The 72,089-nt window shown below is 38.5% G+C and overlaps 1 protein-coding gene across 1 annotated transcript; it reads left to right on the top strand.

Annotated features, from left to right (window-relative positions):
• Positions 1-29,596: 29,596 nt before the first annotated feature.
• Positions 29,597-51,220, top strand: MLYCD (malonyl-CoA decarboxylase). Its single transcript, XM_068411238.1, has 5 exons — positions 29,597-30,163; positions 39,023-39,135; positions 40,394-40,550; positions 41,057-41,206; positions 49,807-51,220. Exons 1-5 carry the CDS (start codon positions 29,612-29,614, stop codon positions 50,338-50,340), a joined length of 1,506 nt encoding a protein of 501 aa, XP_068267339.1. The 5' UTR covers positions 29,597-29,611; the 3' UTR covers positions 50,341-51,220.
• Positions 51,221-72,089: the final 20,869 nt, after the last annotated feature.

The raw sequence follows: 72,089 nt of genomic DNA, 5'->3' as shown, positions 1-72,089 counted from the left end.
GAAAAGTTTAACAGCTAGACAGGAAAAAAACCCACAGCCTAAACAAGAAAACTGGTTTGTATTTGCTCATTGAAAGTTTGCCATCTTGTAAAGAGCTGCCTTTCTTCTATAGATGTGTGAGGACGCCACCACAGAATTAGGAGGCTTAGACTGGCTGGGTCAGTTCTGTCTCCTGTTGTTTCTTCCATCATTCAAGGAAGTCTCACAGTACCTGGCTCTCCGGTTCTTTATAATCAAACCTCCTCTTAACAAGGTCCCAAAATTTGGAAGGGAGTAGGGAAAGAAAGTGTATCTATGAAGGAAATAGCATTTTGAAAAGGGAGGAAAAAGCCAAACTACTTTCAGGGTCAAGCATTAGGAATGCTAAAGTATTTGGGACCAAACCTCAATTACAAGGTTTCATATAAATCTGAATCACAGGAAAAGCTTTCATCAGAATCTAAGTGGCATCTACATCCTGGGACATATATCCTTCAGAAAAGGTCTACAAAGTGTAACAGGAGTTACATCAAGGAGAGAAACTCTTTTCCTCAAAACTGGAGGAGTGAGTTGCAGCAGAGGAGTCAAGGGTAAATATTAAACCAAGTTTGCTTCTTATCTGGGCAATACAGCTTTTAGCTATGTTCACTGCCAGGCTTGCAACACCAAAGAAGACAAGTTTAGAGGTAAATAAAAGTGAGTAAATGGCCACTTCCTAGACTCACCAAGTCTGTAGGAATGATCTAGTATGTCACATTTCAAAGTCCTTCCAAATAAACATAAAATGGTTAAGCACCATGAGCAGACTGTGCTGGAATCCAGAATAAAGCATTAGTAACTATTTTTTAGTTGCTGTCGAAAGAGTCAGGAAATTTGCTCCAAGTAAACATCTTTAAAAAGTTATTAATATGAAAATAATCTGGGAATAAAAGCATCCATTTGTTTTTCTTGTTATAATTCTGGAGTGAAAATTCCAAAAGTTGCTGAAGTCAAAAATTTGTCCATATTGAGTTTCCAAGAACTCATTTGCCTCGTGTCTGTCAGATTTGATATTGATTTAGTAGTATAACATGTATTTCATTCAAAAAAGTGGCAGAAGCAGTCCCTTTACAAACATGAAACAATAGATACGAGATATCAAAGAAAAATCTCTACTTTGCTTATTGTCTCTGAAAATAACCTAGGATTGAATACCTACTGCATACTAACTTGGTCTAGGGAAAAAATCCAAACCAAATAAATACAGCTGGAATGTTATCTATAGGGTAAGAATTTAAAGTAATTCATAAATCTGGGGATCACCCCAGATATTAATTGCAAATAGCACAGATCAGAAGAATTATTATGAAACATGCAAATATGTGAGTGGCAAATCCATGATGAAGAGCAGCCTTCAAAGTGGCTTATTGTGTGTCAGAGAAACTGGAGGCTGAGAGAGACAAGCCCTCATTTGGGAAACCAGTAACTTCTCTTAAAAAAAAAAACCCAAGCTCCTCCACTAAGATAAGAAAACTATTTTCTTATTCCCCTTACTGTGCATTGAATGATGTCTCTGAAGTGCTTGGAGTTCAGTGAGCTGCAGTTTATATCCCCAAATACTGACACTATGCAAATTTCTTTTAAAAACTATCTCAAAAGTTTCTTTGGGAAAAAAAAAACAAAAAACAGAAAATAGCAGCCACTTGTACTTTGAAATACTTATTTTTATCCTCGGTGGAAGACCAGTAGGTTGACAAGCAAGACCTTGTCTTCACTATGCACACTTCCTTGTTTTTTTCTTTGTTCGTTTAAAACTGTAGCTCCAAAAGGACAAAGAGCATGTCTCAAATAGAGATTAAGCCTATTACAGTTGAATCTCAGTTAGCTCTTATCAAATTCAGCTTTCGCAGTGACTCTAGAGTTCAGCCCAAACTATGCCCTGGTGCTATTTGAATTTTGTAACATCCTTACCAGGATTTCTGAATTTAAGTCAAGTTCATCAAAAAGTGGGAAAGCTTTCCATTCTTAAGTGACCCCCCAACCTCAAAACACATCAAAAGAAGAAATGCGGTATACATGAAAAATTGGGAAAGGGAACTCTTCGGGTGTTGGAGTCAAGCATTCAAATGTGTTTGGAAATAAACTGATAGTGGAGCATCACATCATTCAACCACTAAATGATAATGCAAAAAGAAAGTGTTTACAAGTGAGTCCTTCAATTTTAAATCAGTAGTACAATATGTACTAACCTGGCAATGAACTCTGGTATTTATGGGTAATTGCTTTGCGAAAAAAATCAAAGCATATTTGCATCGATCGTGGGTGCTGTATGGGGAACACAATTCAAGAGATAACAGCAGCAAGTAGCTGGAAAGAAGAATTTCAGTCTGCTCCAGTGGAAAAAGAAAAAATAACTACAAGTAGTGGAGTAATGCAGGAAGCAATTTGCAAATGCCTTTATGATAAAGTACTGCAAATTAATTCTTTCTATACTTACATTTGTAATGTCTGTTTAAATATTTTCTAATAGATATTGGTTTGTCTGAAAACATTTATGAACCCTGAAGCTGAAAGAATGATATTTCATTTGAAATAACGTTCTAGAAATGCGCTTTTCAACTTTCACTTTTCTTTAAAAAGACTCAGCAAGCCAGAATGTAAAACAAAGCTTCTGAACTCAGTAATAAAATCACACAGAAAAGTCTGACACCCCAAACGGATAGTTTGGCCAAAATTCATATTTTGGCATTTATCTGCAAATGTTTTCAATTAATTAGGGATATCAATTAATACATCCAGATTTCTCCCTCTTTATGAATAAGAACATGGAAGACTTGCAAGATAAATGACTAAATTCATAATTATTTTATTATGCAACATGATCTTTTCTCATCTTGCTCTAACACATGTAAAATCCTTAAACTCCTTATAGATGATATATGATTTAACCCTCTCACTGACTGAAAAGAGACACCTCTGTGCAGCAGGAACAGAGATGAGGAGACAATTTACAGAATTACAACAGCTTGATCTGAAATGACCATGGACACATTACTCCCAGGAAGTAGAAACATAACGCTAAAGTCAGGTAGTAAGGTTCCCAAAGCTCATTTCCCTCCTGCAAAAACCAGCATTAACATCTCTGTCAAACCCCTCATATGCAGGTAGACTCAGACCACCAGACCTCAGAAGCTCAGCTAGTAAGAAAATTGGAGAGTTGAGTGTCCTCAATAGAAAAAGTTTGCAAACCTTGACCCAGTAACTCAAGTACAGACAGTCTAAGTGTACTGTGTTCAAGCTTCTGCTTTACATCCAAATCACTGGCCTGAAATCCAGCAGGATTTCAGTAGTGCACAGACTTCCTTATGCTGGTAAAAATATAATAATTGACGTTGTGCCTATGCATTAAGGCTACATGGTCTGGTTTAAAACTGGCACATTTTAAACTGACTAATCTTGACTTGGAAATCTCAGCACCCTCCAACACTTTCGTTAGCCTGAAGAGTCAGTTCAAACTGTACACACTAAAGACAGATTAATCTGTGTGGTATCTCAAGAGTTTCTTTTTAAAACTACCAGAACAGGACATGCAAGTCTTGGAATGCTAGACAAGAATAGGAAACTGAGTACTCAGTAGAAAGTACCGTAGCAAGGCTGCTAGCATTCATGCTAAGTTAGTGCTGAAAAGTATTCAGCTTTCTGAAGTGGAAAGTAACAGAGAAAAATAATACATCTTTTCAGTATTTTATTTGCAAATGCAGAGGAGCGACTGATTAATATTAGGAGACAAGGTTTTCCTCTGTCCTGTGTTCCATATTTTGGTTTTCACTTTTACTCTACAGAAGGATTGCACATTATTTGTTTCCCCGCCCTCCATCCTGAAGCCTACTGAGGATGGCACTAGCAAAGTAATTCTCCAGGCACTAGGCAGAATACTTCAAGTCAGTTTTCTGCTGTCACAGCTGATGGGAGAGGTTTTATAGTTATATTAACTAAAATATTCTTTCAGAGGCCTTAGCCATTTGCAGACATTGACTCACCCATTAAGGCTACTGAAAGCATGAACGCTGACTCTCCAACTGCATACCAGTCAAGAAGCAGCAGCATTTCCTTTATTCCAATGCAATTACCATAAAAGTGTTTTTTTCCTTAACAGTCTGAATGGTTTTGATTAAATGACATTTACTAAGCACTTTCTCACTGGATTGTGGCAGGTTTTCAGTGCTGCTATATTTGTGGAATGTTTTCAAGTTATTCTCTTAAGTAAACATAAGACTATAAAATGTAAATATAAGCATAAAAGTTCTATAGCAGCAAAAGCATAATTTGAATGAATAGGGAAGCTAATGGAACACCATTACATGTAACAGACTATCGTCTCCCTCTACGCACTGAGCAGTGAACTGCAACTGCAAATTCAGAAGTAAAAGAATTCATTTGGCTCAATCTTTTGATTTTGATGCGAGTCACAAAAAATTTGTTCCTATACATTAACCATTAACGCTAGCTTGCAATTTTCTTACTGTTATTACCTTTCAGCCTTGACTTACCAATTGAGAGCAGATACAGGAAGCAAACCATTTATGTGTAAACTAACAATCAGGACAGAGGAAACAAGCGATCACTAATCTGGACTGCAAAATTAGTACAAAGGTAGCAAAATATTAAGGTGAACAGTTAATAGGTTCTTCAGTATTGTCAAACATTATCTGTCATTGATGGGACAGTTTTTTCAAGAATGTAAAAACAATGAAGTAACAATATCTGACTTATAAAAATAAAGCCACATATACATACTTTTTTTAAATAAGCGATCATTTACATTTCACTAAGCATTTGGATCAACACTAACTCTGATTTGAGTGCAACTGTTCCATTCCTAGATAGAAAACATTAATCCACATAGTGCAGTAAAAGTGCATTGGAATATTCTCCTTACAAGAAATGATAAATATGTGAAAAGAGAGAGCATCAGAAGAACAAGACATCTCACTTTGTTACAAGACTTTCAGGATTCTGTATTACTGTGTTTTGATTCTGCTTACAAAGTAAAGTTGAAGAAATCTACTGTTATGGGGACATCAGCGACTGTTTGGGGAAAAAACAACCAAACCAGAAAAAACTGCTACTTCCAGTTAGACAAAGCAATTTAAATCTGTAGAAATAATTAGAATGAAGTACTAAATATAACTATTTCTGTTATTGTTTTGATAGCTTTTATCACAGTGATAAATTTGAAGAAAGGTAAGTGTACTCAAACGAGTTTTTTAAGTGTAACTGTGATTGTCAATTAAAGAAGAGATTATATTGTCAACAAAAGGCAACTGAGTCTTTTAGATGGCAGTTTGCATATGTTTACCTAGAGTGCTGAAGAATCTGAGACTAGATTTTCCTCACTTGGGTGCTTTACTGTTAAACTAGACTGTGAATTCTAATATGTACTTCCTATTTCTTCTGTTGCTCTTTCTCTCACTTTAATTTCAAGACAGAACCATTCTCTACTCATCCCTTAGCTTCCTTTTTTACTGTCTTAGATAACTGCACTCTAAGTACAGACATACATACACACCTAAGAAAACCTCAGGAAAGGAAAATGAGGAAAATGTATTGTGCTGCCTGAAGTCATCTATCACATAACCACCATAAAATGTATTGCTCTAAAAGGTAATAAATGCAGCTTTGTTTTACAAAGCAACAGTGAAAAAAAAAAACAGAAGCTATAAAAAAGTGGAATCTTTGCTACCTCATTCTCTTTGCAGCCTTGATACATTAAGACAAATTTAAAGATACTGCTTTTTTACTGAATTCCCAAACATGAAATGTTTGGCGTGTAAAACAGGGAAAGGGCCTTGATTTTCTGAAAAGTAGAACAAATCAAAACCAAGAATGACCACCTTCTCTCTGCAGAGACACAAAAGACTTTCCAAAACAAGAGAGCCTGTTTTGGCTCTGAGCCTCTGCTATTGCAGAAGTTAAAATGCTCATACATGGTGCTGCACTGAAAATCTGAGTTCCTCAGCTCAAGACACTAGGATTTCAAGTTGCAGACACAGAATTTGCAATTGCACTGAGGTTCTTGCACCCACCTACAATCCCCTGGGTGCTTATAGCTACCCAAAAGCCATAAAATTGTCTATTGCCAGATCAGAAGCACCTTTTACCAGGAGTGGCTGCTTCAGGGACAAGGGAGATTTGGAGGCAGCAACCCATCGAGCCAATGCAACTGCAGGATGTCAGCCCTTAGGAACTGCTCCTAGATCTCCTTAAGCAGGTCAGCAATAGGCTGACTCTTAGACAGATTAAGGAAAACATACAAATTCCTCATCAAGTTGAGCAGAATTTCAAAACTGTTTCCTCTTTCTGGCTATTTTGTTTGGAAGAAACCTCAGTTACAACAGAAGGTTTCCATTCCGAATAAGTCACTGACTTCAATGCGTATGTGTTTTCCTACCAAGTAAAAGCATTCTTACCTGCTCTGAGAATTGTTAGGAATTGTCTCTTGCTCAGAAAGTGCAAGTTACTCTGAAGTCAGTTAGGTAAGTAACCTTTCTCAAATCTATACTATGAACTGAAAGCAAATGAAAGAACAGTTAACTGAAAGTATAACAAAGAATGAGCAGAGAAATCTCTTAATCTCTTTCAACTTTTCAGTAAAAGGAATAACTTTCTTTTTGAAGAGTTCTGAATATTTGTTCAGAGGAAACAAACTGTAGCCAATGCAATATGGCTCTCGGACTTCCCACTGGTTGGAAAGCAAGGAAATCTAGGACTGGTAGCTATATATTTCATATGAATGCAATTACTGTAACAGTTGTTTCTCTTCTTTTTATGCTTAGGTGACAAAAGTGGATTATTTAGAGGTTTTTTTGCTAGCTTAGTACCACTACTTCTACCCATTATATCTTCTTTTGTGGCAAGATTACTATCCTCTGGGAGGAGAAATTATAACTCTCTTGGTCTGGTACTGAAACACTTTATGTAAATTGAATACAAGACAGCTTTTGTAATAGGTATAGCACTTTCTACAAAATTAGAGCAATCATGAGACAAGCCTTTTATAACTCACTTGGCTTCACTTCCCTAGCTCTCTCAGGGATATTATTATTTTTATTTGTTTTTTAATCTCCTGAATATCATGATCATTGAGGCAACTGCTCTCCAAAACTCTTAGTAACCAGACCCTTTGGAGAAAGGTCTCGTGAATATTGCAAATTATGCTAAATCAAGGGATAGTTTATTCCCTCCAATTCCAAACCTCTGTAAGAAACTTAACTCTATCTGCATTTCCAATACCTGCCCTATTTGAATTTTAAAGCCTAATGGGACTTAAGCTGGCAGTGGAAACATGATTTTATGACTGAATCAGATCTGTCTTAAGAAAATGTCACTTTTCCCAGGACAGGTCAAGCTAAGCTTCAGGAGGAAAATCTTGTGATTTACTCACATGGATTTCCCATGTTATTCTCCCCCTCCCTACCCCAACCAGAAGCAGTTCCCTGTCCTGAATCCCAGAAGACCAACCATCATTTACTGCCACTTCATCATTCCCTGATGATGTAATTTTTATGGAGAAGTATAAGGAACTAAACCTAAGAACTGAAGAATAAACAGCTCACGATAGTTTAAACAGACTCAAATGACAGTTCTGGATATATGACCATCCTTTGACTCAAAACCCAATCATCAGTTAACTTTGATATTGGCTATTTGAAAACAAAAAGAATTGAAACAATCCTTTTTTTCCTTGACGATGATTGTTTGAAGAGGTTCACTCAGCTGTGCTTTTCTCCTGGAAGTCTTGAACTGGAGATTTTTTTTGTGCAGCCATATTTAAGCTGAATCAACAGTCAATGATAAAACTGTGTACACCAGTTTATATTTCCCCATCACTTTCAGTAGCAAAGTGTGCTTTTCCAGTCAGAAGCGATTCTACTTCAGTGTGAACTCATTTCAGCTGAACACTAGGAAATACTTATATATTATTTTTTTATTCAAAGTACACATTAGAAACTTAAAGAATTGGAAATTCAACTGATGAAAATGAAGTTAGTAGCTACTAACCTCACGGTGCAGATCAGTGGCATTTTCACCTGATCTGCCCTGTCTTCTTTTATTATGCACAAAATAATTTGCAAAACAAAGAGCTTCACAGAAAAGAAGATATGTGAAATAAAAAGGATTTTTACTAGCATTTTCGATGCTATATTTAGCTTCATCAAATCTGAGGAACCTTAATCTGAAGGAGTCGTCTTGAAACAGTATCAATGCACATTCTCCTCTACAATCTATAACCAAACTTAGATTTAAAGTAAACCTGAAAGCATTAGAGCCATTTTGGTGCCTAACATACTTGGCCACCCAAGACCTATTCCCTTGCTGGTGTGATTAGCACTGCATTAACGGCAAGGATTACAGAAAGTACAGACAGAGAAGCTTTGGCAGTCATATGTGAAAAGGGCACAGGGGAGTTCTGCCTTCACCTAGCCTGGCTTTCCTTCACTTAATGCTTAATATCTTATTGTAGCATGCACTTAATTCAATTCCAGACATACTAAATGCTCACTGGCAATGATTGTGACAAACCTGGCAATCTATGTTTAAAGGTTTAACCTGATGACACAGCAAGATATGAGCTCATCCTTTTTATTAAGTCGAGAACAAGACATTTTGCAGAGACTTTAAAAATCAAAATATATGGTTTAGTATTAGTTTTGAGTTCAGTGATTTTAAAATATTAAGTACTTAAGTACATGGTATTAAACACCATGATAAAATGTTCAGGCTTGAGGTTTAGAAGTGAGAAAGCCTCCAAAATATAGATAAAAGACTAAAGACAGAAAAAGCAATGGCTTTCTGACACTGATGTCAGATGGATTTGCTAAGTGTTCTTTATCTCCTGTCACTGGTTGTTCTAGCCACCCTTTGCATCTTTTCACTCTAGCCTTACTCTAGTTGTCTTGCATGTCTTGCTTTATCCTTTCAACCTTATTCTGTTTAGCAATATGTCACTTGGTCTGTTCCTGCTTGACTTTTTTTTTTATACCTTTGCCCTTGCGTACATCCAAGATGTGAATTTCACCCCAAAATAGCACAAACACCTGGAGGAGCCTGTATTAAAGTGTAAGATATTCTGGTTTTTAGCCCTGGTCAAAGCTACCAAAAACTTCCATTGTGAAACCAATTTTCATCCCAATTCTCCTCTAAATTTGCCACTTAGAGTTTCCTATAAAGTCAACATGTTAGGCATTTTGAGTCAAGAGAAACATATGATTTCAGTATTATATTTTAAAATAGTATAAAAATTAACACACTTGGAAAAACCCTAGAAGTTCTCTTTCAGAAATGTTTTGACATTTCTTGAAATGACTCATTTTGACTTCTCTTTTCACAACTATATTTTATTTGGATTCCCAGTTCTGAAGCAGCTATTGCTTGATTTTGTAACTGAATAGCCCCAAACCTCACTGAAGTTCCTAAATATCATAGGATTAAAAGAATATCATAGGATTACAATATAAAAGCCAGAGGTAGTAGGTTGTTTGCTCAATTGTCTATTCTGCAAATACAACATTTTTCCATTTTTAAATCAACAGTATCTCTTAATCTAATAGAAAAATGCCTGCGGATAAATGCGTTTATCACATCACATAAATATCACATTGTCTGCAATGTACTATAGTATCTCTGAACTCCCAAATGCCAACACGCAATAAATCGAAAACATTTTTACAGGAACTAATGCCTGTCACAGCAAGAAGGATTTTACACTAGATTTATATTTTTCAGGAAGTTCCTTTCATGCAATTGTGTAGAGAAGCTTCTTATTTTACATTGTTATTAAGATGCACTTAACTGGAGGAGACATATCTTCCCTCAGCATGATATCAACAGTCTCAAAATTCTTCTCTAACTACAGAAACCAGCTTTGGAAGGCTGTTACATGCTGCCTTCTCCCGCTCTTCCAAAAGCCTGCAGAGAGCAAAAACCACAAATCATAGTGCAACAGGAAACATGTTAGTCAGAATAAGAGTTACAGCAGATACTTTAACAGCTGTCTTACTTCTTGGCTACAGCCAGTGCTCTGAAGTCAATGTCTTGATGATGAAGACCTCTGACCTATGCTGAGATTAGTGTCATAAGTCTCTGACAGCTTGTGCTACTACAACAGATGAGATGTTGCTCTGTACCAGGGCTTATGTAGGACTTTGGCATCACTAATCATCATATGCCATTTACAAAAGCAGCAGGAAAATACACTAGGTCCAGAATCTCTTAGGTTTTGCTTCAAGTATTTTTCAATGTCCCACAGTTTCTTCATGCCTGTTTTGTATTTCCACCTGCAACTCTAAAATAAATTAATTTTAGGATAATATTATAGTACCACATATTTACAGTTGTCTTTCATAGCATTTGGATTTCCTCTCATCTGGTGCAGACTGCAGAACATACTAACCTCTTCTACTCACCTATGTGTATCCAATACATAGTCTGGACATGATCTGGAAAGATTGGTGGTGATTTCAAATTAACTTACATGTCTTTCATCTCTGAAACAGCCCTTGGCCTCTTTTCTCTTTGGTCTCTTCAGAGAGGGATGAAGTCAGAATCTTCTGTTTCTTCTTTGATCGGTTTTGAACTGGAACAATTTTAAGTTTTGACAAGAAAGGGAAGAAAAAAAAAAGATGTCCTTTAAAATAGTAATTTTTTACTTCATAAGGATCAAACTCTTAAAATTCCTGCCTGAAAAAGGGAGGAACAACACAGGAAAGAATTGAGGTAATGAACATTTCTGTCACTCACCTTACAAACTCATTTTTCTTCTACATTTTATTAGATGCTGCCTTGCTCTCCTCCTTAAACACAAATGACAGATTATATTAGACGCATAAATTATATGGATTATATTTCTGTCACCAGTAAATTAACTGTTAAATTTAGTTTGCACGATGCTATTGACAAGTCCCTGATTTAAGAACCTTTTTTCTTTTTTAGTTGTTTTTTTCCACCTTTTCCTTCTTTCCTCTTTTGTCAAGATCTCCATCACACTTTGGAAGAACCCAGTAAAAGTTGCAAATGTATGTCACAGACTTACAAGGACAGAGAGGCTATGTTGCTCTTAAAAAGGTGGAGAAAAAGGCGTCTTGTAAATGAGTAAATAAATTAAGTAAATACTACATAAGCATACTGGCCAATAAATGCAGCTCTCAATGCAGTTAAATGTTTTAGTAGACTTGTTTTCTTACTTTTTGTCCAAAATTTCTAAGCCTAAGTGTTTCTGTTCCAAGTAGGAACAAGACAACTGATATATTTAAAGAATTGTTGAGATTTAAGCTTTACTGTTGGCTCCTCAATCTGATTTTGTTTCCAAACCTCAGGAAATAATCACTCTCCTATGAAACCATCTAGACCAATCATGGGCCCCTGAAAAGTTACAACAAATACATACTCATTTTCACCCATGGTTAAATGTCACAAATGCAATAAATATTTTGAGAGACTTGGTGATTTATATAACACTTCCCAAGTTGTTGTGGTTCATGAAGTACTTTAAGAAGAACACAGCCAGAAAGTTCCACCCAAATTTACAGAAACACTGTTCTGTCAACATCCCTGCCCAATTAGACAACGCAGCTATGCCTCAAGCTGTTGTTTTAGTAAGTTATCAGGAAAAAGTCAAGCTCTCATCTGAAGGGGTGTGCAATGCCAGATGTGCTGTAATAAGCAGTTTGCTCAAGTCCAGCAACTTGCAATAACACATTGTTCAAACACTTGCAAATTCAGCTCACTCTGCATCCCAGTATTTTCATGCCAAATCCTCAAATCACATCTTCTTTAATTAGATTGTTGTTGTGGAATCCCTGGGAAGTTATTGGCATCATCAAGCTTTGCTGATCCTATTATATTTGTGAACTAATAGACTTTTTATACATACAAAATTGTAACCAAAAGATCAGTCTGAAGATGAATAGTTTCTCCTGGGGTTCACTTTATCAAGAGTCTTAAGTATTTGATCACAGTAAATTCAAGCAATTGACAAACAGACATTCCACGCAGCTCTTTCTTTACTTGCACAGAAATATTTATTCTTTCAGGATTGGTTCCTGAATTACTGCATAACCTTAAGGCAACTGTGACCTACAACTTCCATGGACAAATAGATGTTTTGATGTCTGGGTTGAACTCTGGCTCCAACATGCAATAATAGTCTCAAGCTACTTCATAAGAGGGCTACTACTAGAAACAGCTGCATATTGTCAAAAAGTTCACAGCGCTGGTGTTTCTGAACAACAAGAGTTATCAACTGCTCATTTGATTTCTGGGTGATATTTAGAACTATCTGGTTGCCTCTGGTTTACCTAAGAATGGAAATTCTGTGGCACGGCACCGCAGGGAAACCACCAAGGACTTAACTTAGTAACGCAGCATACCAAAACTGGAACTTTACTTTCAGTATCATGATGAAGGATCTGTGCTCCAGGGCTCTTTCTGCAAGAAAGGGCAAAAATGCATTATGAAGCAGTTAACTAGAATAAACACTGGAGGTTCAAAAGGAGTCTGGTTTTAAAAGCTTTTAAATGGACATATCAAGAAATCTATTCTAAAGGTTTGCTCAAGAAGTATTTATTACAAACAGCTTTAAAGTTGGAACCTTAAATGTGTTTTTAGCATGAAATAGGTACAATCAATTTTTAAAACAAAATAGCCCCAGTACTACTGTTCTTCAATGCTTTCACAGATACAAGTATTCTATAGACTGTGTGATAGTTGGATGCTCAACTGCATAACAATCATCTCACTCTTTTAGGTTTTATGTTTCTTTTTTTTTTATGAAATGGAGTTCTGCTTGAACTCTGAACCAGCCAATAGATTGTTTTGTGCGTGCACAGAAAAATAGGGGTAAAATAAGGGTAACAAGTGCTAATTAAGACTCTCCCCTCATTTATCTTCCTGGTTCTTTAACATGCTGTACACTCAAAGAATCAATGGCATTTAACCCCTGCAGCACAACAACAACAGTCATCTTACTAGTGATATGTATCCCTTTCAGGGTTTTGGATTTTTTTAGGGCTAGTCAGATTTTGTCTAGAAGCAATCACTAGCTGAATGAAATGATATTTGACAGAGAGCCAACTAAAATTATCAAAACAGAGGTATAGTCAGACATTTCTTAAAAGCCTCAAATTTCCACATTGAATCTAATCTTGCAGTAGCAATTTCTATGAAAGTTAGAAATAAAGCATACATAAATATGTCTTTTGAGTTATACTCAAGTTTTTGCATTCCCAGTTTATGCAAACATGAATTTCATGGGGACCTACCCACCAGGGGTATAAGAAAGGAAGCTTTGAAGAATTTGGCCCTAACAGTTAATCTTAAGTACCATGAATTAAAGAGGAAAGCCAAAAGAGAAGAAAAATTACCTTTCTTTTCTTGTATGCCTATGTGGTTTACTGTGGACAGAAGCAAGCTTACAAGAAAGTGTTTCAATTTGCCAAAATTCATAAGAGACTCCCCCCCTTCCCCTTTTCAGGCCCTGTTACAAATTCTCATCTTTTAGGATTTAAAAAGTAAGTTTTAATCCTGGCTCTGCCAATAATCTTCTGGATGACCTTGAGCAAATCGCTTCGCCTCTGTTCTTTCAGCTTAGCTGTAAAGCTGGATTAATTCTTACCCACTCATAGTGGTGTAAAAGAAATGATTGTCATGCAGTGTTCTGAAGCACTACAACATGCAAGAGATAAGCAAGACATACACTAGGCTTTGCATGAACTTTGCAAAGATAAGCTTAGAAACAACTGTCTATGAGGTTTGAAGGGAAATATCAATATTCTTATTCAGAAAGGTTTTCATTTTACATTCGAAATTAATCCTACCCAAAACTCAGCCTGTTTTTACTAAAAGCATTCAAGACAACATGCACATCTTTGATTTGTGTCAATAGGAGTAAAAGCCCTAGTTACCTCTTTTTCCTTATTTTTTTTTCCCCTTTCATTACATAAGGCTTTAGATTTAACTAGAAGTATGTATTGCTTCATTAGCATACAAAAATCTTAACAGAACATTGACACAGCACAATTTTGCAAGACTGGTCACACAAAATCAGACCATCATCTCATTGCACCTGTAACATGGCAAGACAGCAAACAGTGCAGGATGATAGCACAAATGCCTACGAATCTCAGTCATTTTTCTAGCCAGTAACCAATTAATTTGTATTTTGAAATATAGTCACACGCTTGTTTTGCAAAATATTCCTATTAAATCCAAAGCTATATTACCTAGTGTTCCCAATAAGGGTTTTAATTAAACTGTCAGCTTTTTGAAGCCAGAGTTATCTAAAGACATTTCTCCTTACTGGTCTCTTATTACAGCTGGATTTTGTTTCTTTCTTGTGGTGGCTTTATTCTCTGCTCTCATTACAGTGAAGATTCATAGATCAAAATGACACTTTTGCAGGGAACTCCCAGTTCAGCCAACACCGTGTTTGCTCATAAAAGATACAAACCTGCTTATCAGGAACATATTTCCTCTGCATAAATGAACACACAAGAATCACAATGACCTACATCAGTGAAATTATTAAGCATCAATTGCTTGTATGGGCAGAGAAAAACTGTTCCAAAGGATTATAGGGCCTTATCCTTCATGTACTTATCCAGGGGAATAATGTCCATGCCTACATAGATACTTGCAGGCATACAGCTTTTCATGACTTTAAGGTAATTGTCTTCTGGCTTAGCTATTTGATTGTTTGTAATTAAGAAAGCAGTTGTAGTGTGTACCAGAAAACCAATCCCAAATTTCCTATACACATGGATTATATAGTTTGAAATAAAGAGTTTATCTTCTCACATCTCAGCATGCAGAACTGCTCACATGCTAGAGATTCCAATTCCAACAATCAAGGAACTGTCATTTCAAAAATACCTCCCTTAGCAAGACTTCATTCTCATTGTTTGACTGCTTTTTAATATCTGTTATATTATGGTTTAGTGGTGGACTTGACAGTGTTAGGTTTATGGTTGGACTTGATGATCTTAAGGGTCTTTTCCAGCCTAAATGGTTCTATGATAGTATATCCATGGCAGAACACTCTTAAGACAGTCAGGGGGTATCCCTGTGATAGTTTACTGAAGGGGATGAAAGAAAACATTTGTCAGATGAAGAGCCTCGATAATCAGGCATCATAACAATTGCATCAAAGGGTTTTAAGACTAACAGAGTGATGTTCCCAAATAGGTTAGCAGGATCTCCCCAACCCTAAATTAATATATCATTTATTTAAAAGTTCTTTAATGTGATCTTTTCTGTACAAGTCCTTGTGACTAATTGAACAAACATTGAAAACTCATGCAGCTTCATATACTTCTTGAAATTATTCTCATATCTCAAGCAACAGTGTCTCAAGGGAACAGAGCGAAGCCATCATGAGGATTGCTCCTCTGGCTGCAGCTGAGCTGAGTTACAAGTTTACTGACATTAGCAGCCTTCACTCACTCCCTTTATACCAAGTGTTACTATCCTCTCACATCTGCTGATAGAAGTGCTTGTGTAATTGTTTTCTATCCTAGTCATGTCAAGGGATCCTGCTTTTTCTTTTTTTAAAAAAAAAAAAGGTCTTTCTATTAAAAGTGGACAACGGTACTTTTTGAAAGCCACAAAATCCTAAAGCATTCTGTGGCTCCTCATTAAATACTTTTTCTTAGGAAAAAGGAACTAGAACAATAACAAAAAGGATCAGATTAAAGATTCACTAGGTCTTCTACTAAACAAGTAACTTTTAGGAGAGGGACACCCAGTGGGAATGAAACCAACAAAGTGAAGCATGGCAGATTGAATGCAAGATAGGTATGAGAAAAGCAAAGTTCTTGCATAAGAACTCCATGAGTTTGTCTATGGGAGTTGGACAAAAATAACTCCACATTATTGACCATCACACTACAAACCTCTTACAGACTGCTTTGTGTATTGCTGGCATTCTCTATTCTGTCAAAATACGGCCCTAAATCTACGGGGAAAGTCTTTGAGTGATGTGTTTAATGCAGCCTTTCTTCCCTCTCTAGTTAAACGCTATTGGTCTTAGTCGTTCAATTGCAAGATATTCAAGACAGGTACTGTCTCCACATACACATATAAAGCAGTAGAATTACATTATTCAAGCTATTCATCCTGCACATGTTGTACAAGCTTTTGCTACCTTCAAACTGTAGAAACAAGAAAATAACATACATCCATCAGTTTCTGCTCCCCAATTCACTGGCCTTCCCCATCTGTACATCTATTCTAGAAGAACGTTTCCTTCAAATTAAAACTTTCATAGCACAGCTATCTATCAGGAGAGAGAGCAGCTTGCCTGCAGCCCAGTGCTGGTTTCCTATGAGTAGTAGAAAAAGTTCAGGCTTATAGCAATAAATATTCATTTATTCCCTAGTAAAGCCAAACAGTACTGCACTTCAGTCAGTGACTAAGAGGAACAGCACTGAAAGATGTCAGAGTACATTCTATCAACCTGACAAGTCATCTAATGCCCACATGAGCCAAAAAACATGGGGAAAATGCAAGTTCAGTCACAAACAAGAAAGGTCAAAATAAACAAAGATAAGGACATCAGACCAAGGACTCACAGGGTACCTACATGAGGTTAAGTATATACTTGTAATCAGAAACAAACCTACTTTCAGAACTGCTGAGTTTCTTTCTGCCCTATCACAACATACTACTGTTAAAAAACAACGTAACTATGCTTATCACAACCTGCTTACTACAAGGCCCTATATATTTGATTGTATAATCAGAAGAAGGTTGTTTCTTGTCAATTTATACATATTCTTCAGTAGGTCACACACACAGAATTAACAGCATGTTTAAATAAACCATTTGAGTGAAAAGGTGTTTGCTTTTCAATGAATATACACAATAGGAGACAAAATACATGGTATACAAAAGGCAAATTTTAGTTGTTCACCTCACTTAAAGCTTCCAGAAATACATCACTTTTATTTACAAACATCTATTACACAATACCATTCAGAAGCATACACAAGTACTTAGTTGGCTTAAACACTGCACACCCTTTTTAACAATATAACCTGTACACAAAGAGAAATAATTTTTCAGACTATGGAGTAAATTCATATGAAATGAATATCACTTAAATACAATTACAGTAACTCGTGCAATATCTGATAAAGTAGAGTCAGCCTACACTAATAGAAATGTTGGGGCTTTTACTTCATGTATTCTCCACAATAGTTTTGTTTTGTGCATTTAAACTTGCCACAAGAAAAAAAACAAAGAAATCAATTAAATGTCAAAGGCAAATGTCTAAAGAAGGTTAGAAGTGCAACAGAATTTTAAAATGATGGTATCAACAAATATAAAATTACAGAAGGGTCAATAGTTACACAGTTAAGGGGCTAAACTTTACAGTTTTGGAGCTGGAAGACATGTTAGCTTTATATTTAGATAGCACTTGGACTGCAAATTCCAACAATTTTGGAGTCAGGAAATTCAGCTATACTTCTGTGTGGACATGCCTCAGGGGCTGCAATAACTGCAGTGGGATTCATAATTACCAAGATGAGGTAATCAGTCTCCCCCCTGCCCCCTTCCTTCCCCCCATATTTGCTTTTATCCTGTAGAGCATAATAAACAAGAGGTCATTTTAAGTTCAGAAAGGTTACAAACATGTATAAAGGAGCAACATTGGCGGCTTCATTATTGCAGAACATTGGAACAAGAAGGTGGTTTCAAAAGGCATCAAATGACAGGATGATAATAAACCGTTATTGATTCACTGCTTCAGAAGGCAAGCTGAACTCTGTTTTAGTAAATTAAATGACTGTGGACACAAGAGTAAGTCCTCTGTTAATTCTTGGCCCCAGCCCAATGTTGGGCTCATGCGGGAGCAAAAATCAAGACAATGTAGTAAAATACCAAACTAGGATTTAAGTCTGCATTGTTTTCAGCTATCTATAGCTTAGTTGTATTTTCAATTAACTAGCATTTCTAAAGCATTTCTGCTTACTTGGGGTCAATGGCATGAAAACTCTGTCTCTAGAAATCTATATATACTGTAAGTATGTGTGGCGTCTTGCAAGCTGCTTAAACTAAGCTTTATTTTCACAAAGGAACTATTAATTTTCCACTTAAAGCTTATCTGTAGTAAGCTGCCAAAGACAATGACAGGTTTGTAATGATTATTAGCGTCTAGAAATATTTCTACCTGAATTTAGTGCATTTTGAAATAAACATTTTAGGAAGAAGACAGCTATCATTTAACTTCATGGCACACAGTCACGTATTAATCCCTAAGCAGTGTTCCTAGAAGCTCTCAAGAGTACGAAAAATGTATTTCTGACATACTATGCGTATACCTGCTTTTATGGTGGCCCTCCAGTGCAAGCATCGTCAACCACTGAACACCTAACAAATAATTTATAGCTAATAAAGGTATGTGTTGACCCAAACTGCAGCACAAATTTCCTTTTTGTCCAAGTTTGCTTACCAAAGCACTGAGAGAGTGCTAAAAGTGGTTAAAAAAAATTTCAATACAGCTGGCTTCATGAGTATCATACAGGGAAACCTGTATTTTTCAGTTATAAGAGCTGGCTTTAAAGGAAAGAACTTTTTTTTCTTTCTTTAGATGTATCCTTGGGCTTGAATAAAAATAGTCTGTGTGTCAGTGAGTTACTACAATACCCTCATTTTTTTTATATTAATATATTTAATGGTGCCTAGCAGTGTAAAACGAATAAAGAATGATACACATTTATGAATTGTTCTTTCCTGTTTGGCATCCAGACCATCTTAACACATTTCAGCCTGGGCCACTTCATATCTCAAGCACAGCTCTCCTTGAGGCCACTTACCATAGTAACCATCATAAGTGTCAAGGAAAATTACATATCATAGTCCTACACTCTCTAAGTGAAAGAAATACTTCTGTTGTTGTTACCAGGATCTGATATATGGCTAGAATCAACACTAATAAAATATTTAACAGCCTTGATTTAACTTGGCTTGCTATTGGGTGCAATGAAGCTTTTGACTCCATTAAATATTCCACTTCAGTGTGGGATGCAGGTTTAGCATTTTTTAATTCTTCCCTCGAGCACCATGCCAGGTTTTCATATAATTAAGTGGGTACACTCCAGACTGTTTACAACTGGGATCCCTGATGAGACTACTTTCTGAAAACTTTACTTTCTTTTCAAAACTACAGATAGGTTGTCAAGTTCCTTAATAATTTCCTTTGTAGTGGCTGCTTCAGAAAGAGTTTTAAGCAATTTATTATTAAGGAAGCCAAATAGATGCTCCCACCCCCTTTTAATTTTTTTTTTTTTTTTTTTTTTTTTTTTTTTTTTTTTTTTTTTTACTTTCTCTGCTATGGGTTTATGGGTCTTAATTACAGGAGTAATTGAGAAAAAGCTGAAACACTAGGTTAAATTGAGGCATAGAAATGAGCCCATTTACAATATATTAATCTGTGGAATAATTAAAAAGCAAAGGAGAAACCTTTAGTTAATTTATAGAGAGTGACTGACAAAGCTATATGAAGAGAATTATGTTTGATACATTAAAAACACTAAATTTGAAACACTGTCATCAAAACACCTGCAACTGCAAGGAAATAATCTAATAGCATATGAAACAATTATCTCAATTTTATTTTTCTTTTTGCACAAATATTATAAGATGGAACAGCTCCTTTATTTACAGGTCTTCATGCTTTACCAGTCTGCTACCCCCTGTCACATCTTGTTAGGATGCAAGTAAAAAAAAATCAAATGAGAAAGGGGTTTCAAATAAATACTTCATTAAGGTAAGCACAACAGTAGACAAGGTAGGAAGTTTGTATGCAGAGTAAGTCCTAGAGTTAGAAAAAAAAAAAAAAGACATTACTACCTACATTGTCTTTGTTCAGTGACACAGATGACCCAACCAGCCAACATTAAGTGAATTTGTCTGCTCCTACACATCTCTTCCTTAGCATCCCTGAGAAAATACAGTAACCACAGAATAAATTGCACTTGAAGTTGCAGGTGATGAATTCACAGTCAAAGAAAGGAAAACAGGAGAGGAATATAACAAACACTTCCAATAAGCAGTAACAAAACATCCACGAAAGAATCACAACACTGAGCCTTCTTTCTTCTTTTGCTTCACACAAATAATTACACACTTTGAATGCCACTTCCAAAGACCTTTACCAATTCCAGAGATACCCTTCTTCCTAACAAGGATCTTAAATTTCCATGTGCTGATCCCAGCCAGAATATCATGCAGGTAACACATTCAGCTGCTCTTCCTACAACCTATCTATAGGGTAGACATTTGCTTATTAAGTATTTTCAAGCTAAAAAGTACAATTCTATTAATTATAAAAATATCATACAATTAATTGTTATTCTGTAACTTAATCTTTAAGTGTTTCCTTGTCCTGAATGAATATTTTACAAAGTATTACAGTTCATATTTTTTTAAAACTCTTATACTAATCTTTGTTAATCCATACAAATTCAACTTAAACTGGTGATAAAAGCTTCTGCTTTGAAGAAAACATCAAATAGTACAGCAATTAGTATGTAAAATAGGATTATTTAATTGGTTCAGCTTCTAGTTCCTATATTATTCATCACTCATAACCAGAGCATATGAGCACATTGATCCATGCACATCAAAGCTAGGTGATTCCAGGTAGATGCAAAGACTGTATATGCAGGAACAAAGATCTCTTATCAAGGCAAATACCTAGTACATGCCCAAGTCCTTTGAACACACCATATTACCATGAATTCATTAAGTACACATACAGCATTACCTTACGATCAGTTATAAGCATGTGACTGTGCAGATCTACATTTAAAATCCTGCACCATAACTGCAGTGTAAAACTCAAATGTCATTAGCCCCAGTCTCTAGCCATTGTAAAAAGGAAGACCAGAAACACTGTACAGCCTCAATACTGCACTCAATTACAAGGGCAGAGATACAGCGGCATGCCAAGAGACACAAAATCACAGTTTCTTCCTAAGAGATGCATTCCCCCAAAATCGTTTCACTTTCTAATTTTGTTATGCTGTAAATTGAGGTTGTGGCCTTGACTTATTTTCTGCTATCCTTCAGATATTTTACCAGCTACCAGTACAGTATTTGCAAAAAGCCACCTGCAGCATCAGACAAGTCTCACTAAGATTTTTCTCCCTCTTGTATAACTGTATTTACTATCACATTAAATGAATACACCTCTGCACAGCACAGCTTTTCATGTTCCAGTTTGTGGGTAATTTCTTTGGGGTCAGTATTCAATAAAAGTTTAAATGAAAACTATGAACTATACTCCAGCTGCATTTAGATCTCCAAGTAATGGCACAACAGCACTTTCATACACATTAGTATAAAATTCAGAAAATACTCCTGCCCCCTTTCCCTTTTAAAACTGGATGCAGATATTTACATTTCAATTTCTGCTCACAAGCCTCAAGAGTATACATTACCTGCATGCAGTGAGGTTTAAAAATTCAGGCCTAGGAACAAGGACTATATCATAGCCAAAACTTAATTCTGAAGGAGCTAACTGCATTGTGTAGGTATAAGATTTGAGCCTTAGCCCTTGGACTGGTTGACACAGAAGTGTCTGGTTTTTACCATTATTTTAATGACAACACAATGAGCAGTTTCATTTGACATTCAGGTGTGTGCAGACATACTATACTCACTCAGGCTTGCAGATACACTATTACTTCATTATTGAATGTGTTCATCATTTACAAAAAGGCTTCCTCTTATGTTTCAAAACCACCTCCTTGCCCTACATCACAGTGTTACTGAATGCAGCACTGCTCCTAAATATCGTTCACTGTAAAGCAGAGAGCACAGACCTTAAGGTAAAAATTGTTCAGGCAACTATGCAGCGATAAGGCTACTAGGGACACACCACTGACATCTGCCCTTCTGAACTACTGTAGGCAGCTTCTGTGACAGGGGAAAATTGGCTCAAGCCTGATAATAAAACTATCTGCAGCTCTTGGAAGTAATCATACCAAAGCACTTTTAATCTCCAAGATGCATTTTATTAGTAAATAAACTAGAACAAGAACCATTTTTGGCAGGGAAAACAAATGTACTAAGCAAGAAAGATTTAAAGCTTTAGTAACAACTACTTCAGTGCCCGCTGGGCCCTGGCTGATGGGTCCATACCTCCAGTGCTGCTCAGGTTCAGCAACTTTCACCGGCTTCCGGACGCAGCCTCCTCTGAAGCTTGGGGAAAGCTCTTCCCACTGGCCATCAGGCCTGACAGTGGCCTATTCATAATAATTACAAATGTTATATGAAGTCTCTGCCTTGTGATCTGAAGGCATAAGGGGAACAAATGCTAGCTAGTTTGCTTGGGTAACAGTGACTACAGACACCAGGATCTCTCTACTGTCAATGGAGAGAGATGAACACATTTAGTTACTTCTGGAAGAACCTCTCTCCTCCCATCGACTATGGGAGTAAACCTAGTGAGATCAGTAGAAGAACAGAAGCCGATCTCTATGTATTTCCCACTCACCAGTAATAGCTCCTTTGCAAACATCATTTTAAAAATGATGTTTTTTAAACATCAAGATTAACTGTCTAACAAAGCATTGATTTTGTTTTGTTGGGGTTTTTTTTCTTTGTTTGTTTTTTTGTTTTTTTTTTTTTAATTCTACAGTCATGGCAACTTTAAGAAACTAAACAAATAGTATGTAGTAAACGCACAGAAACAATAGAAATGACCAAAATAAGCATCACCTTTTCCTCACTGGTGACTCGTACATGCATAAATGTGGGAGTAACATGGAGACACCTCAATGGTAATTGAGCTTTTAGAGGCCTTTAGCATTGGTGACAGATTAATAGGTTGGTATCATAAGTTTTGATATCCTGCAGTTTTGGTATTCTTGGTTTTATACACAAGCAAACACTCCAGTGTATCAGCTGTAGCATTACACATGTGAATAGACTGCTGGTAACTTTATGAAATAAGACCACATGTATTTCCATGTCACAGAGCAAGTCAGTATGCAACAAGAGAACCGAGTCCAAGCACCACAACTATTCCAATCGATAATTTTCAAAAATAATTTCCTCAAGGAAAACTCCAGCAACATTAAAAATCAGGTCTGTTGAAGACAATAATATAAAAACATTATTTTCATTGCCACCAGTATAAAAGCAAAAGATTTTAAAATATGTTTTTTCCTGTATATTATGTTCCGTTCTGTGCAAAGCAATTATCACATCTCTCAATTTCCCAATCCTTGCGTTATATCATAAAAACTAATGAACGTTTTCAGCACACAAAAGACTAAACACTTATCCTTGTAGACTTAAATACTAACTGTAAAAGTAGTAACATTTACACAGTAAATAACTATGTTGCATCCTGAACTGCTCCTCATATGATCTGGTAAATCCTTTAACTCAGCAAATGCCTGAAGCTGAATTGGAGGGGGCTGGAAAAAATACTATAATCAGAGAGAGAGAGAGAGAGAGAGAGAAAGGCTGGTCATCCAGGGCAATGCCAAGGCCACTCATGGACAACACAACACTTCACACATAATCCAGTTACAAGAAATCAGGCCTCTACTTCAATAAAATCTTGGATTGTCAGTGCTTCAAGTAGTTTATTCCCCTAAGCACTGCAGAGCTCAGACTCATTGCGCTGTATTGAGCTATTCATCTAATCTTTTATGATAGAGACAAAAAAAAAAGAGAAAGCAATGAAAACTAGAAAGTTCACATACTATTCTATACTGCTCACAATCTAAGTTAGAGCACAGGCGAGTTCAGCTCAACACCTATAACACTGTCACAACAGATGAAGTCCTCCCTCGAAGAATCACAAATATTTCATTAAATTTCTCATTCAACTTCTGTGACTAAACACAAATACAAATTAATTTCCATATTCCCTCCATATTTGAATCATGCAACATCCCCTTCCTGACAACCTCTGTTCCTTTTCCTCCTTGCTTTGTTCCATTATGTTTAAAAATCTAGCAATTTTTACCGAAAGCAGGAAAACAGGGAAAGAGTTTCTTACTCTTACATCCAGCCTTATTTCTGCAGGCTAGGAGGTACTTTAATTAAGAACTTACTGCTTTGACATCCAAATTCATGCAAATGTAAAAATCTGGCTCAGCAATCAAGGAGAAAAATTGCAAACATCAGTTTAGAAATAACAATTATAAGGAAGAATTTGCTACTATACAGTATCACAGAATCAACTAGGTTGGAAGAAAACTCTGGGATCATCGAGTCCAACCTTTGACCTAACACCACTGTGTCAACTAGACCATGGCACTAAGTGCCACATCTAGTCTTTTCTTAAAGACCTCCAGGGATGGTGATTTCACCACCTCCCTGGGTAGCCCATTGTATGATTTGTGCTATAAGCATAGAAGTTTTGTGCAGAAAAGATTAGCTTCATATGCTGTCCTGTGGGATTCTGTCCACCTTACCTTAGAGCCAGACATAATTAAAAGTATCTGCTTAAATCTTTGGCTTCATTTTCCTCTAATGTGCCATCTGAGCCTTAACAAGAATTAATATCAAGGAACTGAATGACCTGGATAAATACTAATAGAAGTATTATCTAGGGACTGAATCATAAACTAAGACTTCTCAAAGTGAGGAAAAGACAAAATAAGGAAAAAACAACACGGCTATTTGTAAAGGCGTGGGGGGAGGAACAACTTTAGCTAACATTCACCTTTCATTTTTCATACTAAAACAGAAGCCAGAGTTTTGTTCTGTTTCTCATGAGCCCAACATAAATAGGGAGGAAAAGAGCAGCTTGGCAGCATACAGGCTTCAATCTCCATGCCAATTACAAGGATTCTGCAGCAAACAGGGTGAAGTATGCTTACATATAAACCCATGTACTATATTCCACTTTCATTCACTATCAATCAAAATCAAGCATCAGACAAAGCAAATCAAGTCAGTGTTCATAAGAACATTAGCACCTTCCAACATCGTACTTAGGACCCATGACTGAAAATAAACAAGTATCACATTCATTTTAGCTATAGACTGAAATCTTAAGGACATACCTTAAAATCTCCAAGAGCATTTATTTTCCTTTAGTAAAAAGGATAAAACATTTGAGTCTGAGAAATAGACTCAGTCTACTGTCAGTTATAAATATTTTTAAAGTTGGTAGAAAAAGACATATAGACCAGAGATTTATCAGAAAAGTTCAGATTCTACAGACACCTAAATAAAAATCCTTCGCTTCATAACCATTATTTCAGAGAACTACTCACTACAGAAAGATTAATCACTTGAAACAACTAGTACCATGATCTGGTCTCAAAGACAGACACCTATCCTGTTCAGTACTTCATTTCATTACCTAACGAACAACTCACTGCAGGCAAATGAAAAAAAGCACTTGAAGATCTGAAGAATCAGGAACAAAACATTGAACCCAGCAAGCCTTACAACAGAACTCTAACAAAATAGTTCTGTTGAGAGCACAGAATTTATTCTATAGCCTCAGTGTACAAGCCTCATGTGCTTAAAGCCAGATAATTCTATAAAACAATATCTTATTTATCTAAAATTAAGATTAAAGCTAAACAGTGGCTACAGCTCTGACAACTGAACATTCCCATCTAATTTTAAACAGAAAGCTTTGGGAGTTGTAACAAAACAAGCCTCAGAATTGCCATATAGAATTGCTTATCTGGAGGGTCTAAATAATTGAAGAGCTAGTGCAAAAGCTGAAAGGATCCTGCTTTTTACTAAGTAACTACAGCAGATTTTCTTTTTCCAATACCTTCCGAGATTTATGAAATCTTCAAAATGGGATACTCTCTCATTTAAAGTCATTTTACAAACTCTTTTCCAAGCTATTACAAAATGCATTTAGAGCTTGCAACACAGCTTACCACCGTGCTAGGACACTATAAGCACTGCTAATTCACCAACCTTGAAAGAAAAACAAGGGAAGAGACCTTTCATCATCTCAGCCTTTTTCCTAATATCAACCTGAAAAGGGCTGTTTTTCAATTAAACAAATAGGTCTTTTTAATATTTTCTAATAGATATTTTAAAAAAATCTTCAGTGAGAGCTGTGCTTGGAAAAAGAAAATTTGTGCATATATTCCATTATCACACAAAAGAATAAAATCATAGTCATGATACCTTTATGATAGGTCGTGAGTAACGCTTCCTTATAAATGTCTCTGAAATAAACACTATGCAGACACAAACACAAACTTTACTGGAAATGCACGGCTCCATCTTGTTTCCTTTGAAGTTAATTGAAGGTCTGCTATTTTTTTTAATAGTAGCACAGTGTGTTCCTCATTTAAGACTCTTGTCCTACATACACTTATATAGCATTTATATATATATATATTTATATGGCATATATATATATGTGTGCAAATACTTTAAAAAAAACAAACAAACTCCAAAAGCCAAGCCACAGGACTATATTCACATCTAGCATAAATTAGCCTATCTTCATTACAGTGGAATTATTGAGCAGAAAATCCAGGACATGTATTTTATTTTTATTTAACATTTGAACAGACTAAAGAGGAAAAAAAAAAAAGATCAGACTGAATTTCCATCTTTTATATGCCTCTCTTTTTGCTTGGAGACCGAAGTTACAATTACTGAAATGTAATTAGTCTCTTTCAATCTCCAGTTTTCTGATAATAGCATTCAGTTTTCAACAAAGTCAAAAAAAAATTCACTTTATAACAATATACTAAATTCATTTTCAAAGTTTAGCAAGGTCTTTGTTATTTCAAGGGAATAAGTTCTTGGATCTGAACGCCTTGCTTATGTACCTTTGGATCGGTGGTCTCATTCATTTAGGAAGCATCAGGGAGCAGCAAAGGCTGGCTGCTCCCTATGGTACAGGGAGCCAAGGACGATAACAAAGCCTCACCATACCTGAGCAAGGTAAGCAGGGCAGGCCCAGCTAGCAGCCAGGTTTACTCAAGAGTCCAGATCAAGAAGCAACTCTACGGTGTAAGGTCAAGCCACGAACGTGAGCCAGGATCAGGCCCAATGATAGAAACCAGAGTGAGACACAGCCCAGTCATTGCTAGGCACATCCATAAGAGCAAGGCAGATCCAAAGTCAGGCCAGGAAGCAAGTCTGCAGTTTAGAATCAGAGACACCCACAGCCAGGCACCACCATTACTGTGGCTGGAGACCCACACTCCTACAACAGAGCTCAGAAAGGGACTGAAACCCCCCAGGCTGAGCTGAAATAGGGCTCCTGGGCCCATGGGAGGGTGTGAGAGAAGGCCTCAGGTGAGGCTGGTCAGGGCCGATAAAGTCTATTAGTGCCCTCAGGTCCTGACAGAAAGAGATGTGTTTTCATTTCTCAAGCAGCAGCTGAAGCAGATAATAGTTTTCCCTGGAGGAAAAAAAGCAGCTGTGGAAGATTTCAAGAGAAATGTCTTACTTTACAAAGCCTTATAACTTACACCACAATGGTTTTTTGTCAATGAACAATATAGGTAGCTAGTTTTTATGGCCTGTGGGTTACACAAGAGAACTATGTTATTTGTAAGAATCGGAATCAAGGCCAATCTGAGAGGGCTGTCAAAATTAAAAAAAATAGAAGAGATTTCTATGCAGGATTTCTAAAAGCTAGAAATGTTGGACTTGATCCTGAGAAATGCTGACCAGTTCCTGGGAGGTTGTAAGCCATCAACTTCCATCACCACTCTCCCTGTACTAACATCTCAATCTTGGGCTTCTTGAAGTTTCCAGGAAACCTCTGAATCACACAGAAACTGAACAGGTGCACGAGGCTTTCTATTCATATTTTTGTAAATGTCTTAATGCTTTGACTTAATTCATTCACACAGAGTTACAGGAACCAAATCAGCATCATGGGCTATAAGGAAGTTTATTATATAATCATATGTATGACAAACAAATACCGCAGATTGAAGATCATTATTAAACATATAGGAGGAAAAGTTCAATTTCTAGCTATCCTTTACAGAAAAAAAACAAGTCTGTCCACCCCTTGTTATGAAGCATTGCTAAAAAATGTTTTATTTTGGTTTTCAAATGGAAAAAGTTGTACTTGGCTAATGGATACACATTTAAAACTGCAGCATTGCTGTCTATAAACTGTGCACATAAAAATATCATCATGTTATTGGGTGAAAGTTCTTACTTACACATTCCTCTGTCTCTGAAAATATTAGCTTTGGAATCCGACAGACGGAAGCTTTCTTTGACAGCCTATTTCCTTTAAAGGTGAAGCAGAAGGACTAACCAGCCAACGTTTGAGGGCTTTCAGTTTTGCTGAAAATGAAGTTATAAAGTAGTTACGGGAATTTCTGAAACTTAATTAATTGTCTGTGGCATTCAGATTTTTTTTTAAAAAGCATTTTTCATATATTGTAACACTTCTGAGTCATGCTTTCACTCTCTTAAGGGTATCTTAGCTTATCTTATGACTCTCAGTTCCCCAGGGCTATGTTGCTCACATAGCTGCTTTTTTTTTCCCCTGTTCCTTGGGAAGCTCTAACATATTGTTCTAGAAATTTGTAATTATGTAGTGCTCCGTTTTTATGTTTGTCTCTCCACTGGTAGAGAGGTCAACTCCCTCCTCAATTCTTACTTTGAATGTTGAGAATCAAGAATTCCCTGTGCTTGTGAAGGTCAGGACAATTGGAGCTCAATTCTTATCTCACTGACATCACTCCGACCTATATGTTTTGTTTGGTTTAATGGGCATGTAACAATAGTAACGACAGAGCACAGGGGATGTCAAAAGGAGGCAAATACATCCTTGTAAGACTGAACTGGAAACGGTATGTATATGTTTAGCTTCGTCTGTGAATAGTCCTGATGCACTTTAGAGGACTTTGGGCTCATGACTGGAGTTTTTTGCTACAGGTCCCAGAGGGAACAGTACTTTCAGGACTGTGTCCTCAAACTACACAATCAAATTTGTGCTGTTTCCTGCACTTATTTTGGAGCAAACAGGTACCTGCAGGCCTGGCCTGGGCTCCGTGGGACTGCAAAGTAACCCCTGTACCCTCACTGCTCAGCTGCTCGAACTGACAGCTGGCAGCCTGCCAGGAGCCCAAATCTGCTGACCTCCTAAGACCATGGGGACAAATCTTTTTGGATGCCCCCGGTCTTAAAACAGTGCTATACCTGATGCCTTCCGAACTCTGTCAGGGCAATGGGCTCATCACGATGCCTGGCCTAGACCATGTTCACCTCAGCCTTCTCCTACAGGCGGGCTGTGAGGGAAACAGCAGTGGGTAGGGGAAAAATGGGGCCGACAGGTGAGAAAGATACAAGTGCCAATGGGTTGTACAGGGGAGGCAAGGGGAATGTGCACTCAGCGAGACAAAAGCTATGAGCGATGCAAAAGCGCCGGTAACGACCCTGGACCCGGCCGCCCTGAGGCAGCCCAACGACCCGCTCGTCTGCGCGCCACGCTCAAGATGGCGGCCGACACCACCCAACCCCGCCACACTCTTCTCGCTTCCGATTGGCGAGGAGGGCTGGCAGTCTGTGGTGCCAGCCAATCATCCCGCCCGCTGCGGGCCCGGAGGCGGTGCTGCGGCCTGGCCCTGGTGGAGGGTGTTCTGCGGTGTCGCAAGTGCCGAGGGGCGGAATGAGCCGCCTGGGCCCGTGTCTGAGCCCGCGGCCGCTCCTGCGCGGGCCGTGGGCGGCGCCGCTGGGGCTGCGCCGCGTCTCGGTGGCGGCCGGTCTGCGCCGGGGCCCGGCGGGCTCCAGCACCGCCTCTGTGGCCGGCATGGAGGAGCTGCTGAGTCTCTCCGTCCCGCCGCTGCCGCCCTACGAGACCAAGGAGAAGGCGCCGCCTCCGGCGGAGCTGCGCAGCGCGGAGTTCGTGCGGTACTACCGCGCCCTGGGGGCCGGGCCGCCCAGGGCCGAGCTCCTCACCCGCTTGGCCCGCGACTTCGGCGTGGACCACGGCCGGGTGGCAGAGTTCAGCGCCAAGGTGCTGCAGGCCCGGGAGCAGCAGAGGGAGCTGGGGGCCCTGCTGCAGGCCGAGGACCGGCTCCGCTACTACCTCAACCCCCAGTACCGGGGTCTCTTCCAGCACCTGGGCCGCCTGGAGGGCGGGCTGCGCTTCCTGGTGGAGCTGAGGGGCGACCTGGTGGAGGGGCTGGCGACCAAGGCGGTGGACGGTCCTCATGTCAAGGTGAGGGCTGGGGGTGGGTGGCTCTGAAGGGGAGTCCGGGAGAGGCCGGAGGGGATGTGATTTGGGGCTTCCTACTCATGGTGCTACTCCTGGAGCCTCCACGTTGGGCTGAAGAGCGTCCCGTGAATTTGATTCACAGTTGGAGTCTTCATGGTGTGACATGAGCAAAGCCCCTTCCCGCAGGCGGTGGCACCAGTGGGAGATGGCTTTGCTGACGTTTCTCAGCGGCCCATGGTGTGAAGCAATGGGCTTTCCAAAGTGAAGTGGTGGTGGGAGACTGGGCTGCAGGCTGCGAAGGGCTGGCAGGAGGGCAGTGGAGGAAGTGCTACACTGATGCAGCATGATGTAATGCAGCTGGTGTTGGGGCTGCCAAGCTGCATCAGGAACTCACTGCAGGAGTGATGTGTAGTGGCGTGACTCCTGAGTCTGATAGAGGGCCAAAAGTGACATAGCAGCTGTGTCGTGCTAATGATGAAGAATATCAACAGGAGAAACGAGTTATTGTCACTTAGCTCAATAGTGTGTAGAAAATAGGTGTGGTGGAACATCTCCAGTGGTTACATGGTGCAGTGAGGTGACATGGGTGTGGAGGAAGGAATGATGTAGTAGATGACAGTGGCAGGAGGTGACAGGACTTCCTGGAAGGCAATGAAGAAAGACATCAAGTTGGTCGGATGCACTGACCATAACTTGTTTGTAGATATTCAGATACAAATTAAGTTTGACAAGAAAAGGATGTTTTTTGTGTCAGTGCTGTCAATTAACCATGGTCACCACATAACTGAAGTAGCAACAGCGTTGATAAGATTCCACATCCAGTTGGATCATCTTAAGTAAAAACAGACTGAATTTGCAAAATTAGCGGGATAGAAATGTGTAAAACAGCTGAATGTACATGTGTCAAATAATATAGTGTGTTCAGAAACATACTAAACCCATTTGAAAGTAGGAAAATATTGTCTGCAAAACTAAGGCTTCAATAAAAGGGCTGTCATAAGCATTCTGTTATGTCTTCTTCTCAAAATATTTTTTGAAATGTTTGGATTCATTGTATGATTTGGCTTCTGCATATCTGTTCTTGTCACCTTTTTTGCACTTGTTGGTCAGTTCTGTTTTTCAGATGTGAAAAATATTCTATTTTAAAAGTGAGAGTTGGTGATAAATAGCACATAAGCCAGGAAAGATTAAGCTAGAACTAGTTTGCATTGGGGGGTTTTTGTGTCCGTTTTGGCTGTCAGAATTTACCCTAGATACTCTTTCTTTTCAGTTTGGAGTTTCATTCTCGTCTGTTTTCCACAGCAACCAAGACCTAGAACTATGTGCTGTCCCAGCGTTCTTGCTAGTGTGTCTGGGAAAGGTGTTATCTCTTGCTTCTGAAATAAGCGTCTTGCTCGGCCTTTAAAATCTATTTGCTTCTATTGCAAGTAAGTGTCAGAATAACTACGAGCACCCAAGGGAGCACCCAATCCGCAGGAAGTCTTGACAGTCCCTGCAATGGAGCTGACTACTAGCTGGTGCAAGTGGTTTGCAAGGAATTTGTGTGAGGGCATGTGTATTTAATTTGATACCTTAAGCTGTAGGTGTGAGATACTGTATTACCTGTTCTGAGGCTAAATGTCAAGAGCAGAGAGAACTATATGGCAGGAAGTTCAGGCTGTAGATTTGGGGAGGAGGAATTATTAGTGGGTTTTTTTTTTTTCTTTTTAATAAAGGATTTGAGTCTTGGGTAGAGAACATTTCTCCTGATACAGCATATATTTTGAGATCTTGTAGTGGACAATTTCAGAATGGTTCTTTGCTGATTTCCCTAACTGCAGGAGAGAGACAAGAAAAGGTATGGAAAAGCTCTGGAACTTGGGATGCATGTAAATGCTTCAGGATTCACTGTTATGTAGGATGAATTCTTGTCTGCCTGAATTTCTTAAGGTATTATTTTAAAACAAGAGGATGAAAATTACCTGATGAATGTTTCTCCATTGGTTTCGCTGTTCCTGAATCATTAACAAAATAGATGATGCACTGCAAACTGGTGCAGTATTGTCTTCAGTTACTCCCAAATATACACATCTTCGTAATGCCCTGAGTTATCTTTCATAAGTCACCTCTTAAGCTGAATTGATGTTTAAAGTAAATGAAGAAATGTGAATGCCTAACTTACTCTGCTTTTATGTACTGTGTGACATGTGCCTTGCTGCACTGTGCTCCAAAATGTGTCTCATTATTAGACTTGTGAAAGATTCTGAGCACTGAAGTCACTGAACTATTTTATCAGTGTCCATTAAATCAGAAGGCATAGTGCCCGAGCTGTGAGGATCCAATGTAAGGCAAATGGGGTTGAAAAAGCTGACTTATAAGGAATTGAGAAGAATGGTGACTACCTTACTGGAAGAATTTCATATGTATTGAACATAGACCCTGAACAATGCACTGGAAATACTTAAAATGACAGATTGTGCAAAGAGAAGGCACATGCTGCAAATAAGGTTTAGTTTCTATTTAAGTTAGTTAGTAGAAGGCAGAATTGTCACCAAGACAGAAAAATTATAGGTATCCTCAGTGACAAGTTTTTGTGACATACCAAATGTCTTTCTGTGGATGCGTAAAAGATGATGAATACTCTTGACGCAAGTTTCTTGATAATCTGGCAAAAATGTAGTGGTAAACTATTTTTGAAGCTATAAAGGGGTACATAATATGTTGTTTGAAAAGTTAAATTACAGTGAAGTTGGGCCTAATTCTTTTTCACGATGCTGTTTGAAATTTTTCCTCTCTGTCTTACGTTCTTTTCATGTGCTATGTTCCTTCGTTCCACCAAAGGACACACACATTTTCCAGTGTCTTTATAAACAAGTTGTACTGCCTTGAAAGAACTGTGGTCTCATTGCTGAGGATTCATAGTATCATAGAATCATTTTGGTTGGAAAAGACCTTTTAAGATCATCAAGTCCAACTGTTAGATACTGACTGTTGAAACAGTTTGCTTTAAAGTTCTAAGAAGCCCTTAACTAGAGAAACAAATGAAAGTTAAAAGTTTATCTATGAAAAAAGTGTTTGGTATTTACCTATCAAAAAGCCATTTCATTATTGTAGATTTGATTTAAATTCTAACATACATAAAGACAAATGTGCAACAATAAGTTTTTAACTTCTTTGTATTTTTATCTTCACTGACAAGGAAATGTGGAAATAAAATTAAATGGATCTTCTTGATGCTGGAGGAGAATTACAGAATGCATTGTATGGCCTACTGAGATTTTGGTTTTGCCCAGACTATCTAAAATGTTTCTTAGGCAGTCCTTAGTTTTTACTTTGCATTTTGAAAGACCTATTAAAACAAGGATTACCCACTGCTGTGTTGTAAATATAAAACATTTTTCTATTTCCTCAAAACATGTCAACACAGAAGCAGCTTGGACTGTTAGATATTGGTTGATGAAGCATTTCTATTTTGTGTTTGTTAAATAGATTACAGTAAAATAGCATATACAGGTGATTAAGTCACTTGAAAATGCTTATGCACACTTTACTCATTATCTAAATGAGCAAAAATGGGGGAGGGAAGGGAAATATAAAAATGGTTTTGTGTTAAGAATAAGACATCAAACAATATAAAACACAAGAGCCAGGGAAGTTTTCAGCACTAGCATTGCCACTGCAGTAATTACTATTAGCAATAAAAAAGCAGAAAAACAGTCCCCTTGTATTTGTGTCACACTATTGAATCTCATTTTGCTGATGGGTGTGTTTTTCAGTATCTCACCAAGGGTATTCTGTGTCTATATTTTGAAGCTAATTTTTTTTAAAAAAACCAAAGGCACTTTTAAACACGTGGCAGTATCAGAGTAGGTCTGTAAGTCAGTATGCCCAAATGAAGCATATCAGGTTAAAAACTTCAAATGTTCCAAAGCCACAGAAAAACCTGACTCTTGTGAGGCTGGCAGAATGCTTCTCTTGTAGCCCTGTCAGATGTCTAACCAGCAACTAATAGTAACCCAGCTATCTGGTTGATAGGCATGGAGTGTTAGTTATTGCTGTTTCACATTATGTTTATTTATAAATACCTGCATATGAATTTTCATTGCGAGTAGTATTTTATTTTTTAGTAGTTTGAAAGGGAAATTGAAATAGTTCCCTCATCAGAGAGGCAGGTTTTCTTAATTAAAAAAAATTAAGTTTTTCATAAGAGTTTTCCCATTTATTGCCCAATAAATAGGTACCTGATACGAAGATCAAAAAGCCTGTAGTTCTTGTAGCAAGAACGCAGAATGAAGAAAAAAAAGTCACAATTTATTATTCTCAGCTAATAGAAACGAAAGTATAGCTGGTAATTTTAATACTAATCTGAGTATGTCTTGTTGCTCAAAGTTAAAATTGGGATACTCAATAATAAATGGATGCTTTTTTATTTTTAATGAAATGTTGGAGATGGAATTTTATTACTAGGACGGCCTCTGAAATGAAAATAAGATTTTACTTACTACTATACTTACAAAATAAGATAACCTAACTTGAGACTGTCATTGTTGGAGTCAAGCCTTCAGAAACTTAGTGTGTGCTACGATATTAGACACAACTCAGAATTTTGCTCAGATGACTGGGATTAAACGCAGGTTTGGATAGTGTAAAGTGTTTCATGTCTTTCTACACTCAGAAGTTTTGTCAACGTACACAGTTGCAGTTGGACTAGATGGTCATTGTAGGTCCCTTCCAACTGGAACCATTCTCATTCTGTGGCCTGCGTGCTGCCCTGTTGTTTTATAAAGCATTATTATTTACGACTGACAGATTATTTGAATGGAGTTGCAATTCCCCATAAACACTACTCCTTTCTTCCAAAATCATTACTGAAAGCACATCTGCTTCACTTTCTTCTTTGTTTACAAATGCATTGCTTTTATACAGCTGTATCTTGGACCTAAAGGAGCTCTGTAATGCGTTCTGCATCTTGGAAAGTAGCCGTCCGTTCAGTTGGGCATCGCTGTGTCCCTTCGTGTGGAGCGTGCTTGCTAAACGTGTAGGTGCTTCAAAGAAGCAAAATGCATCTGACTGTGATGTTTTCCGCTTTTACCAGTTTCGGAGTGGTATAACTGGCTTTGTCCCAAGTCACCCGTTGCCCTCTGAGCCACGTTACTGCCAATAGATGCAGAGCAGGGTGTTCAAAATAATGACTAGCAGGAGTGCCGCCATCAGCAGGTTTCCCTCCTTGCTGCTAGACTGCAGCTTGAAATGGTGTTCCAAAAAGCAGATGGATGACAAGAGACCCATAGGAATCTGTTAGTTTGACCCCAGGTCTGACAGTTCTAGCTTATTTTCCTGGCTTACAGTGTGCCCTTACAACAGAAAACAAAAGAAACAATCCTGAAATAGGTGGAGACTTTCACTACAACAAGGGATATTTAACCAAAATGATTTAGGAATTTTCTAAAAAGTTCAGAGCTGTACAGAAACAAGGATTCACAAGGGAACTAACTTAAAGCCAGAATAAACAAAACAATCAGAATATACTTCTTTAGGACACTCACGGCTCTGCAGTTTGAGAGGAAAATGTGTTGGGGAGAAAAAAAAAGCAGACAGACAAATCTGTGTATGAGAGAGCACTGGAACTAAAATTCAGCATTTCCCAATAAAACTGTTGTTGTTTCAAGCCTTGTTGAGGTTGCAGGCCAGTACCTGCTCAGTTGGACTGCCCAGGAGTTCAATTCCTGCACGACTTGGCCGTGCCAGAAAGAGCCCCTGTTTGTAGATGCTGTTATGCGGACAGTTCTGGGCTCTTTTCCGTACAGCTTGTTTTACCCGCTGCTTCCTCTTTAATCCACTAGCCCAGAAGCATCAGCAAAACCCATTTTGCCACTATAGGTTACAGCTACTCTAAGTGCAGCTGACTGATGTATTGTCAGAGTGTTGAAGTGCCCTGAGCCAACAGTAATTATGCATTTTTCACAGTAATGTCATACTATAGCAACAGTCTGCTCTTCTGCGGTAGTAAGGCAGCACAGGTTTAACTACATGTCCGGTTGGCCCGTCAAATCATCAGACTTGCTGGAAATGTGCAGTAGATCCATTTATTAGTCAGGAAAGGAATACTGTGTGTGGCCCTCTTAACTATCCTAGTTGCAAAGTTTTGACTACTCTGGTCCTTTTTAATGTCATCTTATTGTGTTACACCCTCCCCCAGCTACTGTTGTGTAAGATAATATTACCTTGAGACAGAGAAGGCAGGAACATTTTAATCGAAGCATCAGTGAAAAATGGTGAAGACTGTCCACTCCTAGGGTGGCTTTGGTTTGATGTGATCCTTCATTTCCCTCAGTTCTTCAGTGGTACTTGTTGCAGGTGGTAGCATGTGTATTTTTTCAGAGGTTTCTTTTTATGCTAGTGCTGTGCATTATGTGGCTTCCTTTGTTTTCCAGGGGAGATTGCTTACCCTATAAATGTATTTAAGGTGATTTTTTTTTGCATTATTTCGGTTTCATGTTAATTTAACTCTTTTTTTTTTTTACTAGCATATACAGGCTTTGTTCAGCCTTGTAGTACAAGTGCAGGTGAAAGTACAATTTTGCAGAAGACTTTCAGCACAGTTTATTATATAGCTGAAAGAGAGCTTTACTGAGAAAGACCAACAAAAAACGAATTTACAAAGCCTGGGGGAGTTGACCTCATGGAAGAGTTCATGGATACTCCCTGTATTTGGAACAATGCCGTTGACATTTTCACTGTTTGAAGTATATGTCAATTTATGCTTCAATAAGTAAGCTCTTCTTTTCTTATATATTTGAGGATGCTACTGAAAAAAATACAGAAAGATAGCATAAAATTTTCATGCGTGACAGAATTGTTCTGTGCAGATGAATGGCTGTTTTCTTCTAGATGATTGATACAGTAGCCATTTCTGCATATACAAAAATAAATGGTTGATACAGTAGCCATTTCTGCATAAACAAAAATAGATGCCAAACAAAAACGTATGTATTTCACTAACACAACTCAGTAAGCGTGGAAGGAGTGGGTAGGAAGAAGGGAAACGGAAGGAAACTTTGAGTCTGCACCTCAGGCATAGCAAAGAGCCAGGCTTTGTTATGAATTTACCTTGCAAACTCCATGACCGTAGTTGTAATCATCAACTTCAAGAGTTTTTATGGGAGGAGTTAATTTAATTGTACCTTTGGGTGGATTGGTGTAAATTGAAATACCTGATCACAGTTGGCTGCAAGCATAGTCAGGGTTTGAAAATTTCAGTTTTTCTAGTATGTTAAATTAAAGAATAAAACTGTCTTTTTTTTTTTTTTTGTTTTCAATCCTGGAATACTTGTAGCAGTTACTTTGGCCAACAGGAACCTTCTTTGATGTGTCTCTTGACAAGTGCCTCTGCAACTTTCATCTATGTTATGTTGCAATAGGAAATATTTTTACTTTTTTATGAAAGTTCTGAGACTACATCTCAGCTTTGGAAAGATGTTTTAGGTAGTAAGTGTGTTCTGGATAGATTTCTATTTTTTTGTTGTTGTTTTGCTTAAATGTAGCAAGCTAAAGTGCATTGGAGCATAATTTTTGTCTATTTTTTGTACACCAGTGGTGATTTAATGAAGGTCTGAATAGAAGGTGAAGAGTTTTTGTTTTTATATAAATGGTTATTAAGTTAGTTCCAGGTGAGCCTACATTTCTGATCAGGCTGTTGGTAAGTCGGTGCTGGTATCACACCGTGTCCTGTATACAAAGCAAATGTAAGAAAGAAAAATAAGCTCTGGAATCTCTTTAAGGGATATCCATGCTGTGCTGAGTTCAAGAATTCTTTCTAAACACAAAGAATTTTAGACAGGAAAATCTTTAATAATATAGACAGCAGGAAATTAGTAGGGAATATAAAATTCATTATTAAGATGAATGTTTCTGAAAGTATTTAATATTACAGTTGGCTTTAATTCTATATCATACTGTTCCAAATTGTTGTGTTTTTTGAGTTCTGCAGTCTTATGCTGCTGCTTTTGTTTTTGTTGCTCAAAAATTTTCATACTATGGTAAAACGTAAAACCTATGTTTTTTTCTGCATCCTGTTCAAAGATACTCATTTTCTAGTTTATCATCCTGAGTGGGCACATGCAGCTCCTGTGCTGGGCTGTACAATCCATGCTGAAGTCCAAACTGAAGCATTTTTGTAATTTACTGATGCCTAAACATGCCTGTATGTCACCTCCAGGAGACATTTATGTGCCTTGGAGAACTGTCAAAAGTAGAAAGTTCCATGTGTTAATCATGGTGCAGAATGTGCAGGAGTAAATAGCTGTTCTGTATCTTTCTCATAAAGAGCGGTGCAAAAAATGTTTAATGAAGTAGAGATGACTGATAAAATATGGTAAGGAACTGGAAAATTTTAATTTGGTGAGTAGCTTTCTTATATTAATAAGCTAGTATTAATAGTCTTCCCAAGGCATGAACTGCTGAATACTCAGAAGAGATTTGGATGTAGAAAGTTATAGTGAAATTCAAGTCCTTATTTTCATCAAATTTCCCACGATTTTTTTTCACGGTATTTAAATCTGAGCACCTGTGCAACTGCAGCCTTGCTGTCAAGACTGCTCAAATACTTCTATTTATTGTCTGCTTTTCATCTACATCGTTTTGCATTATCTTCCATTTCCCTGTCAGCAGTTTACTGCAGACAAAGTCTTTAAACATTTTCATTGTGTTAGTCCTGTGTGAGGAAAGCTGAACTATTATGTGGTTGATCTTCTCAAACAGATGCGTTAGTTTCCTTGAACCTCCCAGTGTTGTAGTTTGAAGTAATCAAGGTTATCTTTACTCACATTCGTATGTTCTACCTAGCTTATTTAGCAGATATGTCCTTCTGTCTTCTGTCTGCAGGAAATGAGTGGGGTTCTGAAGAACATGCTTTCAGAGTGGTTCTCGACAGGATTCCTAAACTTGGAACGGGTCACTTGGCAATCCCCTTGTGAAGTACTCCAGAAAATTAGTGAGTAAGTGCTAAGTGTTGCTAATGCTCGTCCATGAAGAGGTGGCGGAATGCTTGTGACTGCGCAGATCCACTGTTCTCAAGATACTGCTTTTCAATACTGAACCGTGGGCAAGGTATAATTAAGGAATAGTTGCATTTAACACACTAAAAGAGCACACTATAAAAACTGAATTAAGTTAATGGTAAAGGGGTCATTTGTCCCATAACGATCCTTTAGCTCACATACAGCACTTTTAGACTGCTGTCTTTTCTCCTAACCTTCTCAGTTACTCTTCCCACATTCCCACATGGTGCTGCTATTACTTTTCCTACAAACCCACATTCTTGCAGCACCCAGATTCTTGCAGCACTGCCTTCTCGCACTCCCTATTCTCCCACAGGTGCTGCTGCCGCTGCTGCCTCCGTCACCACTGCCACCTTCTTCTCCCCTCAGTCTACACCAGCAGTGTTGGTGGAGAATCAATATTTAAGTCTGATGCAGCATGGGGTGCTCGACACTCAAGAGCATGTTTTACTTCTAATGTAGCAAGGCTCCCCTTCCTGGCTGGAACTGGTGAGGTGCACAGGATCACTTGTAGACTATATGTGAAGAGAGCACTTTAGTTTTATAAACACTCCTTAAAATCCGCAACATTTATTCCTGAATTTCTGTCAAATATTCAAAGTTGTAGTGGTGAAGATGACTGAATCAAAGCTATCTGTGTGGCATTTTGTTATATAAAAAGCCTGAAGAAAAAAGAATCTCTAAAGAGTTCTGAAAGTACGACTTAAACGTTGACGAGGCAAAGAAAAGAGATCTTGTATAAGCTAAATTTCCAAAATAAAAATAATTAGTAATATTTAATTAATCTTCAAGGTATTTTGGCGAACACACTAGACTTTCAATATGTAATAGAGAAAAGAATATTTTGAATGATTGGTTGAAGACATGGCTGTGGGAGTGCTAGCAGACTGCTTTGTAGCTTGGGAAAACTAATTCCTTAGAGGTGTGTTCAGTGTTCAGCCTCATTCAGTGACTTAGTCATCTCAGTCGGATATCCTATACTGAACAGAAAGTGCATGTGAAATCTCAGAGAATCCCAGAGGAAACTAGAGAGACTGGGTATGCAATACGCCTTTACAGTCTACTTTGTATCAGTTTGCTGATTAATTTTACTTTTTTCACTTACACTAAGCTTTTAGGGTTGGCAGCTGACCTCTATTTTTAAATGAAAAAATATATACAGAATTTTACTTTTTTTTTTTATTTTCTCATTGAGTTCTGAAGCTGTGCATCCTGTTAGAAATTGGGTTGATATGAAGCGTCGAGTTGGACCATATAGAAGATGCTACTTTTTTTCTCACTGTGCAATCCCAGGAGAACCATTGATTGTCTTGCATGTTGCACTAACCAGTGATATCTCCAGCAGCATCCAGGTACAGTCACTGATGCATTTAGTACACAGCAAAGTGCTCAAATTGCAATGTGCTTCTTTTGAAATCTGTAATGCCTTATAATTTGGGAATATTTGGTTTTGTTTCATTTTTTTAAGAGATGAGAGAATTGGCACTTAAAAATTACAGGGATATTCTGTGTATCTCCTGTATTATCTAAGTTGAAATGTTGGGGTTTTGCTCAAGTGCAAGAAGAATAAGAAATATATAACAAAAGATAGCAAATGAGATTAAAACTTCAAAGTGGTTGTGATTACTTCTGAAAATTCTAAACCACGTCACAATTATTTCCTGCAGTTGCAGTTGCTAATGGATAAGCAGCTCTTCTTTCTACTTTTTGATTATATTTTTGTTGTTTCTCACAGACTGTAATGAACAAAACAGTGGGGAAAAGTGTTAACACATTTGAAAGTTAAAAAGAAAGGCCCCCTCCCCCATAATAATGATGATAACTACTACTAACTTTTTTTAAATTCTTATTTTCCCAGGCCATAGTGAAAGAAGTGCCGCCTTTAGAAACAGAAGATACAGACAAAATCACAACAGCAATTTTCTACTCCATCAGTTTGACTCAGCAGGGACTGCAAGGTGTGGAACTTGGGACTTACCTTATCAAACGGGTTGTAAAAGAGCTGCAGGTAGGTTTGGTAAGGTGTATTTAAGAGAGATTTCTTTGCCTAGGCATTTCTTGCACTATAGTAAATAAGATGTCTTTAACATTTGAAAGTCACAGGAATCAGTTATTTTATGCAAGTCAGTTCTATGAATTTACATGATATCATTGCATGCTATGAGATTATTGTTAATAGTTTTAGAACTTGTTTTTGTAGAACCTTCTTCCAAGCAAATGGAGATAGGAATGAAGATTCATTAATATATACAGAGTGGTGTGAAAGAGACAGTCACATTTCTGTGTTGTTCTGTTGTTATCATTTTATTTAATAGTCTTTACTACTTAAATTATTAACAAAGCTACCACTTAAAAGTAATGATCACTACTTGTGTGTAAATTCATTATTCTAACATCTGGATTAGTAATGATGTCTGGAAAATTGTCTGTGATTTAGAACTTCAGTTCTACTTAAAAAAATAACATAAATTGGATGCACCAAATTTCTAGTACTACAAAATGACTGATTAGTCAACTACTGAATCATAGCTGGCTGCCCTGAAGTTTTTTATTTTATTTTTAATGAATATTTTGGCTGAAAATGTTGTTGCTTCTTGCTTTCAGGATGGCTTTTAGATTAATTGTCTAAAGTGCAGTAGTCCAGGTATAATTAGGCTGTGCCATCTGTCTGATCTTGACTGAGGGGAAATTGGAATAAATTCATGCAGTTATCTGCTTTCACAACTGAAAAATAATTTCTGGATAATTGAGTTGCTCTCATAAAATAACCCTTTTGTCAACGTATTTGTCCATCACTACATTGCTTACAACACTGGAAAAGTTATGAGTGAGTTATAAAGGAAAATAGACATACCACACTTAGATAACCTACGTGCAGGTTCTAAAGTTTGATGTCTCCAACAGAAGAATGTGTTTCTTATTTATATTTATGATAAAGTTTCTACATTTCAATGTCGTAAAATCCAGCCCTTCAGTGTTCATCAAATACATGATGAATAGGAAACACTTTGGCTGAGATGCCTTTAAATACATTCTAACCCTAAAATTATTGCCTCAAGCTTAAATAACTTATTTAATATTGAAAGCTAAGTGCTTTCCATACAGTGCCAAAGATGGAGGCCTTCCTCCCTACTTAAATTTCATACACTGCTTTAAGATATTATGAAAAATGTGCTGTTATTAGTAAGGTTTTATATGTCAAATATAATTTGACATATACTTAGTAGACATATGTTTAATCATACTTAGCATAATTTGGCTTGTACTTAGACTGTGAAGTTGTAGCAAAACTTGAACTGCCTGTTTATATTTATTGTATATCTATATATTAAATGTATATCAACTTCCATGTATTGTCTCCTCACTGTTCCTTTTCTTGATGATAAACCTTGTTGGGGTACCATTGTAGGGCTAAAAAAGATATAACGGATAATCCAGGAGTGTGTATCCATGATGGATGTGGTTCTCTGATAGTTTTTCTTCCACTCTTCCATGTTGTTAAAATTTTTTTCTTTTCTCTTCTTCCAACATTCTTCCCACTCCTTCATGCTTTCTTCCCTTCATTCCAAAGTATTATTCTTGAATTTGTTGTCTTGAATTCTGCAAGAGCCGTCTCCCATTGTGTATTTTACATCTGTGAGTGACCCTAAATCATCATACTGTTATCAGAGTTATTTGATGCACTTCTATAATGCCTAGTCCTTCAGCTCTTGTTGTAAATGTTGTGACTCCATCTCAGTGGACTTCGCCTTTCAGTGGAGAGAAGCTCTGTGTATTTCAGCTTCAAATTACATTGTGAAATTTCTACAAAGTTAGATTGTTCAGGGCAAAGCCAGAGCATATGATGAGCAATACTCTTGGCAGCCTGTTTTACCTGTCTCCCAAAATTCTGGAAGTCCTACTTCAGTTCATTAATTGCACATATGCTCTCTTTCTCTCTGGTCACGTGTAAGCAAAGGACTTTCCAAGGTTGTCTGTGTTCAGGTTGGTCATAATTCTTTGGAGCAGCATTATGGCCGCTTACTTTAAAAGGGACAAATGGTGTAGCAGTAGTGCTGAGTTGACTTGGTGAGAGCAGCTGAAACAATATAGCCTCAGCAAAAAAAATCTTGGGTCAAAAATTACATCTCATTAAGCAAGCTTCCAGCAGCCTTTGTAAAAATAGATAGTTGAGGTCTGTGCTAGGAAGAGGATTTTTTATATAACCTTTGCATGGCTTTGCAATAAACAAATCTTTATTTAAAGTGCTGCTAAATCACCAAGTGTTCCAGGTTACATCAGTTGAGACTCTCTTTAATGTAACTGATAATAAAATGCTTTGGGAAGAGGACACCATTTGAAGGGGTTGAGGATTTTGTTTTTCATTATATTTGAATCATTGATGATTAATACACTTTTATAACTTGCCATTTGTTTGAGTTAACTTTTTTGGACATTTGTTTGATCTGCAGAACGTTGTTTTGTTCGTATTTTCCCAAGGCACCGCAAACTCCTAAAACTTCTTTTATCCTCTAGTAAAAATCCTTTATCTGACTTTGCCTTAACTTAACCTGCTCTGACACATCTACTTGTAAGTGCCATTGTAACCTCAAAACTGAATTCCCAGCTGTCATTCTTCATAAGGAAAACACCAAATTGGACCTGTCATAAATGTATATCATTAGATCAGGAAAAGACATGCACTAAGTTAGAAATATGCTAACAGCCACTCTTTTTTTCCACCATTTAAGCCTGTATTTGGCAAGATTTTAAAAAACTGTACTGAAACATTGATCTAGCAGGTATCTACACTATAAAGTTATGTCTATCAATTCAGTTAGTACCAGATTCCTTAAAATCTCATTAATGGACAATTAAGGTAGGGCTTAATTTTTTAGAAATCTTCTTGCTAATTTGCCTGAACTGGTCACATAGACTGCTAAACAGGAACATGTGTAGGGTACCACTTCTCACCTTCAAAGATTGTCAAGTACAGATTCCCTCATGAAAGTATTTCTTGCAAATGGGTTTTTATTAGGACTGTTAGGAAAACTGCAGCGGTAGAGGCTCTGGTGAAGATTACAACCCTCAGTGTTAAGCACTGTTAGTTTGAGGCATGGCATAGAAGTTAATGGCCCCTGCTTTTGAGTCTTTCACTAATTTAAGCAGATGGAGGACATATGAAGTTGAGTCAGAGAAATGGGTCCTCAGTTTTGTCTCTTTATATGTGCACAGTTAGCAGTTTGAATCCTTAATCTCTACCTAGGCATTATGATTTGGCATTTGCCACAGGTATTGTAATATAATTGGGTATAAGGGAGGGATATAACGGAGATCAGAGCAGCACCTTAGGGATGTAGCTTGTGTTGCATACAAAGGGCATCCTGGGAGAAAGTATTCTGCTCTAAATAGGAGATTTTTTCTTTTTTTTTGGTAGTTGCTCTACAAAGGTTTGCTGCACAAATAATTTAGAAGGGTTTTATAAACAGGCTTCTATTGTTATCTGAGCATCTCCTGTTTGGATTATTTTGGGGCAGGCAGTGGGATGAATTCATTAGTCCACTGGTACTGCTTTGGTTCCAGTTTTCCCTGTGCAAATCTGAGAATAGGCTACCTATGCATTCTGTGTAGTCTCTTGGTTATATTAATGTATATAAAGCAGGGAGCAGACAACAGAAATAATCTCTTCTATTTCTTAAATTTAAGCTTGTACTGCTCCCAGAAATGAATTGGATTCTGAAACAATTTGAGACAACTAGTAAGAAAACAAACAAACCCCAAACTGGGTGCTGGAAAACAAGCAGGCAGGTGCATTTCTAGCAGGCTGATAGGTGCTGTTGAATGTGTAGACAGATTTCTCATTAGACAGACATTTAATTCAGAATGTGTTTATAGCCACTGTAAGTGGTCTGTAGCTCTGCAGAAGGTACATCATAGAGCAATTCAGTCTGCAGATGACAGACACAGATAACTGTGGTGAAGCCTTTGCAAAAACTGCTAAGAATTTTATAGCCTGTGGCATTTGGGGGAGAAAACTGATAGCTGCTGTGTGACTCAATTGAATGCTTAACAATTGGTGGCAGATTTTAGCTTTCTGGTTGGGCTGTTGATAATTGCTACCTTAATTTGATCTAGGTGACCTGGGGAGATCATAATTTCCAAAACAGGCTTTGCTTTCATTGATGAAAAATGTGACCTTGGACTACAGCTTTCAGAGTGCAAGACAGTTTCAGATGAGATATGGACAGTAGAAGAAATCCACGCTCTTCTGCAATGAAAAAAAACACAACCAGAAATCTACCCCACAACAAAATGAGCAGCTGTTTCTTAATGGTGTGTGGGTTTCTGACAAGAAAATAAACATTAATGGATCTCCACCAATAGCCTTAGAAACTAGCACATCAATTTAGTAACAACATAAATGTGCACACTTCGCTGCATCTATTTATTTTTCTACAAGAAATGGCTGCCTCAGATAAATTCCTAAACTCAAGCATTTATCAGATATGTAGTAGTCTATAGTGTAGCTTCAAAATGGGGTCACTTTCCTGTGTCTTTATCTGTCCTAAGAAGTAAAAAATAAGCACATTTTCCCATTTTGTATTTATTAATAGAGTAGGAGCTACTAACTTCCTGATAAATATTTTGGGTTGCGCTTGGTGAAAAGGTCACTCCTGAAAGTGAATGATAAACGAAGAGCAGTCAACATCACAAGGAAGCAAAATGTCAGTTACTTAATGAGGAACTTTACAGTGGTTATTATTAATACACAAATATGGGAAGAAGTCATTCATTCTCGCTTTTGTCATTGTGAATGGTGCATTGGTACCCTCTCGGCTCTGCAACCTGGGAGATGAGATTGGAATTGTTACCCTATGGAAGTAATGGTGCGTGGCTCAGCTCCTGTGTGAAAAGCCCTGTTAGCTCTGCTCAGTAGCAAAAGAGTGTTTTCAAACACTGTGCTTTCTTAGCAGAGATAGTGCAGAAGACTTCCAGACTTGCCTTTGTGGTAAGCAGCCTTTTCTCTTGGTCCAATCAATTTTAGCTTTTACCTGAAAGAAGAATTTCTGCTTCTCGGATTTCACCATTACCTTCCTTCTTCCCCTCCGAGGTTTTAACCCCAAATATCTGTGAAGAATTCATGAAAGAGACCTAAGCAATATGTTCTCAAAGGCACTGTCTTTTATAGGATGAGTAATACAGATAGGAAAAAAAGAACACCTTTAAGGAATATAATCCCATCTTCGGGTCAAAAAGAAACACATCCTGTATTCCTTGAATCCTTACCTAGAGGAAAATAGCCTCTAACAACCTTTTTCTTTCTCTTCCCCCCCCTCCCCCCTTCTTTTTCACCCCCACTGCACAATAGTACCATCTGTACTCCCTCTAGCACCACATCTAGGATTTCTCATTGATAGGTCATTAATTTGAAAACTTTTACCGACTTATCCTTGTGTCTTGTGTTCTCTGTGTTATGGACTAAAGATGAGCTTGAAAGCACAACAGGGAACGAAGACATAGAAGAATGAAACCCCATTTTGAAACCCCAGTGTCTTTTGGGGAGCTTGCTGCTGCTTAAAGATGCTGATATGAAAAGGGTGCTTCTCATTACAGATTACAGGTTTGTGTTTCTGTACCTTAAGGTGTATTTGCAGGTCTGTCACATCGTAAATGGTTGCTGAGTTTTCATCCATCATTATTGTGTGGACCGGCAGAAGGGTATTGGGTCACTGAATCTTCAGAAGGGAGCTGTGGCCCTCCCTTCTGGGCAGAAATTGATCTAGCCACAGGAAGCTGACATGCAAAAGGTCACGTTACTCGACAGCAGACTGTCTCAGCAGCTGAGCTACGGCCAGTCACAGCAGAGGCACCACTGGTCAGCTTTCAGCATGCTGATGGAGAAGTGAAGGTAGCAAGTGATGCTGCTCGTTACCTTCTTGACAAAACTGAAAGCTATCAGCTTCTTCTCCAGGAAGAATTATCTTGAAGTAATTTTTCCAGTAGCCTTTAAAAATTCACTTCTGTGCCATCTTTGTCCTTCCTTCTTTTCCAGGAGTTCTGTGGTTTTGTGGTAGTAGTGTTGTCTTTGGTGGGAGCTAGTGTTCAATCAAGGAAAGTGTAGCTGACAAGGGGGCATCTGAGCATCGCTCTCCTCAACCATACTGAGATCCTGCTGCTTTAAAGGAAAGTGAATTCTATATGTGATGATCAGGTATACTCCTTGATTCAGAAACCCTACAAGGAGGTAGATGAAAGGTGATCAAAGGAAGATTTAGTGAGTGCATTTGATTCTGTATTCAAATTTTATAAAGTTATTTTGAATTGATTTGTGCATAAATAGTCTTTATATCCATGGGAAGGTATTTAGCGTGGGGTTGGGAAGGGAAAGGTTTTTGAGGTGTTTGGAGTTGCTTTGTTCTGTTCTCATTTTTGCCCTTTTTCTGCTCCCAAATATTTTTTTTTTAAATTTACTGTGGTTGTTGCTCTCTTTTTCAAAAGTAGAGGGGAAACTTTTCTAACATGGCTAAACTTTCTACTCCAAGAAACATTCTTTTAATGAAAACTTATTTTCTATATCCACGCCTCTTGTAGCCATGGTCCGCAGTAAGAGCACAACCCTAATAAACTGTTTGATTTTATAAATGCTGTGTTCTCTAAAGCTGTACAAAGAGGTGCTAAGATATCAGCAGAACTTGCCTTCCACAGACATCTGTCTACGTCATTTTCGAAATAGTATTTTTTCTTTTATGAAATGCATATGTGATGAAACCTGATAGTTGTATTTCATTGATCTTGTTACAGACTTAACGCTTCAGAATTGTTCTTAAAAATAAAATATCATCATGTCCTTTAGTGGAGATTTGAAAAAGTCACAGGAGATCAACGCTTTACTAGTATTGCATTGTCTGACCGTGGTAGCTATAGCAGTTGAGAATGTGAGACGGTCAGGATCTCCTGTTCTCTCTGATTACATAAATGGTTGTTTTGTTCAGTAAGATATAGAAATGAGTATTTTTATGAAATAATTTGCTTTTTGCTTTATCCAGTTCTCTAAGGAGATGAAATGGGGTGTTTCTTTGTAACTTGGTCTGCCTTTCTTGTTCCTATCTGGTCCCAAAAGAAGAATTCTTTGACTTATGTATCTATGTAATAGTCAAAGAACTTCAGATAAGGGAAGCAAGTGAGGTTATTCAGTTTGTGCAATTAGAAGTCACAAAACTGAAGAGGTGGCAGATCTGAGCTGGCTGGTGTATCGTAGTGCCAGAAGCCAGCAGAACAGCAGTAAGCTGTTTGGGAAGCTCTGTGTGGGCAGGAAAAAGGTGTTGTAAATAGCAAGCTGAATATTATTCCAGTTATCGAAGTTATTAGAAGTGGTGCTTGGCTGCGATCTGTAGCGGAGGCATGCCAGGTCTGCGCTCCCTGGCTTCTGCATCCTCATGAAACAGAATGCAGATGGCAGCGTTGCGTGGAGCACAGCGGTACCTGAGGATGCCACGGCACAGGTGGAGTACAACCAACCTGACAGCACGCGTGCCATTAACATTTGCTCGTATAAGGCCGCATCGGAGCGATGATGACTTTTTAATGGTTATCTTGGTAATACTCAAAGTAGAAAAAAATGCATTTTGTAGTCATTTAAAGACAATTTTCTGTTGACATTAAGATACTTCTGTAATGTTGATAAATGTCTTCCTATATGAACAGTAACTAAAACAACACTGATTGTTTCTGTTCAGCTCCGTCTTCCCGCTGTTCCTTGCCCCCCCCCACTCCTTCAGCAGGGCTGACTGATGCAATTTTTATTAATTCCAAGTGACAATGAGTTTAACAACCTTCTCTATTCTTCACGTTGATGTGCCCCAAAACTAACACACAATTTTCCTTATGTATGTTTTGCTTTACATGATTACATAGTTAACAGTTTTTACTTATAAATTAGTAGGAGAAGTTGTTTTATTTTGTTAAAAGAAGTATTCAACTCCAATTAATTTTTTTCCTGCAAGTAGATATTTCTTATCTTGCTATTTTATCAATGTAGTTTATGGTTTGGGAATAGCCTGACAAGTAGCTGGCCTGTATAAAGAACGTCTTTCAAAACTTCAGGAAGTAATTCTTTCCATTAAAATCTAGAAATTGTACCTCTCCTGATTTTACAAAAGACTGAAATAATAAACTGCACTTGATTTAAAAAACAATAGTTACTTATGAAAAATAAATGATACTTAAAAGGTTTTGAAAACTTCTATGTTTATTTTTTTTAAATTCTTATACTTCTGATTAACCTCTTTATGGCATGCGATTGTATTTGCTTATTTCTACCTATGAAATGATATACCAGAACGTAGTGTTGGTAAGTACTGCATAAGTACTTTTATATAGATTATGTGTGCGGGCTGTAATTCAGTCAGTGTTAAAATTTTCTTTGTTCTCCAAATGCTTTCTACTGCCTAACCTATTACTGGCAGGGTGATCTTTATTTTTTTTGGTCTATGTGTATCAGTTAATTCTCCGAATCCCTGGTCTTTGCTTGACATCAAGTGAAGGGTATCGGCTGTTCTTTCACTCAAGCTTCTCATTGTCAATCATGACAAAACTAATGATTTTTTTTTTCTCTGCTTTTGTCTGCAGAAAGAACTTCCTCAGATAAAAGCTTTTTCTACTCTTTCACCTATCCCGGGATTCACAAAATGGCTTGTTGGTCTCCTCTCCTCACAAACGAAGGAATCAGAAAGAAATGAACTTTTTACAGAATCAGAATGGCAAGAAATCTCTGAGATCACTGGAGACTCTACTACTGAAACACTAAAGAAACTCTTAAATAACAATGAGTGGGTGAGATCAGAAAAACTAGTTAAAGTGCTCCATTCACCATTTATGAGACTCTGTGCCTGGTATTTGTATGGAGAGAAACATCGTGGCTATGCTCTTAACCCAGTAGCAAATTTTCATCTTCAGAATGGCTCTGTGATGTGGCGGATAAACTGGATGGCGGACACAAGCCCTCGGGGCATTGCTGCTTCGTGTGGCATGATGGTGAACTATCGGTATTTCTTAGAGGACACAGCCAGTAATAGTGCAGCGTACCTGGGGACTAAGCAAATTAAAGCCTCAGAGCAGGTTCTGTCCTTGGTGTCTCAGTTCCAGCAAAATAGCAAGCTTTAATGAAATATTACGAACTAAGAACAAGTGTTCCTCTCCTAAAAAGAGCTGTACTATTTTGCAGTGTCTATATTTAAATGAGAATGTCCGTTATAAAACAAATTTACTCAGCCCAGCAGGATGCCAAGTTATCTAGATTATCAGTTGTCTTGCTTACATTGCCATATATTCAAAACCTGATTTGCTGTGATTGAGTCACTGTAAGTTCTAGACATCTGTTACATGCAAATGGGTCGGAGGTATGTATTAAGGGGTGAGTAAAATTCTCTCAATCAGTTACAACTCAGTGGTAACTTGAATGGAAAGTACTTGAGCCGTACCGTTATTCTGTTGGTAATAAACCTGTGTAAACCGTGTCTTCAAAAGGAGCTGCACTTACTTTTAATAATACTACTATAGATCGTTCAGTACCAAAGTACCTGGAAAAAAGCACTGAATGAAGGTAAAATTTTGGTCAAATATATTAGCAAAAAAGTAATCTACAGTTTTATTTCAATAATATCTATCTTTTTCTCCCTCAAAAACTCTCAAGTAAAACCTCTTGGTATTTTCCTCTTTCAAACCCACTAAAAATCTCACTGAATCCTTGCTTTGCTGGAGCATGGAAAAGCCTTGCATTAATCTTGTTGAAAAATCAGGATCTCTCAGTGCAGCAGGGATGTAGTATTATATTTGCACTTTTGTCTGCTAAAATATAATGAGCAAGAAGGAAGTGTTCAAATAGGAGAGAGGAATAAGAGAGACTGATACTTAGAGATCAGTTGAGAAGTTTCCAAATATGTATATTATACTTTGGCTCTGGTAATTTTTTAAGTTGATAAAGAGCTTTTTTAATAAAGAGGTAGGTGTAACCTGTAAAGCAATAAAATAAACTTTCTCATCATGTCCTGTGTGTTTCAGCATGCAACTTCCTTCACTTAGCAGCCATCCTTGATAACAGTATCACCACAGCAGAAGGACCAGCTTAACAGAATTTCATGCTGTTTTCTAATTTCTGATTTATTCTGTGTCTGGTCAAATTCCAGTCCTGTTTTCAAGAAAAGAAGTATACCGAGGAATTGACAGTGATAGAGTTTCTGCTCGTGTATGAAAACAGAAGTGAAGAAAGCTGTAAGTGTCCGATTAGCCTTTCTCCTAGAATGAAATTATATAATTGGATACACTTTTTTGTATTCATTATTAGAAAAAAATCCCATCCTCCAAGCTGGTAACCTCTTATAGGAACCTGTTATACATACCTTCCAAGCAGAGAAAAGCTTGCCTTAACTTCTGTTCATGGCAGATTTTGCAATGCTGGTAGTTAAAGGAGAGAGTACGTTCACTGCCTGTCACTCCCTTGGGAGCAAAGAAATTTTTGTACAGCAACTGATCATCAGTGGCAACTCTCCTCTGCCGTGTTGCCTTCATTATGTTTTTAAGAATAGTTCCAAAAAAGGGGCACCCTCTTTAGTCAACAGCTTCCTCATACATCAACAGGCTAATGTTAGTTTATTGATTTTGATCAGATATGATTTAAAAAGAAAATCCTATCATCCCCATCATATGACAGTAGGTCATGGTGTAACACTGAGGTATTAAATGGGGGTACAAAATGGACCATTACATAGTGCTGCCCGTAGGACTTGGCTTTCAAGTCAGAGTTTATTTCAGCCCTTATATCATTAGGAGGAGGCATACCAACATGTTTAGGTCTGGGGCTGCTTTGTGTTCTACTGTCATTTGTTTTCTCAGCTGCCTTACTCAGTGCAGGTGGTAGCAAACAAAATATTGATGTTACAATGCATTCGTTCCTCATAGAAACCCACCTGACTGCAACTCCTGCTAGAAGTCCCTCCCCGACAAAGTAATATGATTGCCTTGTTAAGAGCACAGGTTTTGCCAGTAGACTTTGCCAACAACCCTGACCCTTCAGCCTGGATCCCTGACTTTTTCAGGACACTTCTGTCACCTTCTGTTCCCATGTGTCTAGAAAGAAAAAGTGGTGGCTGGTTTCAGTGGCTGGCTTCCTCGGTAAGCAATGGTAGCTGCTGTGCTCTTAGGTGCAGCATATAAAAGCATCACAGTTTCACAGCTGTATCCTGCTTTTGAAAGCAAATCAATAGAAATGATGTTACTTCGTCGCTTATGCTTGTTTTATGATCAACTTACACCGTTTTTCTTGTCACAGGTGTAGGGCCTCTCTCTGTAGAAGTGTATGGAGTTGAGTAGGATCTGTGTTCTAACATGTGCCCTGGATGGATAGTGAGAGGCCAAAATATTACTTGTATGGGGGATATTCAGTTTATTTGCAGATGGTGAGCCATCACCAAGTCCTGATAAAAGAAAGGAGTAAGTGCTTCTTAAATCAGACAAACTCCATGTATTTCACTGTAGTTTATTTTAGTTACTGACTGTTGTAACCTCCAAAACATGCCTCCTGTGGTCTCCTTGTGGAAATGAGTACAAAGGTTTATTAAACTGGATAGAGTAAGGTAGTGGTAGTCTGATTCTTCAACCTCTTGGTAAGGAAACTCCCCTAGGAAGGGAGAGGTCGGGGTTATGGTCAGCATGCCAGGAGCAGTTTACACATTTTTAGCGTTGATATCTTCAGAAAATAAGGAATAAGCGATCACATTTATTGTCTTTTTTTTACTCCTTCCAAAAGCATTTGAATTTTTCAACAAATTTTATAGAGCAGCAGATACCTCACAGACACTAATTTCCAACCACAACAAAGATCAGGTGGAATAAAAAGACTAACTAAGCATAGTACAAGTGGGTTAGATTCAAGGCATTTTGTAGTCAGACTTAAGTTTTGTTTTTCATTGAGGATACCCGAAACTGTTCAGAAAAAAATCACTTGTTTCCACATTAAATCTAACAAATGAACACATACTCATTCCTCTTAAAATAAATCTGTACCAGGACTGATAAGTACTTGGAGAACGCTGAGCTACAGCAATATGTAATCTGACACGCTGGATAAGTTATTAAACCTTATACTCAGACTGTCGCTGAAAGCCTGAGGACAGCTTAATGTGGGATTTTGTCTTTCAGTCATTGTTTTCAACAGCGGTTTGTTATGGCAGTGCCTGGCAGCCATCACCCGCCTGATAAGCCTTGCAGTAGAGGGTAGTTCACGCAACACATGTCAAACTCTGCTAAAGTTGTCACAGTTCATTGACTTCTTTGGATTCAATACCAGCCTACTCATTAGCTGCTACTCCTGGAAAGAGCTTGGGCTAGTTTCCTGAGGTTCTCTTAACTCCCTTCGTGGTGCAGAGCTGGAAGAACAGCTTCTGGCATTTTAGCCAACTTTTCTCTTGTTATCTACAAGCTACAGGTCTAGTGTCAACCCCAGATGCTTGCTGCCTGTGCAGGCTGCTCATGGCCAGGCTCAGAAGTTCCCTTTTAATTTGGTTTGCTGAATGCTGGAATCTGCTGATCTTGTTTGAGTGCTGCCATTGTTGAAGTCAATGGGAGATTTGTTTTCTTAAAAAGTGTAGGATTTGGGTTGTATTGATTGTTTTGTTACAGTAAAGTCTTTACAAATTCAAACTCAAGATCTATATGCTGCAAAGGCTATAGCGAACATGTGCAAATACAGATTTTTATTTTTTTTGAAGGAGTTGCATGCATTTTTCATGTGGCTGTTGCTGGAGATGCAGTAACTGTGCAGGATGCGTTAGCTCACTGCAATAGCTCACCTTTGAAAAACAGGAGGAGGTGGTATTGCATTTTTGTATTATGTGTAATATTTATCAATATCCATCTCTTCCTCTTTATCATCTCTTAGTTGTGGGTAGAATTAACATTTATAATCTCTGAAAGGCAGCACCTGCAACTAGTAGCTGAAAGAGATGAAATAGGCAGGCATTGGGTCAGTGGGATTGTGAGGAAATAAAAGATATTCTTGTTCCATTTTTAGGAAATGGCAATCAAAAAAGCAATTTTTACTACAGTTGTTCAAACTAATAGACCCTTTTTTTTTGAAAGAATGGGAAGTACAAAGGAAAATTAGGGTAACTAATTTGCTGAAACAGATGCGAGAAGTTCTCTCCCAAATGTGATTTTTAAACCAGACAACTCATGAACCCAATTACTGGGGATTAGGCTGGAATCATTTACTGAATCTTAACCAGAGCTGGAATTTGGGAGTGTTGGGGGGAGTGGTGGAGAAAGGGAAAGAATGAGAATTAAAATGACCTGGGTTGTTTCTGCTTAATTACCAAAAAAAAAAGGAAATGATGCAGGAACTTTAAATAGTGAAAAAATCATTAAGTTACTACAGTCTGATCTAAGAATACACTTAGATAGACTTTATGTTCCAGAATGGTATTTAAAATGCAATTTAAATATTTAAGATATGTTTGCTTACGTTTTTTAAATAAAGATTGTTGTGGTTTTTTTCAAAGAACATCCTACCGACAAGCTGGCCTTGAAAGTTCGCATACTTCCTGCAAGTAAAGCTTGCATAACGAGTTATGTTAAAGTTAAGAGGATGGCTTTAGGGAAAGAATAAAGTTTTAATTGGATTTTTGAATAATCATCTTTTGAGTTCTAACCAAATTTCAGATAGTTCTGTGTTTGAAATACATATTACACCATAGATCTTTGATCTCGTACTCAGAATCTGAAGCTCTCTGCTTTATTTATGGCACACTAGTCAAGCCTTTCTTTAACATGACAGTTGCAGATTTTGTCATGAGGTGCATGTCACTGCGGTGCTTGAAGGGGCTGTTAGCTCTGCTGCAGGGGAAGGGGGGTAACTGCTACAGAGCTGTGCCTGACAGAAGTATCCTGTTAATTCTGAGAGCCCAACGTGAGATGACTGCCAACTTGGTGGTAGCTAGTACTTTTGTAGCACGTTATTTGTGCAAAGTGGAATTTCTGTTCCTTGACTGTAGTCTACACTGCTTGACAACTTTATGAATTGGGACTCAGCTGTCTCTTGCTTGAGACCCAAAATGGGGGGAAAAAACCCCTGCTGAGCCTATGGAAGCCTGGACTGGGGCTTGTTCTTCAGAATCTTAGAGCAAATACCGTAAGAGGCCCCAGTAAAATTCAGCTCTCTGGGTTGACATCATATCTCTGCTTCTCAGCTGCCCATTGACCCCCTTGCAGCATTGCTGTCCTTCCTGCTTTGCTTTGGTTAGGCATAAGTAATCAAGCCATTTTCTTTCTTTAGCCCTTACTAAACTCTGGGGTGGTTACAGGTTTATGTGATGAAAATACATATTAGAAAAGAGTGAACTAAGTCTTAACTATTAGCATGTTCTGCGCTTTTTTCCCTCAATGAGCGTATTTATTGGCATGTCCGTGAGTATCTTTTCTCATAACCAAGCTTATAAAAGTGGGTGCGAAAAGAACAATACTTAGATAATCTCTCTGACTTTTATAGGATTGAAAACTTCCTGCCCGCAGATAGACAGCTGAAATACTGGTTCTATTGAAATCAACGTCGAAACTCCTAATGACTTTCATGGAGCCAATAGTGATTTGTCTGTCTGCTTACTCATTCGGTCTATCTTGATTTATCTCAGGTTTGCTCTTCCTTTGTGTGCTTATTGCTCTTGATGCAGCCTATCAAGCCATGCAACCCCCTGTGATAGCTCTGTGGAGATATATTTAATTTGATTTGCTGCTGTCCCCAGGAGTTTATAGTCTGTCAAACAGCTGCCTGTTGCAGTGAAACCTCAATATAGAAGAGCGTAATGGTTTATGGATGGAGCATTTAACACCCACCACCGAATGGCATATGTCTGAAAAATATGTTCAAAACATAGTCATGGCATATGCAAAGGCTATTGTTCTGAAACAGTTATAAGGAAACATCTACAAATGCAACACAGGAGAGAATTACCTGACAAGTGTATTCAAGAGTTTACAAACACCTCTGCTATTTGAATCTTTCTGTACTGTACATTTTAGTCCATTACATCTGATCAGGTTCTTAATGTAAGAATAAGGTGGCTTCAGTATTCATTCCAGTGCTTTGTTACTCTGCCATTCTTAATCTCTCTCCATCACTGCTTGTTGCTTTCTCTTCCCTCTACCACAAAACAAAAAAAAAGATGAAATAAATGTCTGCTGAGGATGACTGAAAAAATTTATGTTAACGGGGAATCAACTGAGGTTGCTAAAGCAAAAAAGACACAGAAAGGCACATCATTTGCATGTGTTAATGGGAATATGGAAACTAAAAAATAGAAAGTGCCTGTGCTCCACCACTGCCAGAGCAGTCATTTGTAGCTACCCTGACACTGATCTACTGCCACTGGCTTTATGCCAGAGTACATCCAGTAAGTGAAGTCCTGCCCTTGGTGAAAGTGCTCTGATATTAATTTCAATAGGGCCTGGATTTTATGCACTTATTTTAACAGTGATTAATTCCTATTATTCCTCTTTGTATGGTGCTTCTCACACACTCTCAGGATCATATAGATGAGCAGTAAGACTGAAAATGGAAACACTAGAATGTCATGTCATAATGACATTTTCAACTGGGCCGAAAAATGTTACCTTAAACCTTAATGAAGTTTCATGGGAGCTGGATTTCATGTTCCCAACGACTTGCCTGCCCACTCTTTCCTCGAGGTGCTGTCCACCCACATACCCCTCATCACTTCAGGCAATTACTTTCCCCTAAGACCTTCCAGCTCAATGGCTGCCAGGATTATTCACAAACATATTTCAGGGCTCTGAAGACCTCCCTGGCATTTAAACTATTTGAGCCAGACCAGTTCCTTTTGAGAAAAGCATTCCCCAGGTGGCATGTCAGAAGGGGTACCAACCTCCAGCAAGCAAATACCAGCATGCAGCTAGGGAGTTCAGGTAATAAACTTTAGCCAGCACAGCTGGAACAGGAAAAGGTTGTGTGAACAAGCCCTTATTATTATCCTTTGAAAATCCTGACCCCATGGATCAAATCCTGACTTCACACAGAGCAGAGGAGATGATCTGTGTCTACAAGGACCCTTTTGACACGTGTGTGGAGTCCAATTCATATTTGCCTTGCCTGCCTGATTCCTCCTGGTGTAGTTGTGTTGCTCTTTGGCTCCAAGTCCGTGCTACTCCCCTCCAGCGGATTTACCACCTGGATTTCTGAAGTCTGTATTCATCCAGCTCCTCACACAGTGAGGAATTCCAATACATGGCTTAGGTACTCACACACGTACAGATCTCTTCACTCTTGGGAGCATCTGAACAGAGGCAAAAACAGCCAAGTTTGCTTTCTAGATCCCAGCATCATCTCACAGGCTGGGCAGCTGGTACATTGAGTAAGTATGGTCCAAAGGGCCGTTTTTCACAGCTGTGCTTCGGTGCCAGAGCTGTGCTTTTTGGGCAGATACTTACTTCTAAAATGTCTTTGGTGAATCCTAGTTCTCAAAACTCCAGAATTCTAACAGATACTCTTTATATCTTCTTTCTCAGGTAAACCATGAACAAGAGTTTTATGCTTTTGTTAACTGGTGAGTAATGCACTTAACGGCAGCACCATGCTAATCATCGCATGGAAAAAATGACCTGTGAAGCTACTGGGGTTTACAGTGATCTATCTCCAGTTTTGATTCTGTTGGTTTTCTTTATACGAGGAGTCAACATTTGTCCTCAAAATGTTTTCGTTTTGAGGACTAACGAACAGTGTCTAGCATCATAAGCACAAAGTTGTCATCAGATTTTCATTGGGATGAGGAAAAAAAAATCACACTTCCTCACATGCTGTCAATCAAGTGATTGACACTTATATTACAGTCTCAGCTGAGCTCTTCACGTGAAACTATGGCATATTACTGCAAACTTCCAGGGAATTGCCCTTTTTAAGGAGAAAGAAGAAAGGAAAAATGATATTTACCTTCTCTCACTAGGGTATGTCTGTACACAGCAAGGAAATTTCATAAGCTTGTTCTGTGAGTGACAGACTATCCTAGAGTGGTCACACATATTCTTGCAATAAGAGGCATCATGATGTTTTTAGGGGAAAATCAGAATAACTAATCCACATAAATCAGAAAATAGTCATAATCAGTAATAGGATTAAAGTCCTGATCCAGATCCTCTTTCATAATTTCTGTAGGAAATACTGTTGCAACATTGTCTCAAGTGTAGCAAATACCCATGCCAGAATACAGGAGTAGATGAATAGTTAATAACAGCAGCAACATTTTATTTACTTATTTTTAACTTTTAAAAAATTATTATTTTAAATGTATGTGGAGGTACCAGCTGTCGAGGCCCCCTCATGTCTCCTGGGGTCTTGTTAGACTGATGACCATGTGCAGATTTTGAACATACCTTTGTTTAACCCTTTTGGAGTCCTGATGAGCTGCTAATCTGAGTGCCATAAACACAGGCTGTTGTGAGACCTGCTGTGTGCTCCTTGTGCTGCCTTCTCATCCAGATATTCGCGTTTGTTCTCCATTCGCACCAATATTCACCTTTCCATTGTAGTTCTTTATGGTTCTACCCCAAATCTCAAAGAGGCTCTCTTAGTTGAAATCCTCAAAAGATGTCTGTAGATTGCTCTAGAGTTTGGGGTCTCTATGGTAGCCTTTACAATTCTCTCATATGTGCTAGCTTACACCTAGCTTTAGTAATTGCTTTATACAATACTTCAGACCGTAAATCTTTTCTGTGTAATAGTAATGCAGTGTCATCTTCTGGAAAATTACTGACTATATTTAATCAGTTTTATGTACCCCCCTGAATAGTGAGACTGTGGTTTGTGTGTTTTCAGTTGTGTTTGGTGCCTTGGGCTTCAGCTGTTTTTCTGCTGCTTGGAGAGTACAGAAGCTTCAGGATATAGCAAAGAGGTCTTAGGAACATTTCAAAATAAGAACAAAGTTATCAAGGAAGAAGAGTAAGCAAAAGGTGATTGTAGGAGAAAACTGGATTAAAGTGAAACTTATCACAGGTCTCACTTCTGCTGGGTCAGAAGTGGGTCTGGGTCTTCTAATGCCCTTGAAGTTTTTCTTGAGGAATTTGAAATGTTTTTTTCTGTGCTCAAACAAGAAATATACTTATGTATTTTTAAACAAGGTGTTGTTTTATCTGGATGTATTGTTCTCTGAGTAGAGTGTTGCTGTGCATTTCAAATGGGCAAACAATCCAATCAGAGAAGCATGAGGAGGTCTGATAAATACCGCTTGAAGTGGAAAATGAAAAATGTCTGGAGGCACCAACAGAATGTATCTTTTGAATGCTAACAAAAAACAGTTAATGCTTTATGGTAAACCCATCCACATCTCTCAGATTCTGGAGAGGACATGAGTACCTGTTCAGGTTTTGTATGTTTATTGCAGATTATTGTAGGAGTGATGTGGGTTATATTTTGAAGCCTTTCTTACGAATAGAGAAGTGTGGAAGAACGTAATATGTTTAGTTTGCAAAAATACCAGCTATAGAGTGAAAATCAGAGGAACCTTTAGAGGAATTAGCACTACCTTTTTGATTCAGTGGAACTTTTCCAGCTTACCCTGGCTAGGGTATAACTCAATAAGTGTAAAAAGCACATTAAGACACATGAAGATATTAAATAAGCAGCATGAAGATTGTTTTTGCAATCCTTCCTGAAGTGGCTTGGGGTTACTGTTTTATAAGAGAAGGAATTTATCTTGAAGTTTGTCCAAAGGGAGAGGGAGCAGCTGAGCATGGAAATCATCAGAAGGGAACATGTAAGCTTAAAATTCCAAACCTTCATTTTTCTTACTAACTTCCCCCTCATGAATCCAAGTAAGTCTGCTTCTGCACTTATTTCTGTACCACGACAGTACTTTGTTGGTAGCTATGTGTCCTAAAACATGCACACTACCTGTTTGTAGTCTTTTTTCGTCCAGTAGTGTCTGTAATTCTTTCTAATCTACTTAAGGGATTTAACCAAAGTATTAACATGAGCCAGAAGGCATAATGTTGTTATTCTGTCATAGAATAATACGAATATCCTTTAATATAGGTAATGTCTATGCTTCTTACCTCAGCTTTTCTATACTTCACCATTTCCTTCCTTTCCATTCTTTGTTTTCACTTTGGAAGTATGTCAGTTCTCTCTATCTCTGTTTATTTATATGATCAATAATTCAACACCAGATATTTCCCAAACAATCCCCTGAAAGAGGTCTAGGTGAGACTAAACACACTGTCAAAGGATCTTTCAGAGTCTTCATTTCATCAGCTCCAGTGCAACAAGCTATGTAAGCGTGTGCCGAGTCTTAAACCTATGAGTGGTCCCATTTCTTTTACTTAATTACTGATGTACCCTGATGAATTAGGACTACACTTGTATCAACATTGTATCAAATTATATCAGACAAATCCAGCTTCCCTTGTCTGTGCTCCAAGCTGGGCAGATGTGAGCTAGCTCCATGTTGGAAACTGTACAGGAATATGGTTGGTTGAGGCTCATAAGCTTTGTTGATGAGCTAACTTGGGTACAAGTCTGGACCATGTGGTTAAAGGGTTTCAGACCAGAGCAAGCTCACATCCTACCAGTTATAACACAGGCAATCCATGTTTGCTGTTCTCTTCCCTCTGTTAAGGGGAGATGATCAGATGGGACAAGCAAAGCATTAGGCTGCTGCAAACTGTGAGGGTTCTAGACTGGGAGGTACTAAGGCTTCTGATCCATGCCTTTTTAAACCATCTTCAGAGGCAGAAAATACCCTTCTGCTTCATTTCAATGCCTCTGCAAAAGATCTACTGTTATCCTTGTTTGCAGTAGACAAACATATCCAAAGATTCGAAGGTTTGATTTGGCAATTGAGCTTATAAAATAATAAATATAATCCCTCCATCCTCCACTGAACAGCTGGTGCAAACTTATTAACGGCAACCTCATTTTGTGCTGGCTTCTGTTGGGTTTTTAGCTATTCTGCTCTCTGCATAGTGTGCTCACTCCGCACGTTCTTCTTTCTTTTCTGTATTTCCACTGGCCTTTCCTCTATTATTATTTACATTTCAGTACCTACTGTTTTGTATGATGTTTGATGCTTTGCTTCATGTAATATTACCTTTGATCTAATGCCTACTATTGCCCCAAATGCTGTCATCGTTCTTGGCTTCCCACTCTATGATATTTCTGCACTACTTTTAAAGTCAACACTTTGTAACTCTTTCTAATTGCATGCCACTCTGTGTTTGAAAACTTCTTATATTCTTACTCTGGCACACCTCTTCGTTGCTGTCTGTCTTCCCATCTGCTCACTTTTCTTTGAGACCTCAGCCTAGTCCATACACATCTTTATACAGGTAATCTGGGTTAGTGTTATTGGTCCTCTGTGAACCAGCAGATATTTAGAAAGCCTTGGTGTTCAGCTTTCCCCAGATAAGATATAAGCAACACAGAATATGGTTATATAGATACTTTACTTAAACTGTGCATAGGAACAATAAGCTCCTGGGAAGAGAGTCATACACAGAGTGCGTGCAATCACTCCAGTAATTAACCCAGATATGAATACCTGGTTCCCACATGACAAAAATTTAGATTAACTCTGGAAAGAGTTTACTTCATACTGGATACTCTCTTATTGCCTGCTGCAGTTTTAGCCGTAATACTTACATTAATTTACTACTTCTTGACTAAGCAGTTCTTTCATATATTAGCACAAAATTAAAGGAAGTGTAAAAGTGCTGTTTAATGGTTTTCCTATAGTAGTGTGTGGGTGCAAATGTCTCACTAAATGCATAAACATAGATAATCCTTGCTTTCTCTCTTCTTCCAGGCAACATTTTTTTCCTTTATAGCTCATCCCTGGAGAAAGGTTCTTGAGTGAAAAATCATTGCTAACTTCATTTTTTGGCTTCATGGTGAATTTCTTTCCTGGAACAATAATAAGAAATAATGGGTGTAATGCTTTCCTTCAGAATCCATAGTGTGTAACAAGTTGTCTCTTATTTTATTTGTTCTTACCATATTAAATTTAAGTGTATTAATTTTTCTTTTTGGCTTATCTATTTTACTTGAAGTTCAGAGGGCCTTCCAAACCTTTTTGTAATATTATTTTAGGAGCCAGATCAGTTTTGTAGTTAGATGTAGAAACTAAGATTCAGGTCTCAAGTCTCCCACTTCCTTCTTGGATTAAATTCAGCAGTTCCCGTTTTTTTTTTGAGCAATCACCAACAGCCAGTTGTAGATGTCCAGCTTAATAAACAGATTGTAAAGCAAAATCAGTCAGAGGCTACAACTTGAACTGGCATAAGAAGAGAGGTGTTTTCTTGGTGTCCTCAAAAAGCAGACCAGCTGAGCCACAGAAATCAGTGTCTTGTTAGTCTTAAGCCCTGTATGTCTCAGTACACCTTTTTGTAAGATGGTTGTAATATATAATTCACAAAGAAGGAATGTTCAGTCTATTTAAAGCTCGTGAAACATTGCACAGCTCTAAGTGGATTGCACTTGATGGGTGCTAAGTTAAATGATGATAAATTTTCTGTCATTTTGAGATGGTTCTGCTTAAAACAGATTTGGAAAAAATGGCTGGATGGGCAGATTCTTTTGTCATATCTGTGCAAATTTAGAAAATCCAAGGACAAAAAGATTTCCTCAGTTACATCTTTGTGACCCTGTTTTCTTCATTAGTTTATTAGTTAGAAGAAGAGACATCTGTAAGTGCATATGGTATGAACAGTAACCTAGTGTTCACTTTTTGGTCTGTAAGTCCAACTTATTTTGACAAAGGAGGGGTCTCATTCATTAAGGATGGGAAAATGGAGATTAGAGAACCTTAAGCCTGCACTGTCTGGGTCAGACTTGCTGGGACCTGGTCTGGGCACATAGTCTGTGTCCACCCGGACAGAAGGTTGGCTGGGCAGTGACAACACAGACTACCCTATCTTTCTAAGCACTTTGGAAGTGGCTCCAGCTGAGTAATGCAGTCACAGAACGCAATTCATCCTCATTCAGGGCTACAGTGGCACTCGGCTGCAAGACTGATCATTTGTGCTCTGTGTCAATAGCACAGGAAACACCTCACTGGCCTTTATCTCCTGCTAGACGCCCAAACCATTCCACCATGCTGCCGAGATCTAGGCTTACCTGTTGCCTGGTCTGGTAAACATCAAAGCACAGAGGAGATTTTTTATCTATGTTAAAGAAAACAGGGTTTGCAGGGATATAAATTATCCTTTGAGAGCGCTCTCAGAGCTCTTAAAAGAAAAAAAAAAAAGTAAGTAAATAACACATTAAAATGTTGGTTTAAAAAGCCTTTCCACTATCTCTTTAGATCTGAAGAGAATATATCTGTTGTCATTTCCTTTTCTGCTCCTTTGGGTTTTTGAAAATATACAGCTGCTTGCTCAACAGAGGTAATGGGTTTGAGGACAGGCGTGCTTGACTGTGCTGCAAATAACTGAAGACCTTTCTTCCCGTGGTATTCTTAAAGGTTCAGTTTTACAGAATCACTGTAAATACAGAATCACTGCCTGAGCATTTCATCCAGCAAATAGGAGCTCCTGTTTCATGGACATATTAGGCAGTGAAATGTAGTCTTAGGAGCATAAGCATGGGAGTGATGACTGCTTTGGCTTACAGGCGCAGGTTGGCGTGGGGGTGTTTGTTTCCTCAATTCTTTCCAGCTAATGTTTGCTGAGTGATTTTTCAGAAGTAATTTAATCTCTTTTGGCTTCTTTGTGAAAGAGGTAGCGTTCTGTTCTTACTCACATAAATGCTGTTTGACGGTACAATGTGATCCTGGGATGAAAGCTGCTACATAACTTCACAACATTGTCGTTAAGCTAAAGGTGAAGCAGCATCATGAAGTATGGATTCACCTACTGAAGCTGGAGCCTGAAAAAGTACACGGGAATTTTGCTCTGGTATTCTAGATCTAGTGACTTGTTAGGGCCCTAGTAGATTGTTCCAAAACTGACAATATTCCAGTGCCTCATCCAAGCAGATCCCCAACAAAGCAGGGCAACAGTTTAAGCAGGAGAATTTGAGGTCTAGTGTTTAATATAGATAGTAATTTATTTCTTTTTCTTTGGCTTCCATTCCAAAAGGGAAAGTTTTGCCTAGCCAGCTCAGTTTGGCTTTCCAGGTTGTTCTCGCATTGTGTTTGTTTGATGGCGATGATAAATTGTAGCGCAATTTAATTTGCACTATATGTGATTACTATTATATTTGCAGTCTTTTAATTTCTAAATTTCTTCTCATAGCTGTAAAACAAAAAAAGGTGGTCTTTCTTTTCTTGGGGAAAATTAAACATACATTTTACTGTATTGTTATTAAATGGCACGTTATTCCACTTGTTCTAAACAAAGAATGGACCCTTTTAAAAATAATAATAATAAAAACTTACTTACATTTGCATCCAACCCAAGGGTAATCTGTCCTTTAAATTACAAAAAATATTTGTAATAATCTTTAAAAAATTTACACATCCCACCAGTATTCACTTCCAAACCAAAGCTACACTTTTTTCTTGTCACCTATACATATTTAATATACTTTGGGAATTCTAAAACAATATGTCTTAGGCCAAGAAGCACACAGCTGTTCAAAACAGGTTTTAAATTATGTTCTTGGCCTGTAGCTAACAGTATGCTTATAACATACAATAGTAACAGTAAATAAAAGGCAAAGAAATAACCAGGAAATATTATCAAGAAAGAAGAAAATAATCTCCCTTAATAAAAAGGAGATTGCATTACATAGTCATGACTCCAAGTGCCATTAGGATGTTGGGTCTCCATTGTCTATAATACCTGAAATACTTAATCTGCAGCTATGAGCAATCTTTAACACACAAAAAGGCAGGGCTCATGCAAAAGTAATTTGAAAGTAGTCAAATGCCCCAACTTTCAGCCTCTATTGACTGAGACATGACTGCTGTACGTTAGAATGTATTTTTCACACTGTCACAGTCCTTATTTGCTTTGTTGTGTAACTTTAACTATGTCTTCTTTCCCTCTCCTTTTTTTGGGGGTCTATAACCAATTCAGGGCTGCTGAGTTGCTATTAAGGGAAAGACTGCAGTGTCATGAAGAAAACTACTGTGAAGTCAGGGACTCAGTCACAAGATATTAATGAGAGGGGTAGGTATAAAATCAGGAGATTCAAATCAATGAAGCCATCTTATAGGATGAATATTGGTACTGTATTTTCCAAGGATGTGTTATCAAGCCCTTCATTTGCACAGCCATGAAGAACTGCATGCTTACCGAAGTGCTTCATTTAATTCCCGCCTGTGGCATCAATATACATATATTCATCGGCAAGATGCAGCTCTGAACAGTAAAACGTTCTCATGGGGACCTGGAATTTCTATTGTACTATGATATTCCAGATTTTACAAGCTTGAGTAAATTTGGAGTTAGACATCTTTGCAGGACTGGTAAGGAATGCATGCATGGGAAATAAAGAATAAGATTTCATGCTGCAATGCTGAGGCAGAGTTATATGATTTAGTGCAACAACTATGCTAGTTAGTCCTGAGGATCCACAAGCTGACCCCTAAAGTGACATAACATGCCTTATTTCTGTTGATGTCACTTGAATTACGATGGCTTACTCAAGCTGAAGATCTGATCCTATAAGTTAGTGGAAAGATTATTCCCCTTTGGTGACTGAGCCAAAACAGAATAGAACTGTGACAGTGGGAAGCTGAATTAGTCATAGGTGATAATTCAGGAGCACTGGCCTGAAGCTCTGCTTAGGGCACAGGAGGGGATAAGGTGAGATGCTCCCAAGTTCAGGGTGTGAACATAAGTCTTCATGCAAGTTATGCTGCTGGGAAATAAAGCTGTGCTAGCGATGTTGTGTGCTTTTAAACTTCAGTACATTTATGTGAAAGAGCAGGGGGAATAAAAACGTGTAAATGTGCCTGTCAGAAACCTTGATCAGTCTGGGAGGTTTATAATATGCTTGTAAAAATATACTATGGTCTATGGCTTTTATATGGTAGTTCTTAGGACAGAATCACAATTTTTTGAATAACTGATACTGCAGTCATAGGAGAGCAAGTCATAAAGAAAATTGTACTGAGATATTTTTCTCATGTTAAAAGGCTTTGTGACTTTAACAAATGAAATATTTCAGCCTCCATCAGGCAGCCTCTTATTCTCTACATATTTATTCGTATGCTTAACCTTGGACTCTGTGAATTGTCCCATTAACGGCCCCCCTGATGCCCTGCTTTAATATCAGTTAGTTAAGCTGGTTAACAGCAAGGAACCCTGGAGAGAGATCAGGATGCTATTGCACTAAGTGCTGTACAGACACACAATAAAAAAGACAGTCTCTGCCCCAAAAGTCTTCCAGGTAAAGCCAAGAGAAAACAGATGGATACAGTGAAGCAGGCTCAGAAGGAGTATAGAAAGTGCCAAAATGTTATGGTCAGTCTGAAAGTTAAAAGTCTAGCCAGGCCTGGCTTTTGGCAGGCTTGACATTACTGAAGGGTTTAAAAGGCGACAAATAAGTTGTTTCAGAGGTACTTGAAGAGTACATGCCTTAGGGGTGAATCAGTGAGAGGACAAATGAAAGTTCCCCCTGGAAAACTTAAACCAGTGGGATGAAAATTATGCATATCCACAAATCTTTGCGGGACTGGTGCCCATGTGTTCAGGGTGATTTTTCACATGTTTCTTGTTACGTATTTGGATCGTATAGGCAAATCTTATATGCTTAGCTCTGTGGGAAAAAATAATTAAAGATTAATAAACAGATTCAGCACAAGAAAATTCCAATTATGAATAGGCTGAGTTCTTGAGCTTGGAAAAATGTAAGAATAGATATATAGGAGCTGTGTGTGAAAAATGCCCGTAAGATTGGTATTGCTTAAAGGCAAATGTAGCTTTCACTATTTATGACTCTTCTCTTGGATGGTTGCTTTGGCTTTTAAAAAAAATTTGGTATTTCCTTAATTTCTTTCTTTTCCTTCCTATTCTCTCTATGCCATGGTTGAGGAATTGCCACCATTAATATTTGATAACCTCCAGAGTACGTGCTAAAAACGTGGTAATGTAGAAACAAATCACATTTTGGTATTCATGCAATATTGTGGAGTGTAGTTCTCAAGGCTGAGCAAAGAAAGGTTTAGGCTTTACAGGCAAAAAAACCTAGCAGGAAAAATGTGTCTAGCAAAACACATTGAGAGTTTTTAAACAGCTTAAACAATTTTATCACATCCTGTAGTGACTTATTAACAGTGTCTTCAACCTTTATATATTCCAATAACAACCTGATGTCTTCATCTTATCTTATGGAACTATAATTGGCTGAATCCAGGTACCAGTGCCTGGAGGCCATACAGTCTTATAGACTTTAATGGCTCATTAGGTATTTATTCACTTTAACTTAAACAGCTCAGCCATTTGTGGAAAATGAGCCTTTAAAATAGAATTAGGGGTTTTTTACCTAAGTGTAGTGTATAACCTGAACTGCCACTGAATTTAAATTTCAAAATCTGCCAGTTCAATTTGGCCTTGCTGTCTTCCCTTTTCAAAATGGGTTGTAGCTTTGTAATAACTTCTTATGCTGAAGAAGTATGCTGGTGGTACTTAAAACTGCTTGAATTAAACAGAATGGTTCCTTTAGTTAAAAAACAAACCAACCCCCACTAAAAGTGTGGTTAAAGTGTGTTGATAACTCATGCTGACAGGTGCCATCTCTACAGGCTGTCTCTAGCCTTTCATCATCAGAAAGCAGAGACTGGAGGGGTCCTAATTAATCTGAATTTTAGCCAGGGTGGTGGGTGGTTCTACATCATTGTTCAAAATAGCACAAGCCTCAACACACATGGTGCACCTTGGGTTGTGTTCAAAAACATGAGCCTATGAGAGAAAGAGGCTGTAAAAGATCACAGAGGACGGGGAGAACGTGATGGGGAGTTGCCTTTAACGATTCCAGCTAAAGCCTGCACTTTGCATGTTGAACAGCTGTCACACAACAGGCAAATCTAGTCTCCTCTTTTGCTTACTGATCTGGAAGGTCTGACACAGAGAAGAAAGTGGTTCGTGTGCAGGATTTCACAGCTCTGTGCAGGAGACCACAGAAGGATGCTGGGCTCATGGCACTCCCTGCCTGATGAACCAGTCCTGTCTGTGAGAGATTAACTGCGGTACAGCAGGTAAGGGCCTGCGGGCTTGTTAAAACTGAACCTACCACGACCCAGGAGTGGTTTGGGAGAAAAGTCTGCTGGATACACTCTCTCTCTTGTCTCACATTCATGCAGATTCTCTCTGCACACAGTAAAGGTGACAGAGAGTCAGCTCCTTCCATATTGCTTGGAGTCTCTGTTTTTTTCCTGAAAAAATTTAGTTAGTTCAATGAAAATGCACCATAACCATAATGATGTTGAATGGTTTTGTTGCAAATTACTATGCAAGGAGACATGCTCTTGCGCTTAAAGGAAGTTCATTTCTGTAATGTGGTTTAGCTTTATGTAGCAGTCACCAATTGTTTCTCAGGGTGTGCAAGTTTGCTAAAGTATACTCCTGTCCTTCACTGCCCAGTGCCACCATGCTAGGGGCAATGACAACGTGGGCATGTGGCTTGTGAAAAAGAGAGTGTTATGTGAAGGACGCCATGGAATTTATTGCTGCATTAGGCTTTTTGGGTCATCAGGTTCTCTGTAGGAAGGATGAGGAAGGCTAGGGAGAGTTCTTGCCCCTTGAGGATTAGTGATAATGACAGGTGAAAATTCTGTTCTAGAGCCAAGCTACACAATTTTCCATTCCAGTAGGTCTCTTTCTTTCAGCCACCTATATCATTAGGCTTCGGCTTCACAACCAAAGAGAAGTTTTATTTTATGAATGCATAACATAATAATATCTGGAAATGGCTTTTAAACTGCTATTTTTTTCATATTTCCTTTGTTTCATTTCCATTATTTATATGGTCTGAAAATTTCCATATTTGCTCTATTTTGTTGAAAAAGACACTATATATTTTGCTGGGGGAGGGTTTGGATTGGTTTTGTAAAGGGGAAAATATAAAGCTCTTAAAATGCTTAGGAATCAAAATGGCATCTTTAATATGAACAGATTGTGATGGACTGTGCATGCTTCAGACTCACGCAGGCATGGAGGTGGGGGCTAAAATAATACAGCATTGTTAGAGTTGTGGTCTAAAGAGTGAACAGGATGAAACTGAGGAAAAGCAGCTGTTCCTTGTTCCTCCATTTAGTGTTAAAGGAGCAGTAAAATACTGAAGGATTCTGTCTCTTCCAAAGCAATCATTAAGGTTAGTTAGTTACTTTAATTCACTTAGAGTGGTGCTTAAGGACAATTTGTTCCTGATTCCCTTCTGCCAGCTGAAGCAAATGTTTTTCTTTTCTTTTCCTCTCTTTTTACCTGATGAGACCACAAAAGGCATTGTGAAGAGGGAATGGCCGGAGACAGGAGCCTGTGTACTCATGCCATGTCCCCTTTTCTTTATCCCGTGTCTGTTTTCTGCATGCTGAACAGTATGTAGAACTTTTAATACCCAATTTGAATTGATTTCAAATACGTGGCACAGGAGTGTATAAACATAGAACCCTGTTTCATGGCGGGGGAACAGCAGAGGTGGTAGCTTGGTGACGCTTTCTTTTAAGCTTCTGTAGTCTCTGCTGCTCTGACGCTATCTCCATTGATCAGCACCTTTGACAAATGAGTCTGTTATTGCCTATACGAATCGTTTCTATGAACCATTTTTTAAAAAGCAATATATCTACAAAATTAACCCCTGGATAGATTTTAAGACTATCCCTCTCCCCCAGTGGTTACGCTTAGAAAAGGTGCCTTGATGTTTAATTACTGCACACAACGGGGATGATGTCTGTTATCCATGCTGTTGAAAAGGTAACAGTGGTAGCATCGTCAGGGCTGAATGTGCACATAAAATGCTGCTGTGTCCTCTTACTATATCGGAAGGACTGTACCCCACATCACATAGTGAACAGAGGGGCCACAGTCCCTTAACGTCTTCTCTTTCCCTCCCAGTAGATCCACCCCAAGAAACATTATTAGGATAATGGTTCTTCTGGGGCAAGATAGTTACTACTAAATCAACATTACTTCCTAACGAATTGCGGTTTTCCGTGGAGCCCCTGAGCTGGGCCTAGCTCTGCTTAATTTAAAGTAGCTGTGTTGACATAATATATTTAGACTTCTGTAATGTGTTTGACTTAGTACTGCACAACATTCTGATTAAAAACAATTATCGCTATACAAAATCGGTGTTGTACATATTAAACGGCTCCCAAACTGTCTCGACGATAGGTTGTGGAAAGGAGATCTAAATCAGGAATCAGCACTTGAGGGAAGTTTCCAGTTCCTCTGGGGTCTCACTGTGGGTTCAGCACAGAAACGCCAGCAAACATCTGCTGGTGTAAATGAGGCAAAGGGCGGATTTCAGTAGCAAGTCGGGGTTGTGTGGTGGGTGGAAGTCATCCAACGTCTGCTTTCAATATAGCAAGACCCAGGCTCATAATTTAGGCTACACTTCTTCAGTAAGTGCTTCATAAGAGAAGTGAATTAATCTGAAAAGGTGTCGACGACATCACATGTACCCAACTGCTTGTGACCGCTCAGAGTGACGGGGTAACTGAGGAGGCTGATGTGTGACTATAGACACAGGCGATGAGGCAGGTTGTGTAATGGCGGAACTAGTGTTCTGGCAGAGGAACACCGTGTCAGCCTTCGGAAACTGCGCCTCTTTTTTTTAAACCTTCTGTAGGGGGTGTCGGTGTGTGTGTGCTGAGGTGGGGGCTGCAGGGCGCCTGTGAGGAGAAGCGGGGCTGCCCCACCTGGACAGAGCTGGTTCCAGGCAGTTCCAGGCGGTTCCAGGTGGTTCCAGGCGGTTCCGCTGCTGCCCCGCCACAGGGCACAGCTGGGCCCGTCAGCGATGCCTCTGTGGGTGTGTGGTTGGAAAGGGGGTGAGGGGAAAAGTGGGAGAGAGCAGAGTGAACTCAGGGGCGGAGGAGGAGGAGGGAGAGGAAGGGCTCCGGGCGCTGGAGCGGGGATTCCCAGCAGCTCCTGGAGGACCCCACACAGGAGCAGGTGGGCATGTCCTGAGGGAGGCTGCAGCCTGCAGAGGGGATTCATGCTGGAGCAGGGAAAAGCGTGAGGAGGAAGGAGCCGCAGAGAGGAGCCATCAGGTACTGACCGTAACCCCCTGTTCCCCATCCCTCGGCGCCATTTTGGGAGAGGAGGCAGAGCAGTTGGGAATGGAGGAGTGAGGCTGAGCCTGGGGAAGAGGCGGGTGGGGGCGAAGGTGTGGTTTTAATTTTGTCTTTTTTTCACCATCCAAGTGTATTTTAATTAGCAATAAATTAATTTTCCCCAAGTCAAATCTGCTTTGCCCGTGACGGTAATTGGTAAGCGATGTCCCTGTCTTTCTCTTGACCCATGAGCTTTTTCATCTTATTTTCTCCCCCCTGTCCTGTTGAGGCGGGGGACTGAGGGAGTGGCTGGGTGGGCGTCTGGGTGCAGCCCAAGGTCAACCCACCACTACTTCCTTCCTGAAAAGGTTCGGAATACACCCACAAGAATCTGATGTGGAAAACTCAAGGTAATCAATGTATTAATCTTGTTGAAATGAAGGTTTTGATGTACTTTGATTAAAGCCTATGTCAGGGAACAGCCTGTAAGAGGCACAGCAAACATTTCCTTAATTTAACAAGCAAAGTCAGGATAAGGTCCAGTTAACTGCTTAAACTATAGTGACTTATTCAAATTGAAGATCTGGCCCTGTAGGTCAGTGGAAAATTAACTGACCCGTGTTGCCTTTGAGCCAAAATACAGTAACTTAGCAACTGAAAGCAGGATGAGACCCGATGGCAGACAACTGGAGCCAGCAC

The sequence above is a fragment of the Nyctibius grandis genome, chromosome 12, assembly GCF_013368605.1.
Source record: "Nyctibius grandis isolate bNycGra1 chromosome 12, bNycGra1.pri, whole genome shotgun sequence".
Classification (NCBI taxonomy): Eukaryota; Metazoa; Chordata; class Aves; order Nyctibiiformes; family Nyctibiidae; genus Nyctibius; species Nyctibius grandis.
The sequence above is the reverse complement of the archived record's forward strand: the minus strand, read 5'-3'. Positions and strand labels throughout refer to the sequence as shown.

Coding starts and splice junctions, on each gene's coding strand:
- MLYCD (XM_068411238.1), top strand. CDS start 29,612: ATGAGCCGCCTGGGCCCGTGTCTGAGCCCGCGGCCGCTCCTGCGCGGG. Junction 39,136..40,393: donor GTACTCCAGAAAATTAGTGA/GTAAGTGCTAAG, acceptor TTTCTCATTGAG/TTCTGAAGCTGTGCATCCTG. Junction 40,551..41,056: donor ATATCTCCAGCAGCATCCAG/GTACAGTCACTG, acceptor TTATTTTCCCAG/GCCATAGTGAAAGAAGTGCC.